Source organism: Lutra lutra, chromosome 17 (genome assembly GCF_902655055.1).
Source record: "Lutra lutra chromosome 17, mLutLut1.2, whole genome shotgun sequence".
NCBI lineage: Eukaryota > Metazoa > Chordata > Mammalia > Carnivora > Mustelidae > Lutra > Lutra lutra.
In genome coordinates, this window is record NC_062294.1 from 57,935,354 (window position 1) to 58,003,437 (window position 68,084).

The 68,084-nt window shown below is 59.4% G+C and overlaps 3 protein-coding genes and 1 pseudogene across 8 annotated transcripts; 2 read left to right on the top strand and 2 right to left on the bottom strand.

Moving 5' to 3' along the window:
• Positions 1 to 257: 257 nt before the first annotated feature.
• ZNF787 (zinc finger protein 787) lies at positions 258 to 22,281 on the bottom strand. 5 transcript variants are annotated; one of them, XM_047711687.1, is made up of 4 exons: positions 21,897 to 22,281; positions 9,765 to 9,853; positions 8,463 to 8,587; positions 258 to 1,980 (listed from the first exon to the last, which is right to left on the bottom strand). In XM_047711687.1, coding segments are annotated over exons 3-4 (1,071 nt in total). In that variant the 5' UTR covers positions 8,464 to 8,587; positions 9,765 to 9,853; positions 21,897 to 22,281; the 3' UTR covers positions 258 to 910. The 5 variants fall into 5 exon arrangements, with proteins under 5 accessions (XP_047567643.1, XP_047567642.1, XP_047567641.1 ...); XM_047711686.1 differs by lacking the exon at positions 21,897 to 22,281 and adding an exon at positions 17,819 to 21,535; XM_047711685.1 differs by lacking the exon at positions 8,463 to 8,587 and having other exon boundaries at positions 21,897 to 22,273.
• A 9,540-nt stretch (positions 22,282 to 31,821) lies between these two features.
• Positions 31,822 to 33,626, bottom strand: LOC125089452 (uncharacterized; annotated as a pseudogene).
• Positions 33,627 to 34,172: 546 nt separating this feature from the next.
• On the top strand, positions 34,173 to 50,512 carry ZNF444 (zinc finger protein 444). Of its 2 annotated transcripts, none has more exons than XM_047711680.1 (4): positions 34,173 to 35,145; positions 39,400 to 39,744; positions 47,787 to 47,871; positions 49,761 to 50,512. In XM_047711680.1, exons 1-4 carry the CDS (start codon positions 35,020 to 35,022, stop codon positions 50,360 to 50,362), a joined length of 1,158 nt encoding a protein of 385 aa, XP_047567636.1. In that variant the 5' UTR covers positions 34,173 to 35,019; the 3' UTR covers positions 50,363 to 50,512. The 2 variants fall into 2 exon arrangements, with proteins under 2 accessions (XP_047567636.1, XP_047567637.1); XM_047711681.1 differs by lacking the exon at positions 34,173 to 35,145 and adding an exon at positions 38,654 to 38,677.
• Positions 50,513 to 60,907: 10,395 nt separating this feature from the next.
• On the top strand, positions 60,908 to 65,215 carry GALP (galanin like peptide; the record flags this gene model as incomplete). Its single annotated transcript, XM_047709792.1, has 5 exons — positions 60,908 to 61,066; positions 62,234 to 62,282; positions 62,794 to 62,874; positions 63,413 to 63,490; positions 64,668 to 65,215. Coding segments are annotated over 5 exons (423 nt in total), but the record flags the coding sequence as incomplete, so codon positions are not given.
• Between the last annotated feature and the right edge of the window lie 2,869 nt (positions 65,216 to 68,084).

Here is a 68,084-nt window from a genome sequence, read left to right on the forward strand (position 1 = left end):
AGCTGCGGTAGGCAGGCCCAGTTCCTCCCCAGACCGATGAGCTCCTGTCTGGAAAGCCCACGGCCCACCGCAGGTGATGAGGGCGGGTCACTCTTCAGGACAGCCCAGTCTGCACCCGGGCCTGGGAGGGAACCGACTCCACAGCTGCCCCGCCTGCTGCTCTCCACCGGCCCAGCCCCTCTGTGACCGCAGCGTACCCGGCCTCCATTCCCACTCTCGCCCTTCTCCCTCCCGACTCAAGAACCACGCAGAGCAGGGACAATCGGATAGTGCCATTTATTGCCCCGCACCCTCCTGCCGCCGTGTCCAGGCCAGGGAACAGACCGGACCCCAGCTCCGCGGGGACGCGGGGACCAGGGGCTAGTCCCGCTCCAGCACTCCTCCCGGCCCAACCCCGGGGAGGAGAGGAAGGACGGGGGCCAAAAAAACAACAGGACCCGCAGGGCAGAGACAAAATAACGGCAGGGTGCAGTCAGGAGGCGGGTGTGATTAAAAGAAAACTCTAAAGGGAAAAGGACCCTCTTTCCCTTCCCCCCCCCCGCATGGCCCTTCTGACCCGGAAGGCTCCTCGCAAGCCCCGGGGGCGGCAGGGCAAGGGAAAGAGGGGCGGGGCGCCGGTCGTCCAGGGGCGGGCTCCGGCGTCCCTGGGTCTCCAGTTCTCACGCACGGTCCCTCCCGGGCTCGCAGAGAACCAGAAGGGCAGGCCAGGCCGGGTCAGGGGGCAGGGCGGGGGCGGGAGGGCCCTAGCACCCCGGGCCGCCCCTGGCTCCACGCCGACCGCGGGGGCGGGGAAGGGGGAGAGGAGACCCGCCGCTGGTGGCGCCCCTCTGTCCGCCTCTCTCTGGTCTCCGGGTCCAGCGCCAGCGTCCCCGCCAAGCCCGAGGGGCCCTGCCCCCCCGGGCCTCCGCCCCTACCGGCCCTCCCCGCCGCGGCACTCGCTGCAGCGCCCGCCGGCAGCCTCGTCGTCGTCGTCGTCGTCCTCCCCGCCCGCCCGGTAGTAGCTCTGTCCGCAGCGGCTGCAGACCGACGGCGCGCCCACGGCGTGCACCTTCTTGTGTCTGCGCAGCGCTGCGCCCTGCACGAAGCCCTCGCCGCACTCCACGCAGATGTGCGCGGGCTCCTCGCCCCCCGCCGCCCCGAGCCCGTCCCCGTGCTGGGCGCGCTGGTGGGCCAGGAGCCCCGCCCCGTGCCCGAAGCCCTTCCCGCACTCCACGCACACATACGGCTTGGGGGCCGGGGCGCGCCGCGAGCGGGGCCCCGGCGCCTTGGCCCCCGCGCCCGCCATGGCTGCGGCCGCCGCGGCCCCCTCGCCCGGCGCGCCCACCACGATGATGCCCTCGCCGTCGCCCACCGGGATGGCGATCTCGCCGTCCGCCGCCGCCGCCTCCTCGGGCGCCTTGGCCCGGCGCACGCTGGCCGCCAGCACCTTGGCCGCCACGCCCGGGCCCGACAGCTCGGGGTGCAGCCGCAGGTGGCGCGCCAGGCTCTTGGGCTGGCTGAAGCCGCGGCCGCAGCGCGGGCACACGAAGGGCTTGAGGCCGCTGTGCGAGCGCCGGTGCTTGGCCAGGCTCTTGCTCTGCGTGAAGCTGCGGCCGCAGTCGGGGCAGGCGTAGGGCTTCTCGCCCGTGTGGATGCGCTGGTGCTGCATGAGGTTGGAGCTCCAGCTGAAGCGCTTGCCGCACTCGGAGCAGGCGTACGGCTTCTCGCCCGTGTGGATGCGCCGGTGCTGCACCAGGTGCGAGCTCTGCGAGAAGGTCTTGCCGCAGTCGGCGCAGGCGTTGGGCCGCTCGCCCGTGTGCGTGCGCTGGTGCCGCGTCAGCTTGGACCAGTGGCTGAAGCTCTTGCCGCACTCGTTACAGATGTAGGGCGCAGGCGGCCGCGGCCGGGGCGGGGGGCCGGCCGGGGGCGCGGACTGGGGCGGGGACAGCTTGGTCGGGGGCCAGCTGGGGACGTCATCGTCATCCATGATGAGGATGTCCACTACAAGGCAAGAGGGTGGGAGGAGAGTCAGAGAAGCCCCGGCTCGACACAGGGCCCGTCCGGGAGCGAGGGTGGAGAGCGAGGGTCCGGAGCGAGGGCCGAGGCTCCCGCCGGCTGTGCCACCTGCCGCAGAGCACGCACAAAGCCTCAGGCAGCTCGTCACCTGCGCGCCTTCTCAGGGTGCCCTGTGACACGGGAGGGCAGTTGGGCCGAGTCACCTCGAAACCCGCTGCACAGACCTGGCTCTCGGCAGATGCCCCGTCTCTCCACCTCCCTGCCCACCCTATTTTCCTCAGAGCATGGCTCGCTCCCTGGCATTTCACTGCACGTTCATGTCTTCCATTATCCACCCTCAAGACTTTTCCTTCCCAGCTGCCTCCCCCACACCGGAACAAGGCCTGGAACACTGCAGCGACTCCAGAAATGGCTGGGAAGTAAACTGTCCACAGGGATTCAAGGATGGAAGTCTAGGCAATGATACCTGAAGCCCAAAGGGCCAGGCAGAGACAGGGAGGGTCCAGGGAGAGCGCCACTGGCAGGGGGAGGGCGCCCACATCCTGGCCCAGGAGCAAAGGCAAGCCCGGGAGTGAGGGCATCACACCTGGGCTCCAGGAAGACTATCCTGGTGCAGACGAAGAGGAAGGAGGAGCAGGGCTGGTTCATGGGATCACAGGCTAGCACGGGATCCCACCTGCCCTGGCACCTGGGAATGTGGCCCCCACATACCGGAGCCCCCGTCTGGCCCATGCAGACGACAGAGGAGCCTGGGGCCCTGGTCTAGCCGGCTGTATGGTGAGGACTTAAAGCCTGTCCGACGTCTGCACCACACGTGGCTTTGAGTAATGTCCCGGGGAAAGTGAAAGTGGGATCTCACAGCTCAGAGACTGACCCCCGTGCACCTGCAGCAAGGGCTCTCGATTCCCGATCCGGCGAGTGGGGCCCGGGCCTCAGCCGGGACTCCTCCACGGTGCCCACCAGCCCAGCACAGCCCTCCAGGAGTGCGCCCACAGCTTCCCTTCCAAGCATGCATCAGAAACACTTCTTCCCCGCTCCCTCCCTCCCAGACCCTGGGCTCCACGTGGCAGCCAGTCACACACCAGGCACAGGCTGGGCCCAGAGCACTCACACGCGGACCCAGAGTAACACACACCCATGCAAAGAGCGCCACGATGTGCCGAGGTGGGCACTACCTCACCAGCCTCAAAGCGTCTACATCCGGTAAGGGCGGCACCACAGAGCTCGGGTCTTTACAGCACAGAATCGACCTGGAAAGCCTCACTCCAGTCCCCCCACTTCTGCCCACTGCATGGGGTTCGGGGGTTCCTCAGACCCCCCTCCCTGCTGCCGGAGAGCAGCTGGGCCCGAAGGCCAGACCCTGCCCTTGCTCCAGGGCCATATGACAGCCCCAGTGCCTCGTCCCGTGGCGCTCGGCACTACTGGCCCAGAGCCGCTCGGTGGCAGGGGCAGCTGAAGGCTTCCCACGCGCTCCCCGTCCCCAGGGTCGGCTGCACATGGCCATGGCAGGGTCCACGCTCACTTCACCATGGGGTCCAGTTTTCGAGGTAATGAACTGGTTCTCTATCGTTCTCCAGTCTCCCCTTTCTGAGCATCGGGATGAACGCCTGCATTTACACTGATTGGGGGGGGGGGGTGTCTCCAAGAAGCACGGCGTCCTTCGGGCAGGACCCTGGTGGGCCCTGGCAGCTTCCCTGCTCCCCAGCCCCGTGGGATGCTCCTGGCGCATCCCCACGTCCTGTCTGCACCAGCAATCGCTGTTTCTCCAGGAGGCCCTGGTTCATCTGATGCAAAAGTACTTCCAGACTCAAAGCCGGGAGCGGTCACTGCTTTTTTTTTTTCTTACAGAAATAGTCCACTGAGTTCATTCACACAGACGCTTCTTCCCAGACAGATCCGGACCTACATGTTTTTCTTGAGTCTTTTCTCTGTGATGTCTGCATCCCCCTTCAGAGGGGAGAAGAGAATGCGAATAGCCTGTAATTATTCATTTGCTGACCCCAAGGTAGCGCTGAGATAACCACCCTATTACCACCGATGACAATTTCTTGAAAACACAAAACACAGCTTTGTGTGCGCTACTCCTGACCCAGCGAACCTCCCGCAGCTCTCCTGAGACCCAACCCCGCTCACTGCCTGCCTCTCTCCAGCCAGCGGCAGTTCGAGGCTCGCCTGCTAAGATCCCTTGGAAGGGCCCAGGACCCTCGGACTGAGCTCCTGCAGTGTCCTTCCGACCTGTAGGTCAGTTTTGATGAGACCCCTGGTTCGCCTTTCCTTCTCCTGGGAATCAGAAATGTGGCCCCGTTGTCTTCTGGCATAAAGCTCTGCCCCTAGATGCCCCCAAGATTTCCTTCTTTCCTCACCATCCAGTGACCCGGACAGAACACGGCTCGTTCGTTTTGGTGACGCCCTTGGATTTGTGATTTGCTCTTTCAAGGCCTAACTTTTAGAATTCAGAAAGGTCCTTTTGGCTTGTAGTGTTCACTGTTTACTCTTTCTTTGCTTCGGATTTCTGCAAGGACCTCCCCATCCACACGCTGGGATTCTGACTTTTTTTTAACTCCATTTTAACATTTCTTCATTTCTTTTTGATTTTTAAACATCCCTCCTTTTTACCTCCAACTTTTCTCAGGGAGTATGTTCTTTGTATTCCCTCCTGAGTTTTCTCCTTCATTTTTTGAAGGAATCAGACGCCTTCTGAAACGAATCTGCTCCTGTTCTCCGCTGAGCCCCGCACCCTCGCTTCTGAGCTGTTCCGAGTATGTGCTTCTCCCACCAGCTCTCACCTCTCTGGCCCGGCGGTGGTCTCCAACTGACCCCCTATCTGGGGAGATGTTACCTGCTCCTTTTCTCTTTTATTCTGACAGCTCCGGGGTTGGGAGCACTTGTGTTAAGCTCAGTTTGTTCCTGTTGCTTTTTCTGTGCAGAAGGGTTACCCGACTCCCAAGCGGTGAGGTTCCCCTACTCTGGTGGGACAAGGTTCCCCAACTCCCAAGGGACGAAGTCCTCCGAGCTCCCTCCTCTGATGTTCTCACGTCGTAGCTGACAGTATGGGACAGTGCTGCAGGTTCCTAGCTCTGCAGCCCCCATTTTTATCTGTACCTCCTCCTTCCTTCCCCCTGTGGTCAAAGACATTGTCCCACTTGGTCTTGAGTTCCCTCCCGGAAGGTTTTGCTAAGTGGGTCCTGCTGTGGGCAGAACGTTCTCCATGACTGGCAGCAGAGCCCAGGGTGGGCCCCAGGTCACGCCAGCCCCAGACATTCCTGCGGCCCCGCTCCCAGTCTGGACAAAACACGTCCGATCTCAGCTGCAGGCCTCAGGGGGACCACCTCCCAAGCTTCCAGGGAGTCCCGGAGGGTTATCTGGGGCTCTTCCTTGCTTCCTTCCCTCCAGCACAGTGCCCACACCAGGCAGGCCTGTGGCCATTGGTCTGTCCCCAACCAACTGTACTCTGGGGTCACAGAGGCACCCACACACCTAAGGTGTGCTGTCATCAGCGTGGCTCAAGGAATCTGGGTTCTGCCACGTGGTTTTTCTGGGGAGGTCTGGGGGCTTTAAGGGCTGCCATCATCCCGGGCTGGACAGAGCATTCCCGGTGAGCCCTCCGGAATGACTCTAAGGCGCACTGCGACCGTGAGAGCCAGACCTCGGCAGAGGGAGGTCAGAACCCTGTCCCCCACGACAGGACTGCCAGGACACCAGCACACTTCTTCCGTGTTGGGGGAGCTCCCGCCTCAGAATCACGGTGTCATTTCTATTTACGCAGTCATTTTGGACTGCTGCCCGTTCCGGATACCTGCGGCCAAACCCAGGACAGGCCTGCACGGCTCTCCCACCCCAGTGCCGCACGGCCCCAGGCCTCGGACCACCCGCACCAGGACGGCCAGGCCGGGCCAGCAAAGGGGCCCCAGAGAGCAGGTGAGGAAGGGCTGCCCTCCCCTGGGGATGGTGCAGCACACACCAGCTGTCCCCCCACCAGCTGCCCCACCAGCTGTCCAGGCCCCCCCACCCCCCACTCTGGGCGGGTGGCCCGGCCTCTCCGCTCCAGCACTCGGGCCGGCAAAGCCAGCGGCTGGAGAGGAGCGCGGGACGGACAGGCCGAGCATCTAAAGCAGCAGCCGGCGTGAACAACGGCGTCCACTCAGTCCGCATACCACTCCCCAAAACACCCAAATCCAGGGATGAAAATGAGAAAATTCTTGGGGTTTCACAAATGCCCTGGGCAGGTCCATGTAATGGAAAGGAGACCCTTGGGCTCTTTTCAGTCTCGTGTGCACGGAGCGGCAGGAGAGGCACCACCCAGGTGACCAGGTGTCTGCCCCCCCCGCAGCTGCGGGCTTCCAATGGGGTCACAGCCCAGCAGCAGGGGTCAGCTCAGGGAGGAGCAGGCCTGCGGCGACCCACACAGAACATGGTGGGAGGAGACGCGAACACAGCACCGGGGAGGCCGACAGGGAGGACTGATCCCAGACTCACTGCCACCGCACGTGAACACACAAGGGGCTGGGCCGAGGGCACGTGCCGAACGACTCAGGCCCTGACGAAAGTCAGAAGACAGGCCGTGGAACCCCCTCTGCCACGTGTCTCAAGGTGCCTCCTTGTCATGGGGGGAGTCACCCGAGACACCCGAGGCAGGAAGACACCAGGTGGAGAGGCTCCAACTTGCGGGGACCGAGCGAGCTGGAACGGCCTTCGGACAACAGGCCTGCTAGAGCCCACCAAGCCCACCTCCCCCCGGCATCCAAGGGGCCCTGAGGCCAAGCCTTCCCTGGGGAAGGGGCCTAAGGCCCACAACCGCTCCCAGCTCCTGGGCGGCCGCCTGCAGACCGAGACACGCTGGCTCTGGGCTCGGGGCTCCTGAGCTCCCGAGGAATGCCGTTCTCCCTGGGGTGACAATGCTCAGTCCCTCTTCCTCACCGGAAAAATCCTGAGCACAGGGCTGAGCTGCGATATGGCAGGCGCACCGATCGTGAAGCCACCTCCTCCACCACGCATCCCCGACGCGGCCAGCCAGACCCACGCGGGGCTGCCGGGAAGAAAGGCCAGGGAGCCCCTCAGCATCTTCGGCAAGGGCCCCGGGGGATGCAAGAGCCAATGCTGAGGGACCGGGGCAGGAGTGTGCGGCTGCACGGCACAGCACACACAAGGCCGCCCAGAACCTTCACCCAGCCTGGAACCAGCCTGCGGGCAGCCTGCTGTCCCGGACCGCTCCGCACCCTTCCGGTTAGAGCTGCGACCAGGACGGCTCTCGTCTCATCTCGCTGCCGCACCCCCCGTCTCAGTCTGCCCCCAGGGCCTTGGCCCCACAATCCCCCACAACCCTATCCAGCCAGGGCCCACACCTCCTGCAGCGGGCAGCCCCCTCCTTGGCAAAGCCTCCCTGCCCCCAAGATGAACCTCTGGCGAGGCAGTCTCCACGGCCGTCCCCTCAGCAACCACCACCAGCCTGTGGGCCCCACGCGGGCAGAGACCTCGGCCTCAGGCACACTGTCCCCAGCTCCTCCCCTGCAAAAGCGAGGACACAGGGCACAGCTTGCCTCCACCCTGCGGACTCCAGGCAAGGTGAGCAACACAAGGTGTGGGATCACTCCCAGCAAGCCAGGACTCCGCGCCAGCCCAAGAAGCTAGGCTGGGGGGGGCACCTGGGTGGCTCAGTGGGTTAAAGCCTCTGCCTTGGGCTCAGGTCATGGTCTCAGGGTCCTGGGATCGAGCCTGGCGGGGAGCCTGCTTCCTCCTCTCTCTGTCTGCCTCTCTGCCTACTTGTGATCTCTATCAAATAAAATCTTTAAAAAAAAAAAAAAGCTCAGGCTGGGGGCTGTGGACAAGGGTGGACACGGGGACTGGCTGGAAGCCACCACAGGGTGGCAAGCCAGGTGCCAGGTGGTGGTGGCAGTGGCAGCTGGGGCTGGGTGGGCTCCATGGCCACATCCAGAATGTATACTATAAGTGGATCCTCAACGGGCCAGAAGTCAGATCAGAAGGGCCCAGGGAGCCCCCAGGGTCAGCCAGGCCATAAGGCTGCGACTCAGGGCTCTAACAGCACCTTCCACCTGCCCCCTTCAGACCTGGGCAAGGGAGGAGCCCACCCCACCTGCCTTCTCCCAGCTCCACCCCACCCTGGTCAGACCCACCACAGGTATCAGGCCGGGGTCTCAGGGCAGGAGTCTGGCCCAGTCACCCCACAAGAGGCCCCAGACCCAGGTGGGCAGGACTCCCCGGGGCAGGCCCACAATCATGGGACGCAGAGCCACTTAGAAGCATCCAGGCTCAAGGCCCATGAGCTGAGCACGGGGGTCACGGGGGCCGGCCCCACAATAGGGCACACTGGAGTGGGGCAGCCGGCAGTTCCTGTGGGGGAGAACAGGCTCCGGGCTGCAGGAGGGAGAGCAGAGAACCCACCAGACGTTCTGCAGGTTTTGTAAGGAGCACAAGTTAACAGAGGACTCGGAAGATTAAACCTGACTTACTCCACGGCAGAAGTTTGGAGAAAACTGGGGTTGTGACTCAGACTGGGTGTTTCGCTGGGTGAAGTAAGCACTTTGTAGCTGTGGTTTCGTGTTTGCTCTTAAAGAGCCCGCACCTGCTTGAGGACCTATGGGTGCAAAGACAGGACATCTGGGATGTTCTTTAAAATCTCCGGGGGGAGAAAAGGGCACAAATGGAGAAATGAGACTGGCCAGGAGGTTGGTAACCCTGAAGCTGAGTGCAAGCAGAGTCATGTACCTGAGCTCCGACGCCCCCGTAACACACGGGTTTTTAAAGTAATTCTGCAAGGGCTAGAAGGCCGAGGACATGTGTCAGGGGAGGCAGGAGAAGCAGGCCCAGACAGGCACAGCAAGGAAGGACGGGCATGGTCCTCCCCATGGAGGGCTGCTGGGTCAGAGTGAGCACGGAGACCCCGCCTCTGTTTCCTCCTCGGTAACCAAGGCCACCAGGACCTGCCTACAGGGAGCTTCTCTTTATGCTCCTCTGGGTGATCTTATAATGCGTGGGGGGAGGCCCCGTGGCCCATCTCGCAGACGACTGTGGGATGCTGGCACCAGGGCCGAGACCCAGCACCTGTTGTGAATGTAAAGTCCTACCAGCACGTGGCCGCGTCCACTCACTTCCGTACTGGCTGCCTTCCCGCTGCACGGGGCACGGGCTCTGCAAAGCCAAAAATCTCTCCCCTCTGGCCTCTGTGTAAAAACACACCCGCTGACGCCACACCGGCATAACCGCCGGCACGAAAACACACGGACAGCAGCATGAAAGCCAAGCCCATGCTTTATTTCTCGGCGCCCTACAGGAAAACCCCTGGAAACCAGAAAGCAGAGTCTCAGCAAGCAAACCCTGGGCCCCGAGTGCTCAGAGATGAGTTTTATTCAACCCAAATAATGCTTTATTAAACACTACAGGATACCGATATTGAAAAAGTGGAAGATTTCCCCTAAAAACCCAGATATTCAGCTTTCCCCCCAAAACTGGCACACATCACACCCTCCTCTGTGGTCCTGTCACCCCAGCCCCACAATGCCCACCCTCCATCTATAGCTTCTCGCTTGAGAGACCTGCAGACAACCTAGAAACAGGGCAGAGGGGCCAGGACACCGGGGAGCAAGGAGGCTGGGCTGCGAGAGTGGAGAGGACGGGCAGAAGGGGAGAAGCGGCCCCCAAGGGTGCCCGTGACCCTCTGGAGGAAGGAGGCATCACTCCTGGGCCACGGGAGCAGAGGGGAAAGGAAGCCGGGGTCCAGGAGGGGTACTGAGCACTGCCCAAGGCCACCTCACCTGGGTTCTCGTGACTGGCCATCTGCTGGTCCTCGGAATCCAGCGGCCCCGGAGACCAGGCCTCTTCCCGCAGCTCCATGTCTGGGTCCCTGGAAGAAGGGGAGGAGACGGAAGGGCAGAGATCAGAGGACGCCAGAATAGGAAGCCAGGCGCCACGTCGGCTCCAATCCGCGCTCGAGCTCCGAGCACCCAGCTCGGCCCGGGCAGGCAGACAGCACACGCAGCTGGTACCTGAGGGACAATGGAAAAATGGCCCTCATCTCCCCCCTGCGCAGGGGACCAGCCCAAGGCCACGCACCATCTGGGGGAGGAGGGAGCCCGGCGCTGCAGCCAACCGGCCAGGCATGTGTCCTGGCTCCACCATCCGCAAGCTAGAGCCTGGGGAGACCAGCTCCCTGCCTCCGCCTCCCTCCCCCGCACCTCCCAGCACCCGGACCGCCACCAACACGCCGACCCGTCTCACGGGCCTGAGGTTTAAACAAGACGACGCGCAGATGCGGCTCTAGCCCCAGAGCCCATCCCTGCCCATCGCCCCCGGAATGGTGAGGCCGACATGGGCACCTGAGTGCTCTAGGGGGGTCATGCGCTGGGGTCTCCCAGTAAGACTATGTATGGGGGTCCTGGGGGAAGGCGCGAGCCTCTGGCATCTGCACTCAGAGGGGTGGCCGGACAATGCTGGCCTCGGGGGAGGGAGAGGCAGCCTCCATCGCTGAAGATTTGCGGGATCTGGAGATTTCGGGAAACGGGACGCCATGTCACTGGGTGTCCTGCGCCTTCTCTCAGTGTAACGTTCGCAGGACTTGTCCGAATGTCCTTTTCACGGCTGGACGAGACTCCACCATACGGACGGACCACATTCCATGTCGTCTGTCCACCGGCCAACGCGGACGGTGTCTGGGCTGTTCCACCTCGGGGCTGAGGAGCAAAGCCGCTGGAGACGTCTGAGCGCACGCACCATGTGGACGTGTCTTCATCTCTCCACCGCCCACCCCACACAATGGGCCTTGCCGAGGAGAAATCGCTCCCCTCCTTCTTTACTGGCCTCGAGGGTCAGGTTCTCACCGCTCACCACCGCCAGGGGCAATGCCATGTGGCAGGGCCTGACTCCCGGGGCAGACAACCTAGGCCTCCCCTGCTGGGCAAGGAGCTGGCGGGCAGCACCCGGAGACCAGGACAGGCCCCAGGTGGTCTCGTCCGTCCTGCACTGCAGCATGGCCTGGCACCGGGGGTACCTGTCCCTTGCTGTGGCGCCACTCCCCAGGGACGGGGACCTCGTCCCCAAAGCTGAGTGCACGCAGCTCAGGGCAAACCCCGCCCCCCCCCCCACACGGGACCTCTCCGCAGAGGAGCGGCTGCGCACGAGCACCCACCAACAGCAACCATCTGCCCCCAGCACAATATGCCAGACCCACTTCTCTTGAATCCCCCACTGACAGGGGGCTCGCCACCATCCAGGCACCGAAAGGAACCCATTCCACTGCCAGGGGGCTCAAGCCTGTCCCCTCAGTAATCTCCGCTGATCTCTGAGAGCTCTGAGAAGCCACCTGTCCAGTTCATAGACACTCGCAGGCATCTCCCAGGTCCAGGCCCAGTTCTACGCGCGTCACACGCCATTACCGCATTCGGTCCTGCCCGAGCCCTCTGAGTGGGCCATGTTGCCCCCCAACACGCAGAGGAGGAAGCTGAGCCACAAGTGGCCGAGACCTGGAGGCAGACGAACCGCGGAGAAGCGTGAATCCGGGCTGTCCGGGCCAGGTCCTCGCCAGACGAGTGCTCACTCACACAGCAGCGTCCCACGTCCCTCCCACGAGCCAAACCTGGATGCCGGGGTCCCGTTTTCCGGCCGCTGGCCCCAGCTCTGTGCCACCCCGCACTGCCGTGCTGTCAACGACCCCCTTCCCCACGTCACAGCAGAGGACGTGAGGTCACAGTGAGGTCATCGCGGAGCAGGGACAGGACACCAAAGGTGCCGCTGCAGACTCCTTGGTCCCAACTGCTCTGCCGTCCCGAAACCCAGCCAACCGTCAACAAGGATCAAAAGGAGCATGGGACACGGGCGAGGACAAAGGCAAGCCCGTCTCAGGGGCCAGGAGCCACGCTGGGGCCCTGAGCAGGGCTGGCAAGTGGCTGCCTCGGAGGTGCTGCTGAAATGTGGACAGAAGGCAGGAGCCTGGCAGGAGGCCAGCAAGGGGCCCCTGGTCGGAGCCTGCAGGCAAAGGCCAGGCCTCTTCGCCCCCGGCCCTGCCACTGACGACAGGGAGCCACCACGGGGTCGGGCCAGGTCGGCGAGGGAACACACACAGGGGGTGCCCTGCTCAGGTTCTGGCTCCACGCAGCATCACAGCACCCACCGTGACACAGGACAGCTGCCCAAGGACCACAGGCCCCCTCCCCGCAGGGCCCTCATCAGACAAGATCTTCCCGTCGGCCTCACGGGAGCCAAGGCGAGAGCATCAGCAGTTCTGCGGGCACTGGCGTCTTTCCGCCCCCGTCCCCGTCACTCCCACCCCAGAGGCGCAGGGTCTCCCCATGGGCCAGGTGTCGCTCCGACACTGGACAGCGCCCTGGTGATCGGGCCACAGCCCCAGCCACATAAGGGGGCCCTACCAGTGAGGAACAAGCGTCTGGACACGAAAGGCGAGTTCACCCAGTGAAGTTCCGTGAAGATATGCTCCGAGCGGGGGGCGGAGAGGGGAGGGGAGGGATGGCCCGCTGCACCAGGAGGTCAGAGGAGGATCTCCCAGGAGGAGGAGCCGCAGGAGCGGCCCTGCAGGAGGAGCAGGGAGGAGGGATGCAGGGACGCGTGTGCAAAGGCCCTGAGCAGAGACTAGAGACGCGGGGGTGGGAGGGCCCTCTTGCAGGGCTTCGAGGCCGCAGAGAGCATGAGGAGTGGGTGAAATGTGGGAACCTCTGAGGTCAGCGTCGTTACGACCCGTGCTTCACAGACGAGGACACTGGGGTCACAGACGTGGGGGCCGGTGCTGGAGGTCGCCAGCAGCAGCAGCAGCATGTGGACAGCAGCAGCGGGCAGCCGGGATGCGCTGGCACAGCGCTGGGCTGAGAGCCATGGGACAGTCGCCACACAGCTGCGGAGCCGCACGCGGGCGCTGGGGGCCCCTGACCAGGCAACCCCCTCTCCAGAAGCTGATCTGAGGGAAGCCCAGACCTCAGAAAACGCTTCTTGCAGACAAAAAATAGTTCCTCACGGCCAGATTTAGAGCAGGGAAAAACGGGAGAGAACCCGTCAGCGCCACGTGGGAGAAAGCCCGAGAAAAGTCCCACCAATGCCACAGTCTCGGGAGCAGCAGCTGCGAGCCGTCTGCTCCTGCAGCAGGAGCGCTCGTCCCTCTTCGCTTCTCATCTTCATCTCAACTTTTTAATTCTTTAGAACGAGCGATCGCTTCTGTAATAAGGGAAAAGACAAGACAGCTCTTTTCTGGAAGGCCGGAGGGCTGTGCATCTCGAGGGGAAAATCGCTGCGTGTGGAGGGGGCAACGCGGGGATGCCGCTGCCCGGCGGTCGGGTCACACAGGGTGACCGTGACCATGAGGCCGCGCAAACCCCGCACACAGCTGCTGGGCGTGCAGGTCGGGGGAGCGGTCTGACGGCTCCTCCCGCAAAAAACAGACCCACTTTGGGAGCCGGCGACTCCACTCCCACGTGCACACCAGAGACGTAAACCCAAACCCCGGTCCGGCCGCCCACATTCCCGGCAGTGCTATTCCCACGCAAACACGTGGGGGTGGGGAGAGCCAGTCTCCAAGGGCCAAAGGCCAGGGAGAGAGGCTTCCACAGGATTCCGCAGCCATCCAGGACAGAGCCGGGGGCGGCTGGGGGCTGGGGGCGGGAGTGGGGCGGGACTCTGCTAATGGGTCTGTGGCTTCAGTGGGAGCGATGAGAACACCCAGGAGCCACATGGTGGTGACAGTTGCACAACGCCGTGAATGCATCAGAAACTGCTAACTTGTAGGCGCGAAAAAGAAAGGATTGCACCATGGGACGCCTGGGTGGCTCAGTTGGTTGGACGACTGCCTTCGGCTCAGGTCATGATCCTGGAGTCCCGGGATCGAGTCCCGCATCGGGCTCCCAGCTCCATGGGGAGTCTGCTTCTCCCTCTGACTTTCTCGCTCATGCTCTCTTTCACTGTCTCTCTCTCAAATAAATAAATAAAATCTTAAAAAAAAAAAAAAGAAAGAAAGGATTCCACGACATGCAAATTAGACCTCAATTAAAAAGTAAACAGACTTTAGGGTTCCTGGGTGGCTCAGGCAGTTAAGCATCTGCCTTCAGTTCAGGTCGTGATCCCAGGGTCCTGGGATCAAGTCCCGCATCAGACTCCCTGCTTGGCGGGGAGCCTGCTTCTCCCTCTGCTTTCCTCTCTCTCTCTCTCAGGAATAAATAAATAAAAATCTTTAGGGAAAAAAAGTAAACAGACTTTAAAAAATTGTATGGGGCTGTCTGATTACAAGGCCACAGAGAAAATGAGGTAAGACAGGATCACCTGTCTACTTGTTAGACCAAACACCCCCGCTCATGGACCACGCGACAGAGCCGGCTACATCTTCGCGGAAAACAAGGGGCAGCTCAGTCATTAAGTGTCCGACTTTAGCTCAGGTCACGATCTCAGGGTCCTAAGATCGAGCCCCATATTGGGCTGCTTCTCCCTCTGCCCGGCCCTACCTCATGTCCCCACCACCAATAAATAAAACCTTAAAAAAAAAAAAAAGAAAGAAAGAAAAACAAGGTTAAAATGAAAGACACAGTGAGCACTCACAGGGCTGTGGGCTGGCAGGGCTGAGGCAGAGGGCCGGGCAGCCGCCCCTCTGCCCCCTGCACCGGGGCGGCCGCCCCTCTGCCCCACTGCATGTATGCAGACTCACTTGCCAAGTGGGTGCCCCGTGCTTCCTCTGAACGAGGAGCGCATAAGTCACTGAAAGCAGGGACTTCCCTGACCCGAGTCTCCGCCTCAGGCCGGCTTCCTGCAGCAACCAGGCCTCGGCCTTCGCTTGTCCCCTCCCTGTCTCCCTGCTGCCCACGCTGCCCCACCGCTGCAGGATTGCGGTGCAGGGACTGGTCTCCACTGGGGACATTCACCCAGAACAAGCCGCCCCTCTTCCTGAAACTAGGAGATGGAAGCCACCCAGCACAGGGCCCTCCCTGTCCTTCCCTCCAGACCCCAGTGAAAGGAGCCCGGACACAGACCTTCTCTCTGCCTATGGGCCAGGGTCTCTTCCCCACAGCCTCCACCCCTCGGCCCCCAACCCTGGGCGGAAGCACGTCTGCGGGTCCCACATCTGTGGAAGTACAACCCGTGGGCTTCTGTCCTGCTAATCTGTTTCAGTCAGTCCTGGCCAGAAACCCGAAGAGGCAGAGGAAAGTCTCCCTCCCCTCTCCGGGGGACACGCTGGAGCCCAGAGGGCTGTAAGCTGCCTGTGAGCTGCCCCTGCCAGGACGGGCTTTCCCTGCGTGTTCACACAGTCCCGCTGTAGAAGACGTCTAAGTAGCGACACGAGGTCCTCCATTTTGCCCCTTGGCCTCTAAGGCCCCATGTGTTTACCTTCCGGCCAGTGACAGAAAATGCTTGCAGACCCTGACGCTAACAAGCAAGGGCTGCTGAGACGTTGGGGGCCACGTCCCAGGCCGGACTGGAAAGGCCTGGACGTGCTGTGCCTCCAACTGGAGGGCGAGAGGGGCAGAAGGCAGGCCAGGTGGCTGCGGGGGCCACAGGAGGGACGCCCATCTGAGGCAGCCGGAGCTCGGGGGTCCCCATCCTGAAATCCCAGTAAGGTTACCTCACGTCTGTGTTTTGTGCACAGGAGTATGATGGGACAAGGGAGCACGCCCCAGGGGCTTCCCCACTGCTCCCCACAAGACCCAGCAAGTACCCCCCGGGGCCAGGAGAGGGTCAGGACAGCACCCAAGCCAGGGACTAACCAGGGGTCCTACAGAAGAGTTGGGAAAGGTGTTCACTACACCTTACCCAGGTCCCTTCCTCTCCCACTCAGTCATTCATCACTCAGAAAGCTGCTGAGGCCTGTGGGCTGACCCTGTGGGCCTGTGGGTTCCATACCAGGATCTCAGGATCGTGGGGGAAGGGCTCCAGCCCCCTCCCCTCCACAGCACTGCACACAGAGAGGAAGCACCAGGGCGTGACGGTGTCCGGCGACCAAGAGGCCCCCAGCCTGCTCTGGACAAGGGCTGACTATGCAATCTGACACCTTCGGAGCCCCTGCCTCGCCCATCTTCCCTCCCAGCTCCCCAGTTTCTGCCCCCTCTCTGTGACTTTGCCCAGCTCCAACCTCCAGTCCCCAAGATGGAGGGCCTCCCCCAGACCACCCCACCCACCCCAGCCAGGCCTTTGAGCGATCCAATTAACACAGGGGCTGACAGAGGCCAGCGGCTAATAAGCTTGAGACAAATTATTGTTATTATTGTTGTTATTAGATCCCGCCCACCTCCTCTGGATGCCGGCCCACCAATTAGCCCCTCTCTTTCTTCCGCTGCCAATCTCCCCGCCTCCCCTCCCCCGTGCCAGCAACCAGACGCTCCCAGTACCTGCAGAGCAAGGGCTCCTCCTGCACCTATGCCCCAGGCCCTTCCTTTCCCTTCTCGGGGACACACACACACCCATCCCCCACCCCCACCCCCACCCCGTCCTCCCCTCCCCTCCTCCCTCAGGGCTGAGCTGCGACTTCCACCTCCTCCTACCTCCCACCCATCTCCGGCCTCCCCCTGCCCAGCCTCTTGGTCATCAAATCCAGTGGCTCTTTAACCCCTGTGCTGGCAGGGGACAGAGTCCAGCACTCAGTCCCTTCCCCGTCCATCCTCCCCCGCCTCCCCATGCCCACCACCTTCCAACGCCCCTTTCAAGTCCACCCCCCACATCACAGACCACTCATCCTCTTAAGTCACTCAATTCAAACAGCCCAGGTAAAGGTGGGCGCAGGCTCCGCACAGACACTTCTCGGAAGAGAACACGAAGAGCTGACAGGCGCTAACAAGAGGCTCGACGTCCCCCGCCGACAGAGAAACAGACCTCAACCACAGGAGGTCCCAGGAAAACACAAAACACCCCGAGGCGTTGCTGGCGGGGATGTGAAATGGGGGGCCGGAGGGTGCAGCACAGAAGGACCCCGGGGTCCAGCAGCTCCACTCAGGGCCACAAACCCAAGACAAACAGAACATGCTCGCGCAGAAATCCGCACACGCGTGTTCAGAGGCATAAATCACGACCGCCAAAACCTGGAGACGACACAACTGCCCAACAGCAGGTGAACCCTGACCGCTGGAGAGAACACTGTTCCGTCACACAGGGGTGACGCACTGACACGCCACACAGCACAAGCCTCTCACCACGCGAGGTGCCGGACACAGAGACCGTGTCACACATGAAAAACAGCAAACCCGCAGAGACGATAGAAGTGAGTGACTCCCGAGGGCAGGGGAAGGGGAGCGGGTACAGTCTCCCTCTGGGATGACAATGTTCTGCGGGGATGGGGGCGCCTACTCCCAAGAGGGGGTCATGTGCTAGGAGACTCAGCCTCCATGAGCTGCTGGGGTTCCCTTCCCTGCCCCACCTGAACCCCCTGCTGCACCTGCCCAAATCCAAACCCAGCCCCCAGCCCCACTGCCCACCTCCCACCTGCAGCCAGTCCTCCAGCTGCCCCAAGTCCTCTCCCCTCCCAAGGGCCCACCCCCGCCCCGCCCAGCATCCCAGGACTGAGCTTCCTTCCTCCCCAGCCCGCACCGCCACCTGGAACCATCCGCCCAGCCCACGAGACTCACTGAGGGGAAGCAGCCTGGCTGGCCCTGGCGTCCTTGACTGGCTGGGGGCCACTCAGACCTCACACCCCTCTTCAGCCTGGGTGGTGACACTCCACAGCCCCACTGGCGGTGCAGGCAGGCCCTACGCTCTCCTCTCCAGCTCCCACCCACTTCCATTTTCTGTGGGTGGCTTCACCCTTCGCCCCAGGCCCAAATACCCATCCGTCCCCTCCTCTACCTCCCACCCAGGCCACCTCCCACACCCGCAGCTGATGCTGCCAGGCTCCCACCTGTTCTTCCAACGCTGAGAGCAAGTCGGCAACACCATCAGAACCGTAAGCCCTTTTTTGGGGGGCAAACGGGGGCCTCTGTCAACTTTCCCCATTTCCTCCACAATGGCAGTCTGCTCAGACTTCTTCCATCTTCCCGGAGTCGGCCGGGAAGGCCGCACTTCCCCAGAACGCAATCTGCGCCTCGTTCGGGTTTCCCAGCACACCGAAAGAGCTGACCAAAGCAGTCCCTTCTGATCCTGCTCCCCTGCCCCCCAGCCCCGCTTTCTTCCTCTTTTCACTGACCAGCTGCCTCACAGTAAGCCTACCTCATGGCTTGCTCTCTCCCATCGGCCTCCCACCCAGCCACATAGGCCTCACCCTTGCCCTCGGCCGCTGTCCCCTATCCTCAGGGGCACCAGCCGGCCCCGCCTCCAACCCTGTGTGGCCCTCCCGGGGGTGCAGGCAGGCGGCAAACTCCAGAGGCCCTGGCCCCCATTCCCCACTATCTCCAAGATAAACCGGTATCAGGAATTTCTAGAGCCTCCCTGTGCGCTTATGGCGGCAGGTGCGGCAGGAGCCCGGAGGCCACCTGCCACCGTCCGGGAACACCCAGCATCCAGTCTTCAGACACGTCCGTCAATGCTCCTCATTCCTTCGTCTGGGCAAGTAACTGAAAATTGCTTAAACAAACAAAAATACTCTCTAGGGGGGAAAGAGGCCACGCTCCGTCTGTCACCCCTCAATCAGGCCGGACCCCCATTCTTGAGGGGGGCGTTTACGTCCTTCCACCTTGCCCAATCTCCCCAGTGAAAGTAGCAGCTCCCCTAGAAAGCCTGTCCAGACTTCTCCCTTCCCTCAGCTCAAGTGTCCTCTCTTTTCAAAGCACAGACTACACGTCAGACCCTCATACCCACTGCAATGGGTTCACAATCCCAAGCCCATAACACCGTCAGAGAGGAGAGAACAAGCTCTCCGGGCAGGCTGCCAGAGTCCAACTCAGCCCCGCCACCCGCAGCCATGTGACCTTGGACAAGGTGGTCTGGCCTCTGTGCCTCCTGACCCTCCCGGCCCCGCGTCCAGATCAGAGGTTAACGTGTGTGAAGCGCTCAGCCGGAAGCCAGGCGCCCAGGATGTGCCTGGCAACCCCTGACAAGAAACTGTTGAAGCTGGGGTTCACACAAGTTCAGAGAGCCAGCCACCAAGTAGAGGCACCAGACTCCAGCCAGGTCGGCCAGCCGCCAAGGTCATCGTTCCTTTCCTCCTCACCCTCAGGATCCTGGCACTGGCTCCCTTAACAGCCATCATTACAGTCTTGGCCTGTGGCCCCAGGTGGCCGGCGGGAGCAGCTCAGGGCCCCTGGCCACCCATCCAGGCTCCTGTGGCTGGCTGCTCGGTGGTCGTGAGGCCACAGCTCTCCGTGCTACTACGACAAAGCCACTGATGCCACCAGTGTGAGTCATCCCCGAAACGAGAGGCTGGGGCTTGGGGTGCCCTGAACCAGCCAGTGACCCTTCATGACAACGCACCCCCTGCTACCTGATAACAGACACTGAAAAGGTCTTGAGGATAACCTCCGTCTCCCCCAGACCCCAGCCGTGGCCGAAAAAAAGAAGTCATCAGAGCCCGTGGCATTACGGTGAAGGGCCAAGCTCTGGAATCGCGTGCAGGCCAGTGTTCCCAGTGCAACCATGGGGCCCAGGGCTCCATCCCACGCCCCTGAACTGGGAGCAACCAACCCCATCCCAAGACCTCAGAGAGCTTGGGACAGCGAGGACCAGACACAGGACCAGGCGCCTGCGAAGTGCTCAGGAAGCAAGTGCCGTCAAATTTAATCTGTCACCAAGAGGCCAAAGCTGCAGCTGGCTCCCGGAGGCCCCAGCACACATGAGGCTTTGGGCAGCCTGGAGGACAAGCGAGCAAGGTCTGGAGGCTGACATGTGTCTGAGCACAGGTGCCCCGGGAGCTGTGTCCCCAGCACTGACTACCGCTACCGTCACTGCAGCCACGGGCCAGAGTGGCGAGTCCAGAGCTCACCATCACCTTCCCCCAAGCCCCAGGGTCCTCTTGGCCAATCCCTCCCTGTCTTTCAAGACACAAGATACACCACCTCCCACAGGGACAAGCTTCCCTCTGGGCACCTACAGTTCCCGGAAGGGATGTTCTGGGAAATCCCCCAGCCCTCTCCCTGGTTCTTCTGTATGTGTGTCCCCGACAGGCCTCCAAGCTGCTGCAGGACAGGACCTGCCACCCAGTGTCACCCAGCTCTGGGTCTGGCATAGGGGATCCTCAAGAAACGCGCACCGAGGGACCCTTCTCTCCCACCCCATGGTAGAGCGCTGTGCCAGGACCACTTTGCCCATGGGCCCAGCACAGGACCAGCCTTATCCAGAAAATGCTGGACTGTGCTCTCCACCACAGGGAATGAGGAAAGAGGGAAGTGACAGGTTCATGGTCACCATGCTGGAAGAGACAGGAGGCAAGGCCTGGCCTAGGAATGCTTGGCTCCAGAGCCTTTCTTACAAACCTTCCACTCAGCTCTCTGGAGGGGGACACGCATTCACAGCTTCCCTACCAAGTCAAAGCTAGTACTACCATTCCTCTTCACCCAGGCAGAAACTGAGATGAGAGAGTCATTTACGCTGTAAGGTCACAAAGTACCAGGTATGGAGCTGGGATCTGAACTCAGGTCTGTCTGACCCCAGCACTTCTAAGGCCACACGGATGCTCATGGGTCAGGCATGCTGATAAGCCCTTGGGGTTCTCCCGTTCCTCAGCTCAGCGGGTGTGCGGGTGGGGATTAGATCTGGAAAACTTCCAGGGGAAAAAGCTAAGACAAGAGATAACAACGTGGGGATCTGGTCCCAATGCTCTCGGGGCTGAGCAGGACCACAGGGAACTGCAGCAAGAGCAGGCAGGTGGACGCCAGCTGCATTTAGCCCAAGAGGCTTAGGTCTTACGGGATAAGCGGGGATCAACAGCGACCGTGCTTCCCCAGAGCAGAGGCCGGCTGACTCCCAACTGTGTCCTCATGCCCAATACAGCCCGGCACCAGGCAGCCACACACCAAGTGACCCCTTCCTGAACGCCTCTGGACGGGGCTGTGCCGGGAGGCCTTCCCACAATTGCTCTGGGGGAGGGGGTACTCCGTGTCCAGGTCCCCGTCTCTGCCAGCCCGCTCCGGGACCTTGTTCTTGACCCTGTCCCGGTGCCCAGCATGGGGCCGGGCACTGGGAGAGCCTGTGGGTCACTTTTCCGTCGTGGGACGCCACCATCCTGTGCCTGCCCAACCCCCGTCTCCACGAACTGGGGTGTCCCCCCTTGCGGTCGGGCCTGGGAGTGGGGATGGGGTAGTCAAGCAGCACAGCTGGGCGCCCGGGAGCCCTGGAGGTGGCCTTGAGGCCCGGCCCCCGTCCGCCCCGGTCCAGCGGGCCACGCGGTGCCTGACCTTGGCCCAGTCATTTCCCCTCCGGCGAACGCGCTTCCTGCCCGCCGCCCGCGCCGGGTCGAATGAATGAGCCTCCCGCGAGGACCCAGACCGTAATCACCGGCGGATCAAAGGCCGCACGCAGCCCGCCCGCGGCGGCAGCGGAACCCGGGCTTCTCGGGAAGCGGGAAGGAGCGGCGAGGGAGGGGAAACAGGCCGGGGACCCAGACGCGCCCCCCGGACCGCCGTTTCCGGTCAGGCCTGCCCGGCCCGCGCGTCCCCTTTCCCCACGGGGGCCTCAACTTCCCCCGGGAATCACCACCACTTCCGGCCACGACCTGCCGGGGAGGCTGCGGCGGCCCCACCCCCGAGCCCCCGGCCCGATCCCCGGCGCTGCGCAGGCGCGCTCCTTCCCCGGCGCGGCCGCGGCGCGGCCCCGGCGCGCACGCGCGTTCCCCCGCGGCTCCGCCTGGCGCGCCCCTCGCCCGCCCGCGTCACCGGCCGCGCGCCCACTCACGCCCCCCCAGCACGCGCACGCGCACTCGCCCGCCCAGTCGCGCTCGCCCGCCCGCCTCCCCGCCCGCCCCCCGCCCGCAGCGGGGCTCCCCGAGGCGCGCGCCCACCCCGGCCCCGGGTTCACGCCCCCCCCCCGCCTCCGCGCCCTCCCCTCACCTCCTCGGTCCCGGGGCCGCCGCGCCGCACTCCTCCTCGCTCCTCCCTCGCGGATGGTGGCAGCGGCGGCAGCGGCGACTCAGACCCTGGGGTCAGGGGACGGGCGCCCAGGCCGGAAGTGACCTTCCCGGCCGCTTCCGCCCGCGCTGCTCCCCCTCCTTTCCCACCCCCCCCGCCGGCCTCCACCCCGTCCTCGCCGCTCTAGGAAGGCGAGCCCGGAGACCCCCCCCCCCCAGCCACCGCCCCCCTCAGCTCTATGGTGCGGAGCGGGCGCCCCTGGGAGCCACTTCCGGACGGTCTAGGACACGGGTCCTCCGTCCCCGCTCTATGGCGCCGCGCGCCGAGGGGCTTCGGGCCCCGCCCCCTTCCAAGACAGGAGGCGCGAGCCCGGCCCGTTAGGCGGAGACTTCCGGGTGTCTCGGGAGGTGCCCCCCTCCCCCAGCCCGGCGCTCTCCGCTCGCGCCTGCGCGGTCGGCGCCCCGCGCGAGCCTGGGACGGAAAGGTGTGGGGGAGAGTGGCGTCGAGGGCCGCTCGTGCCACCCCGGGTCCTCCGGTCGTCTCTATCATCGTAACCCTTTCCGTGCCGGGGTTCGTGGCGGGTGCGGGGTCCGCTCGCAGGGACAGCTCCGGGGCACAGCCCTGACGAGCCCTGCCCGGTCCCGGGCTGAACTTCTAGGACGGGGATCCTGCTGGCCCCGAGGCAAGCCCCACAAGTGCCCTCGCTTCCTGCACCTGCCGCCTGGCACTCCGAGCGGCCAACCCCTTCCTTCCCCGGTCCCCTTCCCTCTGGGTAGGAGATGGGAGCTGGGCTGTGGTTTCGTCTGGGAAGGTCCCCGGGGTTCGGAGCCACCCCTGGAGCTGCCAGAGCTCCAGGGCCAGAGCAAGCCTTGCCCGTCTCTTGGCCTCAGTGTCCTCCTTTTTCACATTGGGCGCCTGCGAGGGCTTTGCATGCTTTAGGTCCCATTAATAACCTGTTCCCACTTCGCAGATAACAAGGGACACCGAGCTCAGGCACCTGCCCAAAGCCACACGCCCGGAAGGCAAAGCCTGGGCTCCAGGCGTAGTAGACCACTGGCCCCAGCGGCCGGGGCCTCACCTGCTTCCCTAATGGGAGGCCAGCACTTAGGAACCCCCACTGACTGTTGGCTCTCATTTCGGGGTCCTCACACAAAGATGCTACTTTAATATTACAGTTTACACCACAGTGTCCTCATAAGCTAAGCCCCTCTGGCTCTCACATAACGATGACTTACCATGGTTACTGTAACCCTTTTATGATCGTCCTCATGGAAACAGTCACCAATAACAAATAAATATAAATAACGAATTTAAAAGAAACAGTCACCAAGCTTGGGAGTCAGGAGGATGGGGACATACGAATCCCTTTTGGATGACACTTCTCACAGACTCAATTTAGTGAAATAATCTGTGCAAGTGTGCGCAATCCAGGACCTGCCTCATAGCCAAGTCTTGGTGAAAATGGTAGTGATCAGTAAGACTTACTAGTATTGTTACTTCTGCTCTGTCCACTGTCTGGGTCACGTCTCAGTCTGCATCAGTCGTAAGGTGTGCATTGTAGATCTAATAACATCCCTTCAGAAAAGAAATACTGTATTAAATGTATACATAAAAGGTCAGATATGCCTGTGTCTCATCTTCAGAAGTACCACAAAAGTAAATTAAACTAATTATTATTATTGTGGGCATGAACTTCACATCGTGAGAGCTGAGACACATCTGTGTCCTCTGACTCAGATCTTTCAGTGTGTGTCTGCAGTGGCCTGATGAGGGCCAAGCGGGGGGCACAGCTTCCTCCCTCTCCCCTTTCCACCCTCCCAGTTGGCCAGACTGGTGAGACCTGGAGGAACTATCTTGGACAGAAGCTGTGTTGAGGATGATGGAGTAGCAAGCTAGGAGGTTCCAGACACACACTTGTTGGCGTAGTGAAAAACAGGTTCTGTGCCTCCGTGAGCAAAACGACCTTCTGTCTGATTGAAACCACCAATACTTCTGAGTCTCTCTTAAGACTGCCCAACCAATAACGGGATACGTCCAAAGCATAGGACAGGGATGAAGTAGAGATGGGTGAGTGGTCAGAGAAACCTGCCCTTCCCTTCCAGAGTATAGAGACACCCCTGCAGTGCGTCTTCCCTTCCAGGGACTGCAGGTACCAGTCTTGGCATCTGAGTGTGGCCTCATGATCATACTTGTCACTAAGATGGGGGCAGAGGGACACAGACCATTTCCAAGCCTCGGCTCTGAAAAACAAGCATGCTTGCTCCGTGCCTTCTTCCCTGGATACAGAAAATACCCAGGTCCTAGGGCATGGTAGAGCCCCGAGAAGATGGGGTCCCTCCACAACCATCTCTCCCAGTGCCCAATGCTCACCCAACATTGTTACATCATCAAGAAATAAGCATCTAATTTGTACACCCATGTTTATAGCAGCATGAATCGCAAAAGATGGAAACAAGTGGCTGTTGAGGCATAAGAAAATGTGGTTCATACGTTATCCAGCCTTAAAAAGGAAGGAAACTAGGACGCCTGGGTGGCTCAGTTGGTTGGGCGGCTGCCTTCGGCTCAGGTCATGATCCCAGAGTCCTGGGATCGAGTCCCACATCGGGCTCCTTGCTCAGCAGGGAGCCTGCTTCTCCCTCTGCCTCTGCCTGCCACTCTGTCTACCTGTGCTCAGTCTCTCTCTCTCTCTCTCTCTCTGACAAATAAATAAATAAAATCTTTAAAAAAAAAAAAAAAGGAAGGAAACTGCGACACACAGTGCAGTCTGGTTGAACCTTGAGGGTGTGATGTGAAGTGAAATAAGACAGAAAGACAAAGGCTGTATGACTCCACGAGGTGCCTAGAGGAGCCAAGTTTATGGAGAAGCAAGGAGAGGGGTGATTTCCAGGGGCTAGGAGCAAGGTGGGGAGGGAGGGTTTCATGAGTCTGGAGATTGAGTTTTGCAAGATGCAAAGACTTCTGGAGACAGATTGTGATGATTGCACAACAATGTGAACTAAAAGGTGGTTAAAACCGTAAATTTTATGCTCTATTTTATCACACTTAAAAATTTTCTTAGTAAGAAAGCGAATAATATGACGCGCCATGATAATGCATATCGCTGATATAGAATGTATATTGGTGGTCTGAATGCTTATGTCCCTCAGAACTCATGGTGAGATATAACCCCTCAAAGTGATACCAGGATATCAATATTAGGATATTAAGGGAGGTGATTATGTCACAAGGGCGGAGCCCTCATGAACAGGATTGATTCCCTTATAGAAGGGACTCCAGAGAAATCTCTAGCCTTTCCACCAGGGAGGGTGCAGGGAGAGGCCGACTCTGAGCCAGGAAAGGGCCTTCACCGGAAGGTGATGGTGCTGGCACCTTGATCTTGGACTTCCCAGCCTCCAGAACTGTGAACAATACATTTCTGATGTTCATAAGCTCCCCAGCCTCAGTATTTATCACAGACTAAATCACATGAGTTTCTTCCTTCTGGAAGGTTCCTCTACCATAACTAGTGTGGGGTTTCCAGATGTCGGGCAGTGAACACAATGGCCGTGCTCCCCTTCAGGGACGCCTCAGCGCCTGGATGGAATTGAAAGCCACGGGACTGAATAAGATGGTGTGGGAGGGGAGAGAGGGAGAGAGAGAATGGAGCGCGCCTGTGGAGAAGGAAGCGGACAGCGGCTATCTGACCCGAGCCAGGCCAATCTGTGCCCTTCCTTGGGAGTTTTTGCTCTGGGATGGAGAAGCTTTGCTTCTTCTCCACCCTGTGGAGGAAGCCAGTTTGCAGGAGGAGAAAATGTCCTCCTCTGAGAGATGAGAGGTGGGGATTGAGCACAGGTGTCCCCAGCATCCCCTGGCCCCCTTGAGGTTTGGTCATTGGGCTCTCACTTCCACGAAGTGAGTCCCTCACAACTCCTTCCAGGAAATCCCCATTTTGGCCACCTACGTTCGTGTCGCTGTGACCAAAGCATGGTGCACCCACAAACCTCATTCAGGGTCAACGTGAGTGAACAAGGATGGGCTGGGCGAAGTGGCAGGTGAGCCCCCAGCACTGCTGTGCTTGCCGAGACGTAGGGGTCCCGGGGCCCAAGCCCCATGTGCCAGCCCCTTCATGTTCCCCCTGATGAAACCTCCCTGACCACTGAGCGGCCAGAACAGCTGCAGGGTGGACAGAGACTTTGCAGCTGCTGTACCATCACTGAGAAGTGTCCCGAGTCAGGGAGAAGGACACACGCACCCAGATCATTGTGATAATGAGCAACCTGAGCAACCGGCTGGAGTCTTCATCCTGGGCCAGGCGCAGGGCTGTGCTCTTTGTTCTAGGCTTCCTCGCCATCTCACCCCCCTGAGATCCTGCAGACCCGTCCTCAAGGTGTAAGCCTCCAGCCTGCCACATTGCATGCCCATCCCCGGGACCCTGTGAGAAATGCAGAGTCCCACCTCCCTCCCCGCACCCGCCGAGTCAGAATGGGCACTTTAACCCCATGCATAAGCGATTATGGCCCACGAGAAAGTTTGCAAAGACTTAGCATCAAACAAACTACAGGACACCCAGTCAAATTTGAATTCCAGGGAAACGATGAGTTATTTTTTAGGATGAAAATGCGCCGATATTTACCCACAAAAAAATTATTTGTGGGTTTTTTTTTTAAGATTTTATTTATTTATTTGACAGAGAGAGAGAGAGAGATCACAAGTAGGCAGAGAGGCAGGCAGAAAGAGAGGAGGAAGCAGGCTCCCCGCTGAGCAGAGAGCCTGATTTGGGGCTCTATTCCAGGACCCTGAGATCATGACCTGAGCCAAAGGCAGAGGCTTAACCCACTGAGCCACCCAGGTGCCCCTTATTTGTGGTTTAATACAAATGGAACTGTGTGTCCTGTATTCTTTGCTGTATCTGGCAATCCTGCATAGAGGACCCGGTGGGCGCTTTTAGGACACCAGACACCCTCCCTGCTGGGGGCTTCCCCAGATTTCCACACTTCCTCCTTGCATCTCAGGCGCAGGGTTGGGTGGGGGGGTGCATGGGACTGAGGGGGACAGTTCCACCCCTGGGCTTTAGGAAGTGAGAGGAACACCTGCCGTAGGTCCAAGCTAATCAAAGCAGAATCACGTCCTGTGGCCTCTGTCTCTGGGTAGGATGTAACCCCATTCGTGCCGGCGCGATAAAGAGGTGTTTTCAGTGGGGTGTGGACAACTAAGTTTGTCCTGGCTCTCTTCCCAGAGGGCAGAATACAGGATGCGATGCTTGGGGTGGGGGGAAGTCATTTTGCCACCGTGAGTGTGGCTGAGACATCGAAGCAGAGAAATGTTCACCTCTAGCCTGGAAGGCTGACCTATCGTCTTCATAGACCCGATAAAGATCAGATACGTGCTCGCTGCCGCATTCTTAATGGGTCTCATGACCGTCCGCACATCTCACCCACGGTTAATACCGAACTGAATGGTAAGCACCAGAGAAATCTGGTGAAAGTAGTTTCACAAGTAGGAACTAGACGTCTACAATCACATCCTCCCTGCACATCCCCTCCTCCTGGAGCACCAGCTTCCTGCAGCCAATGCGCTGCGCTTTCTGCTCACGGTCCTGTCCCTGTACTGCCATAAAAACAGCTTTTTGCGCAAGAACATCTCACGAATTTCTTCTTGACCATTAGCTTGTGGCCCGAGGTCAAGGGATACCAGTTTGAGGACAGATCCACACCACGGGCAGCAGAAAAGATGCATTTATTAATTTATTTCGGGGGGGCACATGCGCAAGCATGGGGGGCATGGGGAGGGGGGCAGAGGGAGAAGCAGCTTCCCACTGAGCAGAGAGCCCAATGCGGGTCTTGATCCCAGGACCCTGGGATCATGACCTGAGCCTCGAGGGCAGATGCTTAACCAACTGATTGACCCAGACGTCCCCTTCCCCCACCCCAGCGCCCCATGACATCTTTAAGTCTTTAAGTCCCTTTAAATCAAAGGGACTCTGGAGCTGGTCCCTTTTTCAGGACTTCCCAGCCAGCTAATAAACCCTTCCTTAAACTTAAGCAAGTTGGAACCAGGCCTTCAGGACTGGTAACTGAATGCATCTCAACGACTACGGATAGAAACTCTCGCTGCTTCTATTTCACGCAGGAGAAAACTGGTGACAGGGGAGGGGAGCATGCGTGCCCCAGGCCAGCCTGCTGTCTGACTACGTCTAGTTTTGTCCGACACCCAAGGCCACACTGGTAGTCATTTCCCTCTTTGCCCAGTTTGGGGCAGCTCTGTGCTCATGGGGCTGCTCAAGACTTTCAATGCGTTCAAAGACATTCATCTTCACACTCACCATGGTGCTGGAAGGGGGCAGGAGATGCTCAGCCCCAGAGAAGCTGAGACGTCAAATAGTATGGTCAAGAGGGTGGCAAGTGGGAACAGGGATCTGAGAGCCGCTACAGAGCCCTCCCCGACTCCTAGGCCTCTGCCCCAGGCTCTGTCCTACCCTCCCAGCCTCTGCCTCTCCCCAGACCTGCTGAGCTGGGACTGGCTTTACACTGTGCTTTATTTCCGAGCACTCTTGACACCCAGAGAGGAAAAAGATTACCAAAAACAAAACAAAACACACACACCAAAACCAACCAACCAACCAACCAACCAAAAAAACAAAATAAGAACACAAAGACCCCTATAAAGCCAAAAAAGCTTTTAATGAACTTGATTTAAATATAGGCAATGACTTTATTGTTTAATAAGAAACACATATTCTGACTCCCTGGGTTTCATCCATTTCAAGTAAAACCTGCTGGAAGAGTACATTAACAAGAGGGGTGAGTGGTTGTCGGTGTGAACAAACCGTGGAACCTGCTCACTTTCCTCCTCCAGCAGCGAATTGTTCTCTCAGAGCCAGAAAAGCTCATCATAAATGCCAAGTGGGTGTGAGGTTCTGAGAAACACTCCCCGTTGCTGCAGGACTCGTGTTTTCAATGACGGGTATTTACCGTGGGCAGTTTTTCCTTGTGTTATCGCAGGACATCAGATGTTTCGAGTGGCTGGTCCCACGTCTGGGGCCAGAGGAGGGCGGGACCCAGTCTCGGTGAACCCGAGGGGCACTGCCCCCGACTCAGGATACCCCCGCCCTGGTCCTCAGCCTTCCTCCTTGAGGATGTCCAGCGTGGAGGAGAGACGTCAAACCTCGGCAGGCGTCTGTAGCATGGCACAAAACGGCACACGAGGTCTCAGGATCCCCGGGCAAGGGGCACTAGGGAAAGGCCACATCACACAGCGACCTGTATTCCATATTTATACAAGAAAATTATTTTCTTATTTATTTATGTATTTACTTATTTATTTTTAATTTTTTTTAAAGATCTTATTTATTTGTCAGAGAGAGAAAGTGAGCGAGCACACAGCAGGGGGCGAAGCCGGCAGAGGGGGAAGCAGGCTCCCCGCTGAGCAAGGAGTCCCGTTCGGGACTCAGTCCCAGAACCCTGGGATCATGACATGAGCTGATGGCACACGCCCAACCGACGGAGCCACCCAGGGGTCCCAAGAGTGTTATTTTCAAGCTTGGTTGGAATTCTTTCTTGAAAAATGAAACTAAAAATTATTTTCCAAAAAAAAAAAGAAAAGAAAATTGATCATTATATATGGATCCCATACCAGAGAATTGGCCTTCTTGCTAAGAGTGGTTAGTGCTTGTGCGAAACCAACTTTGCTGACACCCTGATCTTGGGTTTCTGGCCAAACTGGGAGGGAATAACTGTGCTGTTGAAGCCCTGAGGTCTGGGATGGCGCCCGCGGACTCACACACCACCACCACAGAAATCACGAACAGCCCCGGTGCACGAGTGACCGCGGTCCTTTATCACGCTTTCTCAGCCCCTGGCCACCCTGTGCTGCACTCACCTTCCAGCCCTCTTGAGGTGCCCTGGGACCAGTACTCCAGAACCTTCCATCAGCCTGACTTTGACAGCAGGTGTTCTGGTTCCAACTCTTAGCCCAACGCATCTCACTGACTTCACCCCCAGAACCCTCCAACTCTAGCCTCCTGAGACAAGACATGGGGGATGAAAGCTGAGAGAACCGGCCACAGCTGTGGCCTCGGAGAGGCTGCGTTTGCTCTGGGCAGATGTGTGGAAACAGAGCTGGGCAGAACTTCCAGGGAATTCTCTGGGTTGGCAGGTGAGGTCTGCTTGGCTCCCTTGGGCTGGCGGCCTGCTCACCATCTGCCTGTGCAGGCTCTCCCGGCCAGTGGAAGATCTGCCACCTGGGCCACGCAAGGGCCACAGGGCGGAAGAGCGGGCTTGCCGCACCCGCTGCTGGTTGTGCCTCTCTCAGTCTGTCTCCTAGGGCAGCCTCAATTGTCCCAGCTGTAAAATGGGCTGATGCTTTGATCTGCTCTGCAGCTCCAGAGAGAGAGCGTAGGGCGGAATAACATAATAGGCAGTGTGTGCCCCTCATTAAGCAATTCATTCATAATTTAACTGTTCATTCCTGAGGGTTTCCTGGGGCCTGGCGAAGGTGACTCACACTCACAATCCAGCCCCCAGGAGCTGGGGTGCAGACTGGCTGGCTGGCTCCGTACTCACTCATCCATCACCCGTTTATCCAATAAACATCACCTGAGCCTCCAGGTGCCGGGGGCTGGACACCAGGCATGAACCGAATCCCCTCCCCACCCTGGAGGCTCTCCCTGCTTTAAAGCACTGTACAAAAGAGAAAACGTTAATTATTATTTTGAGTAATAATTATAGCGGTGCTACAAAGGAGCCCAGGAGCTTTGGTAGGATAAGGGCCAGATTTGCTGCCAAAAGAATTTTTGCCCTCAGGCCTGGGAAGTAAGGTTAAGAACCACTTTCCTTAGGGATGCCTGGGTGGCTCAGTGGGTTAAGCCTCTGCCTTGGGCTCATGATCTCAAGGTCCTGGGTCAAGCCCCGCATCTGGCTCTCTACTCAGCGGGGAGTCCACTTCTCCTCTCTCTGCCTACTTGTGATCTCTCTGTCCAATAAATAAATAAATAAATAAATAAATCTTAAAAAAAAAAAAAAAAAAAAAAGAACCACTTTCCTTCAATCCTTATTCACTCACCCAGGCAGGCCCCAAGCTGGGAGCTCTGACGACTGGGTCTCTGTGATTGCGGTGCTCGCCAGATGATGAGCAGGGCAGATACAAAAAAATAGTCCAAGCGCAAGATGGAGAGGAGAAGAGGTACTGTGGAAGCTCAGATGAGGAGCTTCATCCAGATTTATTGGGGTGGGAGTTATCCAGGAAGGCTTCCTGGAGGAGGCAGCATCTAAATGGATTGCTGAGGAATGTATGTTACCAGGTGAAAAAGTGGAAGAAGGACATCCAGGGAGTCATTCCTTCTTCCTATTTCTCACCAGTATTTATGGTGCACTCAGGCACTGAAGGAACAGCGCTGTGTGCTGACACTACACGGGTCAACGAGGTGGTGGACATGAATGGCTACTTAATCTGTGAGGCCCAGTGCAGGATGAAGATGCAGAGCCCCACGTTTAAAAGGGCTTGGGGGTGCCTGGGTGGCTCAGTCAGTTAAGTGTGGGACTCTTGATTTCATCTCAGGGTCTTAAGACCAAGACCCGCACTGGGCTCTGAGTTCAGCAGAGTCTGCTTGAGATTTTCAGTCTCCTCTACTCCTCCCCCTGCTCACACATACATTCTCTCTAAAATAGTAAATAACTAAATAGAATTTAATTTTTTGAGATTTTATTCATTCATTTGGCAGAGAGAGAGAGTACAGGCAGGGGGACAGCAAGGATCAGCGGGAGCCTGAGGAGGAGCTAATTCCAGGACCCCGAGACCACGACCTGAGCAGAAAGCAGATGCCTAACTGCCTGAGCCACCCAGGCAACCCTAAATAAATAAAATCTTAAAAAAAAAAAAAAAAAAGAGGTGACCTGTACACATGAATTACGCAAGACATGAGTAGACGACGTTCTGTGGGAAAGTAATCTGTTTTTATTATATGGAGCAGGAGGCGTGGGGGCTGGGCTTGCATTTATCAGTTACGTTAACTGTAAGTGAAGTTAAAAAAAAAAAAATAGGTGTTTATCAACTCCTTCCTCTCCACCCCGCAGGATGTAAGGGCTTTGCATGTTATCACCCATGCAGCTGCACAAGGACCCTGTGAGGGGTGCCTATTCCGACCTGCTGCCTCAGGAGGGCTTGTTAAAACAAAGTGCGGGGCCCACCCCCCCGCGTTTCTGAATGGGTGGGTCTGAGGTGGGGGCCGAGAGTTTGCATTTCCAAGCAGCCCCCAGGCGATGCTGTGTGGCTGGTCTGGGACCTGACTCAGAACCCTCCGGCCACTGTGGTGGGGCACCACGATCATGCCTGAAGGAACGGGGTACTGCGGTGAAGCTGAGGTGAACCTGCTCCCTACAAGGGGCTGGCCTCTGGGAGAAGTTGCTGCATCCCGCCCTCCATCTCCCTGCCAGGCCCATGCCCTGGCCCGGGCCCACTTGGTCGCAGTCCTTCCGAGGCCACCTCTTCTGATGTGCGCCAAGGCACCACATAAACAAGAGGAATGCCGGATCTTGCAGGCCAGGGTCCAGAGTCTGCACTGAAGAGCTTTAAGCAAGGGTGACATGTTCCTGTAAGATTTAAGAGCCCTGTGATGGATGGAAAACCAGAATGTGATATCCATATACGTAACGAATTTTTAACCAGTCTTAAAAAGGAAGGTAATTCGGACACGCACCACGTCACAGGTGAACGCAGAGGACATTGTGCTACATGCAGTCAGCCCGTCCCAAGAAGACATACAGCCTAATGCCACCCATACGGGGTATCGGGGGTTGGGGCAGAGGGTGGGAGGGAGAACGGGGCAGACTTTCAGATCTGCGAGAGGGAGTTCTGGAGATGCTGTGAGCGGGAACGGATCAGCGGTGCTCCTGGAGCAGAAAGGAGGGCGGAGGGCTGGAATCACGAAGGAGAGGAACGAGGGGCAGACCGGTGAGCCCGGCGGGAAGCTCGCATTCGGCCACCGACCGCAGGTAAACCTGGGGGAAGTCACCGTCCGTTCAAGCAACGGGAGGTGGGACGACGTCCAGCGCTGCGCCCGGCCCACGCGGCTTGTGGGAGCTTCGACCCATCTCCTCGCGTTTCCTCCCGCCCTACCGTTTCCAAGATGGGGAAACTGAGGCAGGGCCCTGTCCGACGGGGGCCCGCCAACGACGTGTGGCCGGCAGCACCCTCTCGCGATTCACGCAGGAGCGGACCCCGAGGCCAGACGCTGTGCGCCGGGCTCCCGCCGGGGAAGCCGAACCAGGGCGCCCAGGTCGGCCCCAGCCAGGCGCGACCCGCTGCGCGCCGGACTCGGACCTTGGCAGCGCCGCCCGGGCAGACCCGTTCTCAAGGAGACGCACCCCGCAGGCCTAGGGGCGCCGAACTCTGGGGAGGCCCGTCCTCCTCGCCTGCCCGCCGCGACGGCCCGGGGATTTCATTTCCCGAGCACCCGCCGGCGTCCAACCTCCACCTGTTTCGGGACAATGCCGCCATGACCTCTCCTCCTCCCCACCTCGGCCTCCCCGTCGGCACGTCTGCGCATGCCCGCGCGCGAGCCAATGGGGTGGTGGTGGGGGAAAAAAAAAAAAAAAACCCTGCAGCCATTCTGGGAAATGTAGTTCCAAGCCTGGCGCGCTGAGAGGCCCTGTTTGCTTGGGCTAGTAGGCCGCGGGCCGTTCTCGACACCCCTTGGAAAGTGTAGTTCAGAGCTATCTGGAGACGGGCGCGCGAAGTTCGTCACGGCGAGCTGCTAAAGGGACGCGTCCTTTTGCCGCGATGCTTCCTGGGAAATGTAGTTCCGGGTGAGGCCGGTGGGGGGCGGGGGGAACGGAAGGCTAGGTGTCTGAGTGTTGGGGGGAAGGGGACGGATGAGTTTGGCGCAAAGCCTGCCGGGGTATGGAGTCCCGGTGAACTTTGTGCGCATGTGCGACGAGTGAGGGGGCTTGGGGGGCTTCGTCTGGGAGAGTGAGGTGAGCGAGGGGGGCAGGGAGGGTTAGGGGGGCGGTTGGATGCGCTTTGGGGAGAGGGGGGCTGGAGACCCGAGGACCGAAGGGTGGAGGAGCGCGGGGCGGGGAGAAGAGGGGGGCCGAGCGAAGCTGGAGGTGGGCGGGGGGGATGGGAGCGGGAACGGGAGGGGGAGGGGCCGGGGGAGGGTCGGGAAGTGGGAGGGGGCTGCGGCCCCGCGGGGTGGGGAACGCCGGCAGGAGTGGAGAAGCGGGGGCGGGGTGCGGCGGAGGGCCCCGGAGGGGGAGGGGGGGTGCGGCGGAGGGCCCCGGAGGGGGAGGGGCGGAGTTCGGGGCGTCGGAGGCTCAGGCCGCCCGCTGCGCTCCTCTCTCCGGGTGTTGGGCGCCCGCGTCGGGGCCGGGTGCGCGGGAGGCGGTTGGCCGGCGGCTGGCCGGGGCTCAGGCTGGGGTCGCCTGCAGGAGCTGCCCCCGGCCGGCCCCCGTCACCCTGCGGGCCCCCTCCTCCGAGGCTGGCGAGGTGCGGGTGCCGGCGCCTGGGGCTCCCTGTGCTCGAGCCCTTGCTGGCGCGGCCGCTGCGCTCCGCATCTGTTTTCCTCGTCCCTCGCCCTCACGCGGCGACGCTCGCACCTGTCGGGTTTTCCGGCCCATTTTACAGCCCGGGCGATGGGGACCCCGTGTGTACAGGCGCTCGTGTACCGTGTGCGAGCACGGACCGCTGGGCGGCTGCAGAGCGGGGCTTGCCCCAGAGGCCCTTGCGCCCCGAGTATGTCCCGTGGGCCCGTGGCTCTCAGCCCCGGGGCTGGGGGCCCGTATTCTGCTTCTCTGGGGAGACACGGCGATATCTGGAAACCTGTGTGGCGGTCACAGCTGGGGTTTGGGGAAACGGCCCCTGGCTTCGGGAATGCTGACAGACCTTTCGCGTGGCATGGGACGGCGGCCACATCACAGAAGCATCCGGCCGCACGTGGGACGGGTGCTGAGGTTTGGAAACCCTGCAGTGGACAGTCAAGTCTTCCCTGAGCGCTTACTGGATCTTGGGCTACTTCTCGGTCACGACCCTGGCAACCCCATGCGGGGAAGGAGCTGTTATCAGTCCTGGTTTCCAGGTGGAGAAATTCAGTCCACAGAGGGCAAGTCCCGGGTCCAGGGCACGCACTGGATAAATGTCCGAGCTGGAAATGGAAGCAGCCAAGGCCGGCAGCCCACCTCTTAACCCCTTAGTTAACCCAGCGCACTGTGTAGAGGTGCTGGGTGCGACCAGCATGGGCTCTGGGGTCCCACAGTTCCAGGTTTGAATCCTGCCTCTGAGTGATCCTGTTGCCTTCTGGTCGTGGTGCCCAACCTGCAGGGCTGTTGGGGTGCTTGGGTGGGGCATTGGGAGGCGGAGCCTGCTCAGCAGCTGTCTCCTGAGGCTTCCAGGGTAGCGCACAGCATTCTGGCCGGACTGCAGTGGAGGGTGAGGATTGGTTCACCTGGTGGAACGACCTTCCTTCCTGCTTCCTGGGTGATGACCCCAGGACCCCGAGAAAGGTCCAGCTGGCCCTGCTCTCCGAGACTCACTGTGGACAGCTGGTGGCTAACCTGTGAGCCCCCTCCCCCCAAGACTGCAGGACCCTTCAGCGTGATACCTGAGCCCTGGCTCTCTCAGGTCAGGTTCCAGTCCAATCCGGGGGGATCTGTCTCATAGCAAGCGGGCTTCTCTGTGTCTTTGGAGACTCAGTTCTGGCCTGGGTCTTCTGAGAAGCCTTCCCTGCCGCCCCAGGCTCACCGGCCCTTGAATGGAGGGATGGGAGGGCGGGAGGTGATGTTGCAGACTGGCTGTGGACCAGGCAGACAGGGCTGTGAGTTTAGGCTCTGTGACTTACTAGCTGAGTGACTTTAGGCAAGATGTCTTCATCTTCTCTATTGGCAAAATGGGGGCAATAATACTAAAATCCCATAGGACTGATCATCCCATAAATTTTCTTTGAGTGCCAGCCAGCACGCTGGGCTCTATGAATGTGGTCTCTTGCTCTCCAGAAGCATCAGTTCTTATGAAGGCAGACAGCACACAAAGAAAATCCTTGTTTTGTTAAACACTAAAGGAAATTAGTAAAGGTGACGGGATAGTAACTGCAGGGTAGGGTGTGTGGATGCTGTGTTAATGGACGGCTTGAGGAGGCTCTCTGAGTAGGGGAAATTGCATGGAGGCATCAAAAAAGAGGAGGAGCCAGCTGAGTAAAGGGGGGGGGAAGAGCAGGTACAAAGGCCCTGGGGTAGGACTAGCGTTGAGTCTGAGAATATAATCCAGGAGCTGGTGTGGCAGGAGTAGAGAGAGCCAGGGGTAGAACAGTGAGAGATAAGAAAGGTAGGCAGATGGGAGACCTTCTGTAGCAAGGAAGCAGCCAGAGGGTTTTGAGTGGGGAAGTGACATAATGTGATTTGTGTTGAGGGAAAAAAAAACCGTTTCTGATTCTTGTGGGGTGATTTGCATCTAGGGTGGCAGGCTCAGGAGCAGGGAGATGATGCGGGAGGGTGTGGTGGCTGGCCCAACAGTGAGATGATGTCCATGGTCAGTGCGTAATACTTAAGAGCCAGGGCTTTGGACTTGGGCTATCCCGGGGACTTTTCAGCCCAGCCACGCAGAGCCTGTGTCCCAGAGCCGAGGATTCCTGTCTCGACCTCCTTTGCTGCAAAATGTGGTTGGCCATAGAAGTTTCTCGTATCATGAGGAAAGTTGTTCAAACGCAGACTTTCTCTTGACTCTCACTAGTCAGAGCCCTTGTCTGCCTCCTGCCTTGGGTCGCGAGAACTGTTCTGTAGTCCTGATCAGGAGAAGCTGCTGCAGCAACGAGGCCCCGAAACACAGTGGCTCAAGCCCAGTAGAAAAACTGGTTTCGTGACAGTGCAGGGTGTTCCGGCGTGGGTCAGTGCCGATACCCACGGGGCCACCCAGGGTCCCTTCTGTGTTGGTCTCCCACCATCAGGAGTTGGCAGACTATTTCTGGAAGAGCCAGACAGTAGGTAGCTTTAGCCATGTGGCAGCTCTGCAGTTCTTCAGTCTGTGCCACACGCCCGCAGCTCTGTCTTCCGAGCTCAGAAGCAGCCAGGGACGGTGCCCGAGCAAGTAGGCATGGCCATGTACCAATAAAACTTTATTTAAAACAAAAGGTGGGGGGCGCCTGGGTGGCTCAGTGGGTTAAAGCCTCTGCCTTCGGCTCAGGTCATGATCCCAGGGTCCTGGGATCGAGCCCCGCATCGGGCTCTCTGCTCAGCGGGGAGCCTGCTTCCCTCTCTCTCTGTCTGCCTCTCTGCCTACTTGTGATCTCTGTCTGTCAAATAAATTAAAAAAAAAAAAATAAAACAAAAGGCGGGTGCTTGGATGGCTCAGTCAGTTAAGGGTCTCCCTTTGGCTTAGGTTGTGACCCCGGGGTCCTGGGATAGAGCCCCACTTTTGGCTCCCTGCTCAGCGGAGCCTGTTTCTTCCTCCCCCTTGCTTCCTACTTTCTCTCTCGCTGCCTCTCTCTCTCGAATAGATCAATAAGAAATCTTCTAAAATTTTTAAAAAAGGAAAGAGGCAACTGGCTGGCCCACTTGGTAGAGCATGCGACTCTTGATCTTGGGATTGTAGGTTCAAGCCCCACAACCAAAAGATAAAATCTTAAAAAAAAAAAAAAAAAAGGAAGATGGGCTGCAGGCCTGATCTGGCCCACAGGTGGCTGTTTGCTGACCCAGTCCTAGTGGTTCTCAAGTGTCATGAACTCGGGACCCCTTTACGTTCTTAAAAGTTACTGGAGATCCCGAGCTACCTTTACTCGTAGCAGTTGTGTCTGTGGGTATGTGTCCTATTAAAGCAGAAGGCCCAAGAAATGTCAAAGTATTTACTGATGCCTATAGGAATAGAAGTAATCGACATTTCATATGTTGACATAAATAACCTTTTTTTTTTTAATGGAAAATAACTGTGTTTTCCAAAACAAAACATTGGAAACATGGCCTTGTTTTTCTGCAAATATCTCCAATTCCTGTCTTGAAAGAAGACGGCTTCTCCGTTCGGCCTGTGTGTGTGCAGCCTGTGGAAGACCCCCGCACAGCCGCAGATGGAACAGTTCTGACCTTGCAGTACCCTGGGGGTCCCTGGACCACAGGAGGACCTCTCTTCTAGCCCGGGGTCTTTCAGCCTTAGTGCTGTCGACATTCGGGGCTGGACCATTCTGTGCCACGGGGCTGCCCTGTGGGCTGTAGGTCCACCAGCTGCCTCCCCACCGCCGGACACCCGCAGCCCCGTTCCCCTGCCCCATCCAGCAGTCAAAAGTCTCCAGACATCCCCAGCTGCTCCGGGTGGAGACGCTGCTGTGTCTGGGTCCCCTCCTTCGGGAACGGGGAAGAGGAAGTGGAGGGCACATGGCTTCCTTGGAGGGTGGGGGGATTGCGCAGAGGAGGAAGGGGAGAGTGGATGTGGGCCAAGTCCCGCAGTCCGCCACTTTTCCCGATCCCCGGACGTGACTGGGGGCCCATCCGTGTGTCCGACGGCGTGGGCGGCTGCGGGAATACCGAGTGGGCACCTCAGCAACAGACGCTGATTTCTCTCGGTTCTGGAGCTGGAGTCCAAGGTCGGGTGCAGGCAGATCCGTGTGCGTGCTGCGAGGGCAGCCTGCCTGTCTCCTCACGTGGCAGAGCACGCCCGGGGATGTCTGTTCCTCTAGCGGCACCGATCCCCTCGGATTCAGGCCCCGGCCTCATGGCTTCTCTTCGTCTCTTTCTCCGTTTTTACTGAGACATCATTGACATCGAGCGTTGCGTTCAGTTACCATCTGGGTACGTTGTGACGCGGTCACCATGGTGAGTGCGGTTCACATCTGTCAACTCACATCGTCACCCTTGTCCTTGCTGTGATGAGAACGTGTAAGCTCGCTCCCAGCAGGTCCGAGCAGACAGCGCCGGCCCGGGAGCCCCGGCTGCCACGCCGTCCGTTAGAGCCCCCGCGTCTTCTAACCAAAGCTTGTGCCGGCTTCAGCCAAACCCACCTCTAACCCAGACACCGGGGTGCCGGGTTAGAGCTCCGTGTGGGTTTGGGGGACGTGAATGAGGAAGCGGCTGGCGGGGGCTTTGGAGCGGGCATGCTGGAGCCCCTGCCGCAGGGGCGGGGTCTGCGTGTCATCGGGCGAGCGGTCACGGTGGCGATGGTGCCGGCGAGAGCTGTGGGCTTTCTGAGCCCGGCCGTGCCGCGCTGTTCCCGGCTCTCCGTGTGTTCACTCCTCACACGAAGCCGAGGGAGGAGACTGAGGGGCAGTGGGGTCTGCGGTCACCCGCAGGGAAGGGCAGAGACAGGGCCGGAGCCCGTGCTGTCCCGGGACAGGGTCCCATCTCCCCTCCTCCAGCACCTTCCTTCTCAGGTGCTCACCCTCGGCCTTGGAGGGGAAACTGAGGCACAGAGAGGCACCACCCCTTACTCCGGGTCCCTCGGCTCCCACCTGGGCGTGCTTGGGGAGCAGCCGGCGGGAGGCGGTGGTTTCCCGCGTCACCGAGTCGGGCTCTGACTGTGCTGACTCCCCTCCCCACAGGCGCTGCTGTCCCCGCAGGACTTGCAGACCCCCATGGAGGTCCCGTCTCCCCAGCCCGTGAAGCAGGAGGGCCAGACGGCCGAGGGCCTGACCCTGGACTCGCCGTGGCACCGCTTTCGCCACTTCCACCTGGGCGACGCGCCGGGTCCCCGCGAGGCGCTGGGGCTGCTGCGCACCTTGTGCCGAGACTGGCTGCGGCCCGAGCTGCACACCAAGGAGCAGATGCTGGAGCTGCTGGTGCTGGAGCAGTTCCTGAGCGCGCTGCCTGCCGACGTCCAGGCCTGGGTGTGCAGCCGGCGGCCCCGGAGCGGGGAGGAGGCCGTGGCCCTGCTGGAGGAACTCTGGGTGAGCGCGGGGCTGGCGGGGGCGGTGGGGGGACCAGCTTCCCCCTCACCTGGCTGGAGACTGGCCTCCCCCTTGCTGCCCGGCAGCGGTGCAGGGCCGCAGGCCTCGGGGCACAAGGGAGAGCGGGAGGCTTTGGGCCGGGTGTGCGCGTGCAGAGGGGTCCCCGAGACTGCCCTCCCTCTGACTCTCACGGCAACTTTGGGGGTCTCTGGGACCGCCCTCCAGTTGCATTCAGGGGAAGGATTCAGAGCCACCCGAAAGCCGTCTCCTCGCTCACATTGGGGTTTGTCACGGCCGAAGGGTGCGGATCGGGTCGGCGGAGGAAGGAGCTGCAGGGCCCCAGCCCTGGCCCGGAGCCTCCGGCCGCCCTCTCACAGGGGCGTGTGGACAGCTTGACGTCCTCCCGGCCACGGTGTGTGACTCGTGCCTGTGGTGTCGCCGGCCGGGGTGGCTCCCTGAGCCTCGGTGCCAGGAGTTTGCTGGCCCCAGCGTGCAGGCCTGACCCCCATCGCCTCTGGCCCCTGTGGAGGCCGGGCAGACCCTGGGCGTCTGGAAGTCTCTGGTACAAACCGTACTGTGGGACTGTCCAGTGTGGCCCAAGGCCCCCAGGCACGCAGACGCTTGTGTCAGCAGGGTGCCCCCAGGCCCTACAGGTCACCACCTGGTGGCTGAGGGCAGACGCCGGCCCTCTCTGTGGGAGGCCAGATGCTTTACTGAGATGGGGTCGCCCGACCGGAGCCGGTGGGCCAGGCTTGCCCCCTGTCCTCCGGCTTTGTGGAGAGGGGCACAGCTAGGCCTGTCCATCTACACGGTTCCTGTGGCTCCTCTGCCACAAGGCCTGAGCGGGGCAGTGTGGACGCGACCAGAGGCCTGCAAAGCCGGAAACCCTTACTCCTGGTCTGTCGCAGGAACAGCCTGCGGACCCCCGGTTTAGAGCCGCGCTGTCTGGGGAGCAGTAGTACGTGAGCCTGTATGTAGTCCTGAACATTCCAGTAGCGTGTAGCGTGGTAGAAAGGGTGGAAAGGAACAGTGGATTTAATTATTGAACGCAGTGGTGTGCGAGGCGGCTGAGCTGAGGGCCCGGGGTGTGTGCAGCACGGGGTCCCAGCTGGGGTCACCGCCCGCTCAGACAGGCAGGGATTTCCCTCGGCCCCCGGGGATCCCAGCAGCCAAGAACAGTCCTCAGAACCACGGAGGCCCGCACGCTGCCGGTGGCCACGCCAAGTGGCCGTCAGAACGACGGCAGGTCACCTGCTGGGAGCGCCCTGTCAGCACGCAGCCGTGGTCTCGTCCATCCCTATCTCCTTTCTGGCCCGGCTCCCTCTGATGCACTCTCTCCTGCTTCCTGGGGCCCGCCTCACCCTTCCGTTGCTCCTCTCGCGGCCGCTTGTCCGGGTCATTGTTCCCCGCCGCTGCACCCGTAACCCATGGCTGCAGAGCATCACTGCGGAGCCTGTGCCGTAGAGACAACCAGATGAGCTCTCCCGGGGTTCTGGCGGCCAGGAGCCTCGGGTCTGGCTGGAACCTGGCTGCATTCCTGCTGGCCGCTCCAGGGAGGGCTCCGTCCCTGGGCCTCGCTCAGCCTCCGCTTCCAAGGCCACGTCCTTACCTGACCTCGATTCTTCTCGTGATGCTGGGGCTGTCCCCACACATCAGCATCCTCTGCTCGGGGAGCAGGGTCCATTGCGTCTGCCACGGACGCAGGTGGGTGCCCGAGGAGTCAGAAACGGTGTGGAAAGGGTGTCAGAGTCTCGCCGAGTCGTGGTTCCCAGGGATGCTCTGGCAGCTGTTTTTTTTTGCTTTTTTTTTTTCCATGGCTTTCTATTCCTGATCATTTCCTCCCCCATGGATCACATCACTCCACATAACAAATTTGGTTCACTGTTTTCTTCTGATTTCTAGTTAACAACATGCTAACACCACAAAGTCATCCCAGTTTTGTAGGGAGTTTAGCCAAGGCCAATACAAAAGAGCTTTAAGAAGCCGCAGGAGAAATATAGGTACTTCTCCTGCCTCAGCAGGTGAGGGTGAAGACGCACTTTACCGGAGTGAAAGGCCATTAAGTAACCAGGGCGCTCATACCCTTCCAGCTATTTTTCGCCTCCTAGAGAGGCAGTACATCCTTCTCCCCCTCTGCTAAGAGAGCAGCCTCGGGCGGGGAGCCAGCCAGAGCGTCGCTGGACGGGGTGATGCTGTTCTGTGGGGTCACGCCACACCGTCCCTGGCCCCTGGATGCTGCTTCCCTGTTGCTGTGGGACGGACAGCTGTTTAAAGCAAAGGCGTGAAGAGCGATGGTCGCCTGGGCATCAGGCCTTTGCCCTCAGACTGTGGCAGAGGGACCTAGAAAGCTGGAGTCTGGGAAATGCCTCCGGGACGAGGGTGTTTATGGGGCCGGGGTCCTCCGTGTGTGGGCAGAGCCTTCCCTGGTGCGGCCCCAGACCCGGCTGCCAGGGCCCCCAGGAGCTCCAAAGAGCCCGGCTCCCGGGCCTCCCTCAGGCGCGGAGCTCGCTGTTACCGGCTGCAGGGGCCGCGGCCTCGGTGGGCTGCTTTCGTTTAAGATTTTATTTAGGAAAGAGGGCGTGCAAGTGAGGGGAGGGGCAGAGGGAGAGGGAGAAGCAGGCTCCCGGCTGAGCAGGGAGCCTGATGGACAGGACAGACGGACGGACAGAGGGGCGGACGAGGAGGGATTCCATCCCAGAAGCCCGGGACCGTGACCTGAGCACACGCTCAGCTGTTGAACCAGCCAGGTGCTTGGCTTCCGTGTACTTTTAACTTTTGGGGGTGGGGGTGGGTCCAGTTCCCTGCGGAGTCAGGACAGGGACCTGTGCCGGCACCACAGGGCCCCGCGGGCCGCCAGAGTGCGGTGCGCCTGCTGGGGAAACCCAAGAGGAGCTCCGTGTGCAGCTGCGGCTTCGCTCCGCACCGTGCCTTCGAGGCTGACGCGTGCCGTCGTGTGTGTCGGGGGGTGGTCCCTTTCTCGCGCCAAGTGGAATCCCGTGGTGGGGACACGCCAGCTCCTCTGTCCCTCCCCCGCACAAGGACCCAGAAGTGGTCTCCAGTGCTGGGTGGTTTTGAATGCAGCTGCCGTAAGGACCGAGCCGTGCGTGTCCGCGTGGGCACGGGTGCTCTTTGTCCGAGTGGTGGCCGAGCGTGAGGGCTGGGTTTCGTGGAGGGTGTGTTTGGTTCTAGAAGAAGCCTCCCAGCTGCTTCCTGAGGTGGTGGTGGCACTTGGCATGGCCACCGGCCGCGTGCGGGCCTCCATGGTTCTGAGGACTGTTCTTGGCTGCTGGGATCCCCGGGGGCCGAGGGAAATCCCTGCCCGGCCAAGCCGGCCTCGTGGAAATCCTTCAGTGGCGCATGTGGCAGTGACTAGAGTGTGGGTCCTTGAGCAGGGGCCGTGTCTGTCCCGTTCACGGCTGTATCCCTGGTGCCTTCAGTTCTGTACGTGGTGGGTGCTCGGAAGGGGCTTGCCGGGGAGCGGCGGGTGACTCCCCAGGCCACCTCCGTTGGGTGCAGGTGGGCAGTGCGCAGTGCCGGTCGCATCTGCAGAGCGAGAGCCTGGTCCAAGCCGCAGGTGAGGGGAGACGGCCGGGGCGGGACTGAACTGGCCGCGCCCAGTCCCCCGCGTCCGGTCGCCAGCACACAATAGCCAGGGGTCCGCCCCGGCCAGCCCAGGAAACCCAAAGGAAAGTGGGCGGGCGGGAGGTGGGAGAGCCCGGGCTTCGGTCAGTCACAACAGGAAACGCCTGCTGGCCTGGGCCTCCGGGGTCAGGGCTCAGGGAGTCCTGGGGCTGCGGAGGAAGAGAGCAGGGACAGCCAGCAGGGGAGAGGCTGGCGGGGCCCGCGTGCAGGAGGGCAGGCCAGCTGCGGCCCTGAGAGTTGAAATCGGGCCATAGGGCTTGCTGAGCCCGTGCATCTTGGGCCAGAGGGTGAAGCTTTGGGAGAAAGACCCCCCCCCATGGCCTGCGGGACCCTGTGGCCAGGCCTCCTGCCTTCGCTCCCCGCACCCCCGACCTGGTGGACCTGCAGGGTGGGAAGTGCAGATTTGAACCCAAGTGTCCTTGCTGCCCCAGGCGAGCAGTGCTGGCCACTGGGCAGCTCCGTGTGCAGCGCTCAGGGGTTCCCCGAGGACCCCTTGCCCTGATACCGCCTGCAGGTTAGAGGCTCCCCGGGGCCAGCCTGGGTTCAGTAATTCCTGAGAAGGACTCAGGACTTGACAAGAGCTGGGGTGCTCTCAGTTCCGACTCGTTTCAGTGAAAAGACGAGAAACCCTCAGGGCTGGCTCCAGGAGAGCTGCTGTCCCGGGGGTGCCGTGGGGACAGCACTGTGCTGACGAGGGAGGCTCCCAAGCTTGGTGTCCAGGCTTTCTACTGGGGGTCAACTGTACAGCCTCAAGGCCGACGCTAGTCTCCAGCCCTCTGGAGGCTAAGAGGCCCCCAAGAAACCCGCTGTTAGCCCAGCCTGCCTGTCTCCACCCAGCCCTGAGGGGTCAGTACCGCACAATGTTACCCTGTCTCCCGGGTGATGGCACGCGTCCCAGAGAAGTCAGCAACTGGCCGGAGGTCACGGGGCTAGTTAGGGGACAGTGGGAGGAGTGGAACCCACAGGCCCTGGCTCTAGATCTGCTTCTAAGCCTGCTGTACCCAGAGACGGAGCCCCCAGTGCCTGGTCCAGGGCCCGAGCCTCATCCCCACGGCCCTTCTGCCTGGATGTCTTGCTCTGTGCACAGTCTAGCATCCCATGCCTGGGACCCCCAACCAGAGAGCCCCAGGCCATCCAGAGGACGTGTGCCCTAGAATCACCAGGAGAGCCTGCTGGCGGTGCGGCTGCCTGGATGGTGCCCGAGGGTGGGCCGACGCAGCTGCAACAGTGGCGGGCGGGGGCGGGCACCTGGCCTGTGTCCCGCTCCCGGGCAGCTGTGCCGTGCCAGTCCAGGTCAGGACCTGGGGTGAGACCGAGCGCCACTTCAGCCCCTCCGCCCTGACCCCAGGGTGGGAGGTAACATGCTCAGGGTCCCACACGCAGGTCTGTGGCTGGAGGCACCTAGGGACCTAGTCAGCCTCAGGCCGGACCCGACTCTACACCTCGGTACCCGCTTAACGTGACCCCGTTCTTCAGGAACCGTTTCTTCATCAGAGCAGAGGCAGACGGTTTGACCCTCACCCTTTGCGCCACCCGTCGCTCACTTGCTGGGTGCCTACTGAGAAGAGGCACCGGGAGTCGCAGCCCAGCCCTCTTCCATGGTGGCGGGAATGTGCCACGCGACAGGTCTGGCAGTGCCTGTGAAGGTTAAGCACCGGCCGCCCTGTGAGCCCACAGTCCCCACCTGGCGTAGGAGCCCACGAACATCTGTCCCTGATGTGAGTGGTGTGGCGGCCGGGCGGCAGGCTCTGTAATGGGCAAGCCGTGGAAGTGCCCCAGGCGCCCGCTGGGGTGGAGACGTGGCACGGTCCAGCCTCGTGAGCGGACGCTGCTCAGCCACACACGCCCGCTGGAGTGACCGTCCGAGACGCGACGCGGAAGGGGGAGGGAGCCTGTGAGAAGGGGCTGTAGACGGCAAGATTCCGTTAATGCAGCTTACAGAACAGGCAGACCCACAGACGCAAGCCTGCGGGTTCCCCAGGGCTGGGGCAGGGAACCTGAGCGACTGCTACTAGGTCTGCGGTTTAGTTTGCGGGAGATGAACGTATCCTAGAACCCGGGGTGGTCATACGCTGTGAATGCGCTAAGGCCACGGGATTGTATTCTCAGTGGGTGAATCTGCAGGTGAGTCACGCCTCGCGGCGGTTATTAAAAGGACTGGCACCAGGATACACAGAAGGCAGGCGGGCCAGGCCCTCCCTCCCGGAGCCCGGCTCTGTGGGAGCCGATGGGCAGCAGAGGCATAAAGTGCCGGTGGTGGTTCAGGTGGCTGTCGGGGCGCCTCCTGAGCATTTCAGGACCAGCTGGTACCAGCTCCAGACAAACTTTTCAAAACTTGAAGAAGGTGTACCTCCCGGCTCCCCCTGCGGGCCGGACCAGAGGCCGCGAGAAAGAGAACTGTTGGCTGGCGTCCTCAATCCCAAATAACGGCACCGCATGAAAGACACCCCCCCCCCCCCCCCCGCCAAGAACAAGGGTGCCTGTGTGCTTTGTGGTTCTACGTATGAAGTTTCTAGAACGTGAAAACAGCTCTGCAGCGACGGGAAGTGTGCATTGGGGTTCGCTGATCCACTCTGTGGAGAGGCGCAAGGAAACTTCCAGGGGCTGATGCGCTTGCCGTCTCGGCACTGGTGGCAGTTGTGGGAGCGTCTGCATGTTGGAACTCACAGGATCCTGTGCTTTAAATATACGCGTTCTTTTAATCTTCTGTTTTTTTTTTTTTTTTTTTTTTTTTAAAGTTTTTATTTATTTATTTATTTGACAGAGAGAGATCACAAGTAGATAGAGAGGCAGACAGAGAGAGAGAGAGAGGGAAGCAGGCTCCCTGCTGAGCAGAGAGCCCGATGCGGGACTCGATCCCAGGACCCTGAGATCATGACCTGAGCCGAAGGCAGCGGCTTAACCCACTGAGCCACCCAGGCGCCCAATCTTCTGTTTTTTAAAGATTTTATTTATTTGATAGAAACACAGTGAGAGAGGGAACACAAGCAGAGGGAATGGGAGAGGGAGAAGCAGGCTTCCCACCAAGCAGGCAGCCCAGTGTGGGACTCAATCCCAAGACCCTGGGATCATGACCTGAGCCAAAGGCAGACTCCTAATGACTGAGCCATCCAGGCGTCCCTAAACATATGCATTTGTAATGCGCATCCGTATAACCTCCATGTTGAATAGTGTGGTGTGACAGGTAGCAGGTTAGGGACCGTTCTTAAGTCACAGAGGCTAATAAACGTTTGTGTGGTAACAGCAGTGGGGGCTCAGTCAAGTCTTGAAGGACATGTTGGAGGTAGACAGGGAGAGGGAGTCCTCTGGGAGAGGGAGAAGAATATGCCAAAGAATGGAGGTGTGAGAGAACCTGGCACGCTTGGGGCATCATTAGTTTTCTACTGTGGACTTCCGGGAAGGGACCTGGCCAGGGGTGGGGCTGGAGGAGGGGGTGGCAGGGCACGCTGGCCTGTGGGCCACAGCAGAAGCAAGTAGCAGGTCGGCACCTTGTGGCACCATAACAGCCTGAGCCGCACGAGTGGTCAGGAATCCGCTTACAGCCTGCTGGAGCAAAGAGGTGACCACGCAAAGTATTCATCCTGCCGCCACCAGACAACGTGGGCGTTCACAAGGTCCCAGACGATGCACGTTTGGGAAAAGCTCCGGAAGCCCCCTGCAGAGTCGTCTTGCTAGCTGATAGAATTTTAGGCATCACTGACTTCCACCCTAAGTGTTGCATTTGAAAGAAGTAAATATGAGAAGGAGGTTGGGTGTGTGGAACTCAGGAGTCAGCTCTCCTTTGTTGGCACCAAGATTCTGATCTGTTCTTTGGGGACAGGGGCTTAAGAACAATGACAATAGCATAAAGACACCTAGAATAGTTTGAAACATTTTCAGTAGCCTTTGGTGTTCCTTGCTGGCACTGTCTGCTCAGAAGTGATCTACCATTTGATCAGGGGAAAGTTCCATTCCTGAGCTTTATTTTTTCCCTGAGTTAGAGATCGCTTATGTGTTTTTTTGTGTGTATAAGTCAAGGAGTTTGCACTTTATCCAGAGGGCGGGAATTGTGAAGCTCGGGTAGGATTTAAAGCTGGTGTATCAGTTGTCCTTTGCTACGTAACAAATCACCCCAAACTTAGAGGCTTGCCACAACAAGTGCTTGTTGTCTCACAGTTTCTGTGGGTCAGGAATTTGGGGCAGATCTGACTCCGGGACTCATGAAGGGGTTAGCTGGGGGCTGGAGGATCTGCTCCCCAGACGGGTCCCTCACCTGGTAACCAGCAAGAGGCCTGGTGGCCAGCTTCCCCCAGAGCACATGGTAGGGCTTGATGACTGAACATAGTGGGGTTTGAAGGGGAGAAAAATTAGAGCCTGTCGCTGTGGTTTCTCATTTCTGAGTGTGGTATCCCTCATTTCAGGGACCAGCAGTCAGGGCACCTCAGGATGTGACAGAAGGCTCTGGGGTGAGCGCTGGAAAGGATGATGTTGGGATGATGCCCTTAGGTGAGTAGCTCACCCCTCCCCCACCCTGAGGGGGTCCCCCTCCAGCTCATCATTCATTTTCTCAGTGAACATTCCTGGTGTCCCTGCCACGTGCCAGGCCCTGAGCTGGGCACCCAGGCTGGAGATGGGTCAGACATGCCCTCACAGAGGGCACGGCGCGGTCTGACGGGATATCGGGTGCCTAACCATGCGTCCCAGCTGTGGGTGTGTGCCGGACGCCCTTCTGCCAGCTCTCTTGCTGCCTGTGTTGCCACATGGGACGGTCCCCCAGTACATCAGCAATTTTTTCCTCAAGAAAAGTCCACGGTTTGGGTTTTTATGACAGGCCTGATTTTCAAACGTTTTTCACATTTTTAAGCACACTGCGGTGCACCAAGCCGACACCACCTCTGGCTGGCCTGCAGGGTGCACTGCGCCCTCTGGGAGCCCGTGCCCGGCAGACTGGAAACCCAAGTCCAAGCAGCTCAAGCAGCGTGCCTGAGGCCACACAGCAAGTCAGGGCCAGAGCCGGGTTGGGGACGGTGGCTTCTGCTGCTGACAGGAGGTGTCTCTGCACCCAGGAGAGGCGGCCAGGATGCCAGGGTGTGGGAGCTGGTGGCTGGCGTGGAGGAAGTGTGTGGGTGGGAGCAGGAGCTTCACGCTTTGCTGTTGTACTGGGGTCGTTTTTGTAAACTGGATCGTGAGCTGGAGCTTATCCCCCCCAGAACTCCATAGAACAGTTTAAAAACCTGGAGAAAGGAAATGTGAGGTTCATCTGTCCCCCAACTTACCCGCCCATCCGTTTCCCCAGATCCCCACTCAGACGCCACGCATCACACATCGTGTGGCCAGCCTGCCTACTCGTTCACGCCTCTGTCTCCCCACTGTCCCCTCTCCTCCATCCACCCCCACCCCCCCACCTGCTGTCCCTCCCTCCCTCTCTCCATTGTCCATCTGTTACTTTATTTTTTACGGTTTTTTTTTTTTTTAATTTGACAGAGATCACAAGTAGGCAGAGAAGCAGGCAGAGAGAGAGAGGAGGAAGCAGGCTCCCTGCTGAGCCGAGAGCCTGATGCGGGGCTTGATCCCAGGACCCTGGGATCATGACCTGAGCTGAAGGCAGAGGCTTTAACCCACTGAGCCACCCAGGCGGACCTCCATCTGTTATTTTAAACCAGGAACTTTTTAGAAAAAAAATTTTTTTTAATATTTTATTTATTTATTTGACAGAGATAGGGAAAGAGGGAAGCAGGAGAGGGAGAAGCAGACTCCCCACTGAGCAGGGAGCTGGATGCAGGGCTCCATCCCATGACCCTGGATCATGACCTGAGCTGAAGGCAGACACCTAGTGACTGAGCCACCCAGGCGCCCCAGGAATCTTTTTTTTAAAGGTTTTAGTGAAAGACAGAGCATGGGGGGTCAGGGGGAGAAGCAGACTCCCGGCTGAGCAGGGACCCCGCCCCCAAGGAGGGGCTCAGTCCTAGGATCTGAGGTCATGACCCAAGGGGAAGGCAGATGCTTAAAGGACTGAGCCACCCTGGCGCCCCACCGTCCATCCATCTGTCCCCCCACCCCTGTCCGCCAGTCAGTCCATCCGTCTGCCCGCCCTCCCCCCCCAGCCCCTGCACCATCCACCCACTGACGCTCCTGGACACGCGGCTCATCTGCATCCCCATTAGTTCTCCTCCCGGTCAGCGGTGCCCGCGCGCCGCCTCCGTTTGTTAGGCACTGACTGCACTGTGCAGGGTCCCGGCGACCCATCAGCCCTTCTCCTGCCCCCATGGTTTCCTGGCATTAAGCTTTGCTCGGGCAGGGCCCTTCCTGACTGACACAGGCCCGACCCCCCCACACCCCCCCGGCCCCCTGTGCCCTGCACCACCCCGCCCTCACTCTGTGCCTTTGCCCGGCAGGAGATGCGGCCCCCCGGGTGGAGGTGCTGGCGACGGGGGACGCCCAGGCCACGCGTCCCTACAAGCAGGAGCCGGGCAGCCCTCCACCCGCTCCCGCGGCGCCGCCTGCGCCCGGCCTATCCCCCTTCCTGGCGGCGGCGGCGGCGGCGGCCCCGGGCACCACCTCCTGCCCCGAGTGCGGCAAGGCCGCCCTGAAGCCCGCGCACCTGCTGCGCCACCGGCAGAGCCACTCGGCCGAGAAGCCGCACGCCTGCCCCGAGTGCGGCAAGGCCTTCCGGCGCAAGGAGCACTTGCGGCGCCACCGCGGCACGCACCCCGGCGGCCCCGGGCCTGCCCTGCGCCCGCTGCCCGCGCGCGAGAAGCCGCACGCCTGCTGCGAGTGCGGCAAGACCTTCTACTGGCGCGAGCACCTGGTGCGCCACCGCAAGACGCACTCGGGGGCGCGGCCGTTCGCCTGCTGGCAGTGCGGCAAGGGCTTCGGGCGCCGCGAGCACGTGCTGCGCCACCAGCGCATCCACGGCCGCGCGGCGGGCGGCGCGGGCGCGGGCGCGGCGGCGGGGCCCGGCGGCGGGGGCCCCTTCCCGGCCTGGCCGCTGGGGTAACAGCCGCCGCGCCCGCCGCCCGGCCCCTCCCGGCCCGCAGCCCCCTGCTCCTGCGCCGGCTCCAGTCGGAACCTTTGTTTCTTCGGCTCCTTCTGTCCCGGGCCACACGGCCCTATCCGGTTGTCACCGCCTGCCAGGCCGTCCCACTCCGTGCAGGTGCACCCGCGAGCCCGCCGCCCCCGTCCTCTCCACCTGCCGTGCGGGGCCCAGCGAGGCCGGCCGGAGCCCAGGAGAGGAGCGCGGGGCAGGGGCGGAGCGCGGGCCCCGGATCCAGAGGAGGCTGGAGGAAGGAGACGTCTTGTCCCTAGGAGACCCCTCCCCACCGGAAGGGTGGTTCTGAGAGGATGGACTGGGCTCTGCTCGTGGACTCCTTGGGCTCGCCCCTCTGTGCAGACGGGAGGGCGCATGATGGACAGTGATGCCCACTCCGGGGAAGCACCGCGGAGGCCACAGTTCACCAGCATCTGGAGAGTAATAAAGTTACTGATGAGAGGTGCCCACGCAGTCCCGGGTTCTGTGTAGGCGGGCCTCACCTCCCACGCCGTGTCCTGGCGGGACCTTGGGCAGCAGTTCCTCTCCTTGAGCCTGGAGAGGAGCCTCAGAGGTGGGTTTCATCCAGCCCCCTGGGGGGCCAGGAGCAGGTGTCTTCACTGCTGTCCTTAGAGCCAGAACGATGCTCAGTGGAGGGACTGGCTTGGCAACAGACCCACTTGGTTCTAATCTCGGCCTGTGGCTTCTTGGCTGCTGGAGCTTTCATACCTGCTCTGGGTGTCGGTGTCCACATCTGTAAACAGCACTGGTTCCTACATCCATTGCCAGAGTCTTCTTTGGGGGAGGCACCCATTCATGGGGGACCGCCAAATACCAGATCAGTAAGTCTTGGGAAACCCATTTTGTCAAGAGAGGGATCCAGTATTCAATGAGGATGGGGCCTGAGGCTGGGGGCCACTGGCCCGGGACCCTGCAGAGGGGACGTCCCGGGAGCGGCTTACTGCGGAGCGCAGACCTGGCCTGCTTCTTCAGCTCCTGCAGCCCCCACCTGCCTTGTGCTCTGTTCAGCACATTCCTGGGGGTCACGCCCTGCTGTTCCGTCTTCAGGAAGGTGCTGCTGCACCTGACGCGTAAGACCCCGGCCACAGTCCAGGCCCTGGCCGCAAGGGGGTCTGGGAGGGCACGAGCTGGACCGTCAGGCGTCTGCAGCTGGAGGCTGGCTCCCCCTTCCAGAAGCCGTGAGGCAGGACAGTGCCCAGACCCTGAGGGAGGCTGGGATGGCGTGTGTCTGCCAGGGTGCCCTGGAGCAGCCCCAAGGTCGCAACACCCGCCCTGTGTGACAGGTGGGAAGGGTGGGTTGGAGGTGCCGTGGGGCAGGGAACGCAGACTCCCGGCTTGCCCTGCGTGAGCTCCCACACGCGCCCTGGTCACAACGCCGTGTCCCCGCGCCCACGACCGACAGAAGAAACTGGCTTGAGAAGCCGCATCTGCTGCTGCAGGACCTCGGGGGGCGGGGGGGTTGTCTGAGGATGGGGCTCCGTGACAACAGGACAAGGCGCTCCTGGCTGTGGGCCAGGCCCTCGGTCAGGCGCGGAAATCCTCCGTCTGGTTTATTGCCATAGTGCAGCAAGCCTTTCCCCAGCACCCAGATGGGGGAAACGGAGGCACGGGAAGGGTGAGTGACTGCGACCCCGCCAGCCCGGCGCTGGCCCGTCATGCAGGGATCACGGGGACTCCGGCTCCCGCCTCGCTCGGGGCTCCCCGCCTCTGCCACCTGCGCAAGCCCAGCTTTGGCTGGGGAGGTTCCGCCCCTTCCGACAAGCTCCCCGGAGCCTGATTTCCCCGAGGAAGCCCCTTGGCGCACCCCTCCTCCGTCAGTGTGGACTGCTGCTGAGGGCGTCCCTCGGTCGGGATGCAGAGTCGTCGTGTGCCACGCTCGTGGCTCGGGTGGCGGAGCCCAGATGCAGCTGGGGAGATGCGGGCACCGTCACTCAGGTGCTCGTCCCCCCAGTGCCCGCCAGGGGGCACGTCCTGCCGGCCAGCGTTTGCTCCCATGAAGGGCCGAGTCCCCCTCGGAGACGGCAGAAGGACCTCCCCAGGCCAGTAGGAAGCTTGGTGCCAGCTGGTGGGGGTGCGGAATGCTGCTGACAGGACCCCCCAGTGGCCCCCCGCCCGCCCCCAGACTCACGGGGGCCACAGGTGTCTGTCTCCGTGTTGCTTGGGTGTCAGCAGGTGGGGGCGACCTAAATGTCCATCCACGGGGCGGGGGGGGGGTGCACCGACATTGCCCGGGAGACGCCCCGAACTCAGAAATAATAACATCCAACGGAGCCTCCTTAGAAATCACGCAGGGGGGCGCCTGGGTGGCTCAGTGGGTTAAGCCGCTGCCTTCGGCTCAGGTCATGATCCCAGGTCCTGGGTTCGAGCCCCACATCGGGCTTTCTGCTCGGCAGGGAGCCTGCTTCCTCCTCTCTCTCTGCCTGCCTCTCTGCTTACTTGTGATTTCTCTCTGTCAAATAAATAAATAAAAAATCTTAAAAAAAAAAAAAAAAAAAAAAAAAAAAAAAAAAAAAAAAAAAAAAAAAGAAATCACGCAGGGCATTAAAGTCGTGTCCGAGGGTCGTCTTGTGATGAAGCTGCGTCTGGGCCACGACTGTCTGGACGTCGCCGGTTAGCTCTCTCGCCAAGGTCGAGGTTAACGTGCCCAAAGCTGGATCGCGTGACCAGTTTTGGTCTCTCTGATGGACGGGACAGCCCCAGGTGTTAGGGTTCACTGTCCTGCGGGTCATTAGCCAAAGTGGGCGCAGCGGCCACGCTCTCCCACGCTCTCCCGCCGGCCGCCGGTCCTGGTTCTCGCACTCCTCTTCCCAGCGAGGTCCGGCCTTCTGCGGGCGGCCACGGGTGAGCTAAACAAAACAGCTCTGCACAGACCAGCAGTGATGGGGAGGCAGGGAGGGAATGGCGGCCGCGGACTCCGCACGTGAGGAGAAGCGAGCAGGAAAAAGCCGCGCCACTGTGATGAGGCCGCTAACCTCAGAGTCCCCTGTGACAGGCCCCCTCCGCAGTCTTGTCTCCATCCACCAGCACCGCTGACCAGGAGGTCTGAGTTGTGCTTCTGGAGGCTGGGCCTCGACTTCTCTGCTTCCTTCTTCAGCAACAAGGAGTGAGACCGTGGCCTGTTGCGGTCCCTGTGGGAACTTGCTTGTGGCCAGAGGCTCTGGGTGGCCACGTGCGGGTTTCCCTCCTGCTTCATTGATCTCTTGGGGTCCTGGCACAGCAGCTCTGTGGGGAACCCAGCAGGGGTGAGTCGGTTTCTCCCAGGGCTCCCCCCGGCTGCTGCCTCCTCGCCCCTCCCATGTCCCCAGTTAAAGGGAGTCAGCCATCAGGGGCGAACCCCAAGTCTGTACTTGCTTGTGAGGAGGGGAACCACAGGAGTGCCAGGTCACACCCCAAGGCTGCTCCCTCATCTTCGTCACCCCCTGCTTCAAACCCTCACGGCTCCTGGGGACAGCAGGAATGGCAGTGAGCTCTCCGTAAGCAAAACCAATGCAGGACGAGGGGCCCGTTCCCAGACGAGCCGGGTCCTTACCGCACGGCAGTGCCAGGGTTCCGAGAGTGAGCCCGCAGAGCGGAGTTGGGCAGGACCATGTGGGGCGCAGGTTCGAGGCCAGCACCACTTCCTTCTGCCATGTTTTCTTAGCGAGCAAGCTACAAGGTAGGCCCGCATCCCGGGGTGGGGAGAAAGCCCCCACGTCCTGCTGAGTTCGTCCCAGAGTCCCATGGCCAAGGGTTTGGATGTGGGGAGAGGTGGGGCCCCTCAGGGCAACCCCTCCTGTAAATAACCCTCCTTTACTCAGGAATCTTTAATGAACACCCCCTGTGGCCAGGCCGGTACAGAGTGGCCCTTGGAAAGAGCAGTGAACCAGAATGAGTCCCTGCCCAGCCGAACAGACACTAACGGTCCTGGACATGTTTGGGGGCAGACAGTGGAGATTGGAGAGTCGGGAAGGTCCGAAGAAGGGCTTGGGTGAGGCCTGGGGAAGCCTGGACAGGAGAGGGAGCAGCCAGATGCGAGGCCCTGGGGCAGAGCGGGCCTGGTGCTGGGAGGAGCTGGTGCCGCTGGAGCGAGGAGGGAGGGGAAGAGGAGTCAGGAACTTCTGGGCGGAAGTGAGAGGTTAGTTATATTTTCAGCATGCTGGGAAGCCCCTGGAAGGTTTGGGGCAGGCACTGCATTATCCTGTTTGTATTTTATTTTATTTTTTTTTTAAGATTTTATTTATTTATTTGACAGAGAGATCACAAGTAGGCGGAGAGGCAGGCAGAGAGAGAGAGGAGGAAGCAGGCTCCCTGCTGAGCAGAGAGCCCGACGCGGGACTCAATCCCAGGACCCTGAGATCATGACCTGAGCCGAAGGCAGCGGCTTAACCCACTGAGCCACCCAGGCGCCCCAAAGTTCTTCCTTTTTAAACTTTTTATCTTGCAGTCATTTTAGACTTAAAGGAAAATTATCCAAATAGTTCCCCAGTACTCAGATTCTCTCAAGGTGTACATTTTCTGCACTGGATGTCCTGATCCCACGCCCACCTCTCTCCTCTGCACAGACATACATACAAACATTCTGAACTGTTCCAGAGTAAGTTGTAAACTTTACACCCCCTCGCCCCTAAATTCTTCCTAAAACCGAGGGCAGTCTTTAACGTGAGCACAGTAAGATTATCACCAGTGTAACATGGAGGCCATCCTCATAAACCGCAGACCTTAAAATTTCACCCACTGTCCCAATAGCAATTGTCCTTTTATAGCGAAACAAAACAGACAAAACAAAAACCCAAAAGAAACACCCCCACTCGATGCCTCTTCAGTGTCCTTTACAACTAGAAGATTGTCTCTACCTTCTCTTTCGCAATCTTCACGTTTTCCTTGGCATTTTTATGAGAGGACCAGTGAGCTGCTCTGTGGCACGCTTCTCCTTCTGGGTCCGTCTGAGACTTTCTCGTGATCAGATGAGGGCTACGCGTGTTGGGCAGGAAAGCCACAGAAGTGATCAGTGTGGTGGCGTATAAATTCCATCCTTGTCCTCCGTGCGTCCCATCCCAGGGACTCAGCACATCAGCTCTTCCTGCTCTCCATGGGGTCAACTTACTGCCTGATTAAGGGGGCGTTGGCCAGATGTCCACACAGCAAAGTTAATTTTGTCCCTCCATTATTGGTGTCTTTGGGGAGATACTTTGAGACGATGTAGGTGTAGTTCCTTCAGTCTTTTGAGAGAGTTTCTGGAAGCGCATATCTGGATAGACATGCGTTGTCACCACGCCACTGCCACGCCACCGGGAGAGGGAGCGAAATGCAGGACTGACACTGAAGCACAGAAAGCAGGATGGGAAGACGGGGTAACCCTGAGCCATGGAGTCGCATAGATCTGAAAGCTCACCCTGTTCCCGCACTTCCAACTATCTGCTCCTACCAAGCAGAGTGTCACTAAGCCACCTTGCGTTGGAGGTTAAAAGAACAGCTTCGTGGAGGTGTACCAGATGTACAAAGGTCTGCGTGTTCGGATGAGTTGGGACTCAGGCAATCGCCCGTAGAGCCATCACCAAATTCCAGGTAACAGAGTTACCCAGCACCTCCCGGAGTCTCCTGGGTCCCTTTGTATAGGGTGTGTGTGTGTGTGTGTGTGTGTGTGTGTGTGTGTGTAAGAACACGTGACATCTGTCCCCTTAATGAGTCCTGACGGGGGCAAGGCTATGGTATAGCGGGTCTGCAGAACACGGGGTCTGGCACAACCCGGTGTCTTCCCCGACTGCGAGCGTGTGGAACTAGATGAACTGGAGAGTTCGCCAACACGTGGAAACGAGACAGCAGCCAACGGGGCAGAGAAGAAATTGAAAGAGAAATCAGAAAATGTCTTGAGTTAGGTTAGGTGAGCCGATTTCTAGAACTTGCACCGACTGTTTCCTGAGAGACCACACCTCCCTCCGCCCTTCTGTCCCCAGTTGTCACTGCGTGGGTTAGGTGCCAAAGGCAGCTTGTCCCCCGTGCTCGCATCTGAAGGGGGGCAGAACGCGGGCTTTGGTGACGACAAGCTGCAGGCACTTGAAAGAGAGCAAATGCAGGGAGCGGGGTTCCCCGCCCGCACTCTCCACACTCATTCTGCTTCCGCTGGGAACACCCATTAGCATCCAAAGGAAACGTTTGCCCACCCCATGTGTTTTCCACCAAGTACTTGAAGAAATGAGGGAGGACGATTCAGCCTGCCCCCAACTAATAACATATTTGTGTCTAAAGGATGAGGCTGTAAACTGAGAGACAGAGTTGAGAAAAAATAGAGAATTGGAAATGATAGATAGTAGAGATAATTGATAGATAAGTATAGTAGATAGAAGAATGGATGGAAGATGATTGACAGATGATAGAGATAATTGATAGATATAATAGAAAAATAGGTAGGTAGATAGATATGAAAGATAATTGAAAGTTATCTAGCTAAGTAACAATACAGGGCCTTAAGTGTAACTGCCTCACAGAGTTTTGTGAAGATTAAGTGCCTTAATATTTAAAGCCCTTAGGGGTTGCCTGGGTGGCTCAGTGGGTTAAGCCTCTTTCTGCTCAGGTCATGATCTCAGGGTCCTGGGATCGAGCCCTGCATCGGGCTCTCTGGTTATTGGGGAGCCTGCTTTCTCCTCTCTCTCAGCCTGCCTTTCTGCCTACTTGTGATCTCTGTCAAATAAATACATAAAATCTTCAAAAAATATATTTAAAGTCCTTAGGATAGTGCCTGCTATTTAGGGAACACTCAGACATGGGAGCTATGGCTAGATAGCTACATAGTTAGATACCTACAGGGGTGGATGGATGGATGGACAGATAAGGCAGACAGAGACACAGAGGGCCACAAAGGATATTTGCATCTAAGACCAGATTCATGCTCCTCCTCAGAGTTCAGGGAATGGAACAAGCGTCTGCAGAGCAATGCCGAATGGATGATAAAAGGGACAGCTTCTGCATCCGACCTTCACTCCATGCCAGGGACTGTGCTGGTATCTTTATATGGATCATTTAATCTGAGAAATGGCCCTATAAAATAGGTACTACAGGATCTCATTTTAGAGGGGAAATGTAGGTTCTGAGAGTTGAAGTAACATGCCCTGGAGTCACACATGTCCCAGGGCACCAGGGGAAGCTTCGACCACACACTGGCTGGGTCTTTGCCTGGCACCCCTTACCACCCCACTATCATGCATTCAATCCTAGGAAGCAGGCAATGAGCATTGCAGAACATAAATATTCCTACACATAGCTGATCAATCCTTCTTTTCTAAATTCATTTTTGAGAGAGAGAGAGAGAGAGCGAGTGCACAAGCAGGGGGGAGGGGCAGAGGGAGAGAATCTCAAGAAGACTCCATGCCAAATGGGGAACCTGATGAGGGGTTCAATCCCACGACCCTGCGATCATGACCTGAGCTGAAATCAAGAGTCGGACGCTCAACTGACCGAACCACCCAGGCACTCCATGTCTCACTCATTCTTTAGTCTCAAATCCTAGAAGGAAGGTAACTGAGTCAAAAGTTATACACGTTTTGAAGTTGTCTTTCAGCAAGAGAGCACGAGTCTGTGGTCCCACCAACACCACGGAGAGTATCCATCTCATCAGAGAGTTAAATGGGGGTGGGAGGGAAGGGTCCCGAGAGCTTTGGGCAGCACAAACCACTGGTGTTGCAGGAGAAAGACTCATCTGAATCACTGACCCAGGATTCATTGAATGCTCCGATTTTCAAAGGGGGCTGGGCTGGTGAGGGCTGGACTCATGATACCACAAGATCAAGACGCTGAAATGACAGGACAGGAATCTGTGATCAGGAAGGGGAGTTTTGGAGCTGACTCCCCTAAGAATGTCTGTGCAAAGCTGAGGGGGGCAGAATGGCATGGGGCCCGTGATCATCATGGTTTTTCAAGGGCAGCAGGCAAAAGCCGCCACCGATGCCTACACAGGCACAGACTCGGGTGGCGTGGTTGACTCATGGGCAGAGTCACCAGAGGTGACCAACAAAGGCAGGGAAGGGGAAAGGTGGAAAAGCATGTGAGTAGATATCAAGTTGTGAAAATTTTAGGAGTGCAGAAGATGTGTCAGCTTCCGACACGCACCGAACTACAAAGAGCCACGCGGGCTCAAGACAGGCAACGGGCTCAGCCACAGAAATGCAAAGAAAGCGGTATTTCTTGCACACATTTTGGGGGGGGGGGGACATGTGGTTGGGTTCCCTTCGTTTACTTTTCCAGGACGGGTTAAGTAAGGAAGCGAGGGCTGGTGATGCTCTCTGCTCTGATTCTCCAGCGGTCTCAGGTAACCATCTCTGGGCTTCCAGCCTCGTCTGCCCATCCCTCCGTCCCTGTGAGCACCACCCGTCATCCTTCATGATCTTTCCCAGCAAAGCCATTTACACCTTCCTGTCACTTCCTGCCTCCCTTCCCCTCCAGAGGAGAAATGACGGATGCCCGGAAATGAAGGTGGGACCAAGCAAGGATCCTCGTGGTCCTGTGTCTTGCTCTCACTCGACCCCTGTCCCAGGGCTTTCGTTCTATAATTGAGATGAGACAGCTCCCTTCCATGGGGGTGGGGGAGAGATGTGGCGATGGCACGAAGGTACAGATGAGGCCCGGGCTCTGCCTGGTAGAGATGGGGACCTCCCCCCCCTCCCGCCCCGTGCCTGGTGAGGACCAGGACTTTTAGGAAGCAAAGTGCAGGCATACAAGCCCCTCCTTGATTCTGGGGTTCCTTCCTCTGGAAAACTGCTCATCCCTGGGGCCAAGAGGGAGAGAAACAAAGACACAGATCAATTAAAAACCAGAAACAGTGGGAGATCACACACACAGACAGGCTTTCGTCCACCCCACAGATCCCGACTGAGTGCCAGGCGCCGTTCCAGGCACTCTGGCGTGGTTTTGCAGCCTCGGGGCTCTGGATGTCTGGGGCTGGACCGTTCTTTGGAGGCGGCGTCCCTGGCCTCCAACCCCCGGAGGCCAGAAGCGCCCCCAAGTCGTGATGGGCCAAGACGTCTTCAGGCATGGCCACATGTGCCCGGAGGAGCAGAGCCGCTCTGGGGGAGCACCTCTGGGCTCATGAGGAGCGAGAAGCCTGGCCGCCCCTCGCTGAGCCCGTTCCCGGGGAGGGGAGATGCCCGGAGAGCTAGGAAACGCCCGAGCAGGTGCGTCGTGCAGGATGGAAGCAGGGGACGCAGCAAGAGCCCTGGAGGTGCGCAGAGACCCCATCACTGCGGGTCCGGAGAGGAAAGGGCGCGGATGGAAGCGGGGTACACAGACTCAGGCTGGGTCCTGAAGAGGGGGCGCGGAAAGGCAGGAGGAAGGGCAACCCGTGCATCTCAGAGCTGAGCGCCTGCAGGGGAAACGGAGGTGAAGCAGAGAAACCTTTCCCCGGGGCAGCGTCCTCGTCCTGACCTCACAGGCCAGATTATGAAAGCCCTTCCGTGCACAAAGCCTCACGCCCACCTCCACCCTTGGCACGCTCTCCCATTGTCCCCCTGATTGCGCACACCCTCCCTCCCTCCGTGCTTCCCACCTCGCCTCCTTCCTCCTCGGGAGGCATAAAAGCCACAGTCAGGCTCTGGGCCCCCAGAGAGCCCCGGAGAGCAGCGGACTCCAGTGAGGTGAGAGCAGAGCCGAGTGGGGAGAGGAGCAAGGGTTAGGGGGGCACTCAGAGAATCGGGACATGCTGATGGGGAAGGCAGGGCAGGCACGGGCCGAAGGTCGGCGAGGGGCAAATGCGCCTGCAAACCTTGAGCCTGCGTCCCCGGTGCTCCCGGGGTTCTGGGGGGCCGTGTTTCACCTGTGCGGTGTCCTGTCGCTTACCCGCTTCCTTCGCGGCTGTCCCTCAACCAGCGCTGTCGCTTTGTTTAGATAGACGTGTTCCAGAGTGGAGCGCCACAAAATCGGCCATGAACTCACAAGTGTCTGTTTTACTTTTCCGCCACGTATTTGAGGCGGGAGGACCCATGCGTTAGTCTCTGTTCTGCGCTAGAATATGGTGCACGTTACAGTTCGTTACAGGTCGGACAGAGGAAGACGGATCCTGCGTGATCTCACTCCAGAGTGGAATCTGGAAACAGCAGCCACTCAGGGAACGAGATCGAGGGGGGGTTGAGCAGAGGCAGGGCTGGCCCGGGCACCTGGCTGTGAGATGTGGGCGTGCTGGGGATGCGAGGGACGGCCTGGTGGCCGTAGGGGACGCTGCCAAGTGTCTTTACAAGCTGCCTAGAAAGAGTAGATCCTACAAGCCCTCAGTGCGATGAGAAAGGAGCTTTCGTCGTAACTAGACAAGGTGACCGATGTCACCCCGACTTACCGAGAAGACCCTTTCCCAATATCCATGGTAAGTCATCGTGCCCAGACAGTCGCAAGGAGATGTTTGCCGGTCGCGGCTGTGCTTACGGCCGTGACGACGGCGCGGGACTCTGGGCTGCACGCATGTGTCTGGATTCGTCCCGAGTGTGTTCACTGCTTCCCGTTCCTCTGTAGAGCAGTTACACCTAATGACACTAAAAACACAGGAACGCCCTCACCACCCTTGGTTGGCGACGTCCCGAAGCTCCCAGCGCCCACCCTGCCGGCCCTCCGCTGACTCCCCCTGTCCGTCTGGTCCTGCATCTTGCCGTCCTGCTCAGCCTGGCGGAGACCCCCGCCTCTGTGCCCGTCCGCCAGGTGAGACCTCCGGCTTCCTCCCCACCTGCGGCGCGCCCAGTCCCTGCCCTCCTAGAAGAGCTTCTTGATGCTCCTGCCTGAGCCAGGAGCCATGGGCTGTGGGGCGCCCTGGCCCCGGGTCAGGGTGCGGGCGGGCATGGGGTGGGACACCAGACACGGGGGTCAGGATGCAAAATGCCCAAAGGACTAGATCGGCGTTGCCCACGGTGCAAGAAGACGCCTTTGGTGAGCTCCTGGTCATTCTGAGCTGTTTGGTCACCAAGAACGGGGCCGCGCCCCTAGGGTTTCTGCCAAGCCCGGGCTGATGCCGCTGGCCGCAGGCGCACATTCAGGGAGTCCCCGGCTGGGAGCGTGGGCTGTGGAGACCCGGCCGAATTTGGTTCCGTCACTTTTTAGCTGCATGACTCCTGGCAAGTTGTCCAATTAATCTCTCTGTCCCTCTGAGTTCTTCGTAAAAATCACAGCGCCACAAGGGTTAACTGAGTTCCCCCGGGCCAGGTGCGTTAGCTGGCCCGTTACCAGACCCTGAACACCCGGGCTGGGCACTCAGGCCGCCCCAGGTTTGGGTCCAGCTACCTGCCTTGGTGCCAGGGTCCTCTGCCCGCCCTGGAAGTTTCTTGGAGCTTGCCGGGACCAGAGCAGGGGCCGGCCGTCCCCCGGGCCGGGACCTGACCCCCTGCAGGGTCGCATGCCCAGAAGGCACCCCCTCTGGGCTTTGCGATCTACTGTTGCCGTCTTGAAAACTTTCGTCATGTTTGAGATGAGACCTTTCATCTAAGTCCTCTTGGAAGGGGACGCTGGCACGTGGAAAACGCACGGTGCATATTAGCGGCTGTGACTGTCAAGGGAGCCCAGCCACTTGCCTGAAGCCGTTTGCACCGTGTGTGTGTGTGTGTGTGTGTGTGTGTGTGTGTGTGTGCGCGCACGTGTGAGAGAGAGAGAGAGAGAGGTCTGCAACCATGTGTAAGGGGTTTTCAAAGCTTCCTCTTCATGCCAAGCTGCTACATTTCAGGAAGACTTCGCTTTCCTCACTGGTGAAATGTGCATTAAGTGAACCCACTTGTCAGGCCCGCGGGAAAGTGGCAGCCGGCCCCGTGACCCCAGGCCCGTGGGGTGCTCACCGCCCTTCCCGCCTGCCTGAGTCTCCATCTCTCGGTCTCTGTCCAGGGACGAGGAGGCTGGACCCTCAACAGCATGGGCTACCTGCTGGGTCCCGGTGAGTGCGCCCGCTCCCAGCGCCAATGAACCCCCTGCAGCACAGGGGGTCAGAACAACTCCCCGTGCAGAGGGGGACCAGGTGACACTCAGTGGCCACTCCCCCCTCTTCTGGGCCCCTCTGTCCCGGGCTCCCCGTTTCCCCGAGGGCGTGTTCACTGTGCGAGGCCGAGGGACCATTAAAGCTCTACGTCCCCGTGATGTTCAGGGCGGGGACCACTGATGGTCCAAGGAAACCCAGGCCCCCAGGACCACGTGGCCAAGCAACAAGGACCTGGGGTTCGTGCCCAGACGTAGGCGGGCTCGGCTTAGCAGTGGGTGATGCTGGGCGATGGATGCGAATCTCAGAGCCACAGCCTCCTCGCCGGCCGGCTCGGAAGGCTGGCGGTCCCTCAGGTCTGGCAGCGGAGCTCCGCGAGGGGAACAGTGCGTGCGGGTTGCTGGGTTCCCTGTGTTACTGCTGCCATGTCCCAGACCACAGGCCCAGCTCTCCCCTCCCCTCCCCTGCCCAGTGCTCCACCTTCCCCAGAGGGCGGACCGTGGCGGGAAGGAGAAGACAGCCCTGGAGGTCCTAGACCTGTGGAAGGCCCTTGGTAAGTGAGTGCGGGCTTTGTCTCCGCCTGCCACTGCTGATCGGGGGACTTGGGGAAAGGCAATTCCCGGCCACGGGACATGTCTGAGACTCCCCCTTCTTCCCGTCCACATCTCGAGGGAAAGAATCACGGGGTGCGCAGGGGTGCAGAGAGCAACCACCAGTGGGCACGCCAGGAATGCAGCCTCGGTCCTGACCCGAATCTTCCCACTGTTGCCGCCTACCAGGCCACCGAGCGTGTCCAGGGTGGTGTGTCCCCCGGGCACTCACGGGTGCCCATCTCTCTGCTGTGGGCCATCCCTGTGTGGGATGATTAGCCGTTCCCTGGCCTCCACCCACTAGGTGACCTTAGCATCTCCGAGTTGTGACAATGACAGATGTCCCTGCACGTCACCAGATATCGGGGGGTGGGGGTGGGGGAGGGCAGAATGACCCAGGATGAGAACCCCTAGGTGCCACCAATGCCAAGGGAACAAGGGAACTACGGACACAGTTGCGTGGTACAAAGCACCGACCCTGCCATTCGGCTTCGTTCCCAGATGGGCTCCCCCACCCCTGCCCTCGGCGGGCCTCCAAGAGGAGCCTGAGGGAGACCTCTGCCAAGCCAGAGACTGCGGGTGAGCACGGGAAACGTGGAGGACACAGACAGGAGCCAGGGACAGGAGCGTCCTCTCCCTCGAGGGCTGACTCAACACCCATGCTGGCCTTGACGGCTCCTTTCCGCTCTAGCCCTCCGTCTCGCACCCACCTCTGGGCCCAACACGTGCTTCCCAGCCAGTCCCAGACGTTTCCCCACAACCTGGCACTGCCGTGATGACCCCACTCCCAGACCTTGACCTCCCGACTCTCAGCCCCCTGGGCTTTAGCTGCAACACGAACCACAGAGCCTCACTCCCAGCTCCGACCTCCGTCTTTATTTGCAGCCTTGGAACTCTCTCTGGACCCCGTGCCTGTCTCAACTCATGCTCAAGCACGTTCTTCTGCTCCCGTTCTCAATTCTGGCTTTCTTAGAACACTGGGTCCCCTTGACTCAGCTGATGCCTTAGTCTAGAATGTTCTGTCTCTAGAGCTTTGCACGGCGAGATCCTTCGCGTCATCCAGAAATCATTTAGCTGGCTCCTGCACTGCTACCCCTGACCACTTCCCTGACACCAACCTCCTGTTCCTCTGTTCTTGTCGTCCTGTCTAATTCTCGTCCTGACGTCTGTCCGCAAGTGTATCTTCTCTGCATCCTGTGCTCCGCTCATTGTCTGTCTGCTCCAGAAAATCCAAGCTCCACGTGTTAGGGACCTTCTACGCCTGGCTCGCTGCCTACACACAAGGAATGATGCGTAGTAGGTGCCTGAAAAACGTGCTGAAGGCACAAATCGAACTATCCAAGGCAGGCTTCCCACCCAGCCGCGACCTCAGTCTGTTTCGCTCGCCCTCCTCTGGCTGCATCTTTACCCCAATTCCCTGTCCTTAAGCTTAACCCTGTTTTTGGAAACAGCGCCACTAACCCATCTGGAAAGCATGGACTGGACATCAGCCAGTGTTGGAGGTGACACACGCCAACCTTAGCTACCCTCTGGCTCTTGAAAACGCCCATCTCCACCACGTGCCATCTTAAATGGGGTAGGAAAGAGAAATGTGTGGGTAGATGCAAAGGAAGGGAGGGAGAGTGAGAAGGAAATGGAATTGGAACTTTGGACGAACCAAAGCTGTCTTCCTCTCCGGTTTTGCTCCCAGCCTGGGCTGGTTTGGATGGCGGTGGTGAGCTTAACCATTCCAAATTCGCCTCTTTCTCTCCCACAGATCTGGGCGAGTTCAGCGAGAAAGCCCCCAGGGAGGGCAATGCCCAGCGGTCCTAGAGATCTCCAGACCTCTGCTCTGTGTCCTCTGTCCAGCTCCTCCTGAACCCCTCCCTGTCTCGCTCCCTCCACTGAGACTAAGATCCTGAAATTAAGTCCCTGAGTCTCATGCAGGAAATTTGGGGAGCGTTGGGAGACTTTTCTTAAAAGTTGCCAGACCGTGGCAGGTTTCACTGATTTATCCTTGAATAAGTAGAAAGCGTTGTTAACAAACTCAAGAATGAAATCTGGGGCCATTTAGGAGAGTCGGGGTAACGAGGGAGTATTTCTGCCGTCCGTGCGAAGTGACTGTCTTCTTTCGGAACTATAACTCGAGCGACTAATATGGTATGAATGTCCCATTTGCGTCTAAGCGTCTACGATGTCTGGCTGAGAAAGATTCTGCCAAGCAGCGGGCTTGCCTACCGTCGTTCCCCCGCCCCCGCTGGGCGTCCTCCAGTTCGAAAGGGGGAGGGGTACCCTGGAGCAGAGTGGAGAGAATAAAACATTTCTCTGCAAATGGTCCATGATTTCTTGTGTCAGCACGGGAATTGGCGGCGGCCGGCGGCCAGGTCGCGGCTGAGAGCGTCAGCTGTGGGGTTTGGAGACTCTCCTGTTGGAGGTGGTGGACCTCGGATTCTCTCACGAGAAGGCCTCATGCAATTCTGGTTTCTGCCCTCTGTCCGTCTCTGGGTACCTGACCTACTCCCTGTTCATTAGTTCATTCGTTTTCAAACTTTTACATATTTTGAAGCTTTGTTTCATCCTCATATAAGTTTATACGTTTTGCAAATTTCTGGAGGGATTTTTTTATCATCAAGTGATGCATCCCTTGGTCTCTCTTAATGCCTTTTGTATTTGGACCGATCTAGGGGGTCACATGTCTGGTGCCTCGACGACTGTGGGTAGGAGGCTGGGGTCAGCTGGGATGGTTGACCCAGAACCTGCGTGGTAGTCAGGGCTCTGGCCTTATTATCTGGGACATTCATCACAAGCTGCTGTGACAAGGATCCCCCACCATGGAGTAGCTCAAATGAGAGACATTATCCTGTGTTCACAGAACGGTCCAGAAGGAGGCGGTGTGGGGCTGGCAGGAGGGCTCTGCCATCTTGGGCCATGAAGCTTCATCTCTGGGTCAGGAAGGGAAGCCTCACCACCTCCGTGCTGGGATTCTGATATTCCTGGATCTCCAGCCGTAGACAATCTAATCAGAAATCTCATTTTAACCCCTTAGCAACTTTTTTTTTCAAAGATTTTATTTGTTTATTTGTCAGAGGGAGAGAGAGATCACAAGCAGGGGGAGTGGCAGGCAGAGAGAGAAGCAGGCTCCCCGCTGAGCAAGGGACCCCCCCCCCCGATTTGGGACTCAATCCCAGAACCCTGGGATCATGACCTGAGCTGAAGGCAGCCACCTAACCGACTGAACCAGGGGCCCTGGACCAGGGGCCCTGCCATTAGCAACTTTAAATCACAGAATGGGAGGACAGAGGCAGCATCGAGCCTCAGGGACAAAAAAAGATCCAGGCCTGCCTTTGAGGATCTCACGAAGGGAGAAACCAGACAAATGTGTTGGCAGGTGCAGGGTGGGGACAAGGTTTGAGAGCAGCGGCACAGGGTCCAGCCCTCTGCAGGGCTCCTAGCCCCCATCAGTAGGGGTGAATTTCCAGCACGTGGACAGGACCAGGGCTGAGGGCAAGGAGTCTCCAACCAACTTTGGGAGGACAGGGACCACTTGGGATGCTATAATCCCGGATGGTGATGAGAACCAGTCACGTTCTGGATGTAGTTCAAGGCAGAGCTGATAGGACTCCCCAGCAGACTTGCTGTGGGATTTGAGAAAGCAGTCGAGGATGAATCCCTACTTTTTGGTCGATGCAATGGAGGGAGGGGGTCGCCTTGAAGGTTATGGGAAGCATGCAGGGGGCAGGTAGGAGTTCGATCTGAGACCCGGTGAGCTTGAGATAACTACTGGTTACGCAGCTGGGGGTGGGACGTGGAGTTGGATGTGCAGATCTGGAGCTCGGAGGAGGGGACAGACTGGGTGTATAATTTGGAGCACCATCGGTACTGAGATGATGAGAAGAGGAGAGAAGGGGTCTAAGGGCAGAGCTCTGGAGACTCAATGGATTGCTGGTCCCAATGACATTCAGAGACAAGGGAGAGAACAGGAAGTGAGGTGGGGTTAAAGATGGCAGAGGCACTTGGTTATTGGGGTGACAAATTCACGGGTATGGGTTCACACAGTGTGTGGCAGAGGGTTGAGAAAATGTCAAGGGGCCAAGAGCACAGGGCATGGAAGTATCCCAGAACTACAGTAACAGTAATGTCAGAGGCAGGAGCTCAGCCCTCCAGGGAGGGAGGGTGAATGCCTGAAGGACATTCAGAGGAGGCTGAGGGTGAGATAATTTTCCTGGGAGAAGACATTTCAGGAGCTGGGAGGCAAGGGGGTATTGCCATAGGGGAGAGCCAGAGTCAGGCTATGCCTGGGGCCTGGGGGCTGAGGTGTGGCTGGGGGTGGGGAACTGGTCTTCTTTTGGAAATGGACAAAAGCATAAGTAAAGGATATATTGAGGCCAGCCCTCGTGGCCCCAGGACAGATGATAAGTCTGAGAGCACGGAGGTGAGAGAGAAAGGATAGGGGTCCTGTCCCCGTGCTGGAAATTCGCCCCTACTGATGGGGGCTTGGAGCCCTGCAGAGGGCTGGTCCTAATGCCTACTACGCTGCGCTCATATCACAATATATTCATACCATGAGAATCCCCATCGTTCATCTTCAATCCAAATGTCCTTGTATATCCTGATGTAAGCCAGAACAGCTTCCTTCCTGGAGCGCCACTGGTACCCGACGGTCCCGGATGCCGGTCACTCCCCAGAGCGACTGTGGCATCAGAGTCCCGTCGCTAGACGTCACTGCTCTCTCCATCTCCAGGCTTGGGAAGGAGAGGGCTGATGCTGGAGGAGACTCTGCTCTGCCCAGGCTCTGGGCACAGCTCAGCTGCCTCCCCCCTCCCCCCACTGCACAGCTAGGGCCACCAAGGGCCACTCCCTGCTCTGGTCTTTGCTTTGTAGGCTGTAGGCTGTGTGCAGAGTGAGGGGGAGGCTGGACCAGAGCCCTAGAGCTGCCCCCACACCTCCCTGGCAGGGGCTGGGCAAGCGGGGTGGGTCCTTGGAAAAAGAGAGGGATTTCCTTCCAGGAGCAAATCACCCTCCACACGTGCTGACGAATGACTGAACCCTAATGAGCGGAGACTGTTGCCTGCCCAGAGATCAGGGGAGGGACCCACGTGAGTAAGGAGAGGGGCTGTGGTCCCTCCTTAATCAAGTTTCCCTGAAGCATGTGACTCTCGATCTCAGGGTTGTGAGTTTGAGCCTCACGTTGGAC

Excerpts from the sequence above, each read along its gene's own strand:
- ZNF787 (XM_047711684.1), bottom strand. The coding sequence starts at position 17,913 with ATGGGGAAAGTTGACAGAGGCCCCCGTTTGCCCCCCAAAAAAGGGCTT. Across the intron at positions 9,854-17,818 it reads TCTCAGCGTTGGAAGAACAG|GGACCCAGACATGGAGCTGC; the intron begins GTGGGAGCCTGG and ends CCCTTCTTCCAG. Across the intron at positions 1,981-9,764 it reads GGCCAGTCACGAGAACCCAG|TGGACATCCTCATCATGGAT; the intron begins GTGAGGTGGCCT and ends CTTGCCTTGTAG.
- ZNF444 (XM_047711680.1), top strand. The coding sequence starts at position 35,020 with ATGTCCGAGCTGGAAATGGAAGCAGCCAAGGCCGGCAGCCCACCTCTT. Across the intron at positions 35,146-39,399 it reads CTGGGGTCCCACAGTTCCAG|GCGCTGCTGTCCCCGCAGGA; the intron begins GTTTGAATCCTG and ends CCCTCCCCACAG. Across the intron at positions 47,872-49,760 it reads TGTTGGGATGATGCCCTTAG|GAGATGCGGCCCCCCGGGTG; the intron begins GTGAGTAGCTCA and ends TTTGCCCGGCAG.